We start from the raw sequence: 60,999 nt of genomic DNA, 5'->3' as shown, positions 1-60,999 counted from the left end.
TATTACTAGATGTAATAGAGGATATGTCTCTGGTCTTCTCCACAGGTATTACTAGATGTAATAGAGGATATGTCTCTGGTCTTCTCCACAGGTATTACTAGATGTAATAGAGGATATGTCTCTGGTCTTCTCCACAGGTATTACTAGATGTAATAGAGGATATGTCTCTGGTCCACAGGTATTACTAGATGTAATAGAGGATATGTCTCTGGTCTTCTCCACAGGTATTACTAGATGTAATAGAGGATATGTCTCTGGTCTTCTCCACAGGTATTACTAGATGTAATAGAGGATATGTCTCTGGTCTTCTCCACAGGTATTACTAGATGTATTACTAGATGTAATAGAGGATATGTCTCTGGTCTTCTCCACAGGTATTACTAGATGTAATAGAGGATATGTCTCTGGTCTCTGGTCTTCTCCACAGGTATTACAAGATGTCAGTGGTCCTGATGTGCTTCTCCATCCCCATGTTTGTTCCTTGGTGCCTGTGGGGAGAGAGCCTGTGGCTGGGCTACTTCGTGCCGGGTCTGCTGAGGTACACCCTGGTACTGAACGCTACCTGGCTGGTCAACAGTGCTGCCCACATGTGGGGAAACCGGCCCTACGACACCAACATCAACCCCAGAGAGAACAAGTTTGTCACCCTTAGTGCCATAGGTATGTTAGCTACCTCTTGCCATTTTAAAAGATCTTAAGATCTTTCATTAAGTCGCTCCTTTATAACATGGTAGTAGTTATATCGTAGATGACTCTATACTGGGGTCTCCTGAGTGGCGCAGTGGTCTAAGGCACTGCATCGCATTGCTAGCTGTGCCGCTAGAGATTCTGGGTTCGAGTCCAGCCTCTGTCGCGACCGGGAGACCCGTGGGGCAGCGCACAATTGGCCCAGCGTCGTCTGGGTTGGGGGAGGGTTTGGTCGGCAGGGATGTCCTTGTCCCGTCACGCACTAGCGACTCCTGTGGCGGGCCGGACCGGGCGCAGTGCACGCTGACACGGTCACCAGGTGTACGGCGTTTCCTCCGACACATTAGTGCTTCCGGGTTAAGTGGCCGTTGTGTCTAGAAGCAGTGCGGCTTGGGGCCGGGTTGTGTATCGGAGGACGCACGGCTCTCGACCATCGCCTCTCCTGAGTCCGTAGGGGAGTTGCAGCGATGAGACAAGACTGTAACGACCAATTGGAAACCATGAAATTGGGGAGAAAACAGGGGTAGATAAATGACTCTATATTACACAATTATCGCAGAACAGTAGCCTAACAGAACGAGCGTTGATTTCTGTGCTTGTAATTACCTTCCTGGGTGATATTAAACATGTGATGTATTTAACCTGCTGTCAGTTGACTCTGATTACACCAGTTTGTTCAAAGAGATCAAAAGGGGATTGGTTGTTCATTATCGATGACGAGCAAGTTTATGAATTTTAGGTTTTGGAGTTGACAGAAAATAATATTTATAGTAGCTCTATATCAAACCATGTGTGGGTGTTCACATCTTACAAGATATCTTGAATGTGTGATTCTGTGTAAATAACGGCCAACGGTTATCCTGACTGTGGTTTCCTGTCACTTTCAGGTGAGGGGTTCCATAACTATCACCACACCTTCCCATATGATTATGCATCCAGTGAGTTTGGCTGCAAACTGAACCTGACCACCTGTTTCATCGACTTGATGTGTTTCCTCGGCCTGGCAAAGGACCGCAAGAGAGTGACCCCTGAAATAGTGCTGGCCCGGGCTCAGCGCACTGGGGACGGAAGCACCCGGAACCGGAGTGGCTAAGAGGTTGTCCCCAATCTCAAAAAGCTCCAAAACAAAAACCAATGTAAAAAAAAACTAAAAAAAAATACATATATATATAAAACCGACAAAAGTTTAGTTTGCAGTGTAATTTTGAGAGATGCTTCTCTATCTTGTAGCTACAGTCACAGCTTCACTCTTCTCCTTTGTGAGCTTTTTACGGATTTCCTAAAGAGTTCTTAAAGATTCGTGTTAGCTTTTAAAATAGGGACTTTAATCACCTTACGTTTTACTGTTTAATTTCTTCTACGCTGCAGCAAATAGTGTTGTGTGAAATGGTACAAATCTGTCTGTTGCCAAAGCTGGTATGCTGCCATTGGTCGAGCCTCCCTCAGTAGGCTGGAGGAGGTGTTCATGAGCTGTGAATGCTTCTTCTGCTGCATTGTTACATTGATGTTGCCTAGGCAATCAATCCAGAGTTTCTCTTTAATACTGCTGTCAAGTATTAAAGGAGAGATTTGAAAAAATAAGAAAGCTTTTTAAAAAAAAACAAGAAGAGAAAAAAAAAACATTTTAAACTTGTTTATTGTGACACCTTTTAAATCTCCCGTCTTGAAGTGAAGCTGTCAGTTGTGTCCATAGCAACCAACACAGATACTTTTCTATTCTCGAAGTAACTGTCCAGTGAAGGTCTCACTTTTAAAAGGTCATATTCTGTTTACTCAAACCCAAAGAATGTTGCGGACTCGTCCTGTACTTGTATTTGTGGCCAAAAGCATAAATTGGGAGGAAGAAAGGAAAGAAAAACAAAACACTTCAAAACCTCCAATTCAAAGTTACATCTCTAACAGACGGTTTTCTATTTCCTCATAGAGTATGAGGTGCTGGCCAATCAGAGGTTTACTCACATGAATATTTTGAATGACCGGTAGATACGCCCACACCATTCCAACACAGACATTTTTTTTTAAATTTGAAGGAAAACTATTTCATATTTCATAAAAAATCTGGAAGTTACTTTAATACTCAATGATTTACTGGATATTAATGAGGAATAGAGTCCTGAAACGTGGAAAACCATGTTCCATTTCATAGAGTATATGAGATTTATTAGGTTTCAACTGACTTGGTTGTTATTCAACATTGTTACAGTTTACAGCACAGTGTTTAAATGATACGGAAGGAATCTTACTTTATTGAGAGGGGTCGCAGTGGAACTGGATAAATGAGAGGGGTCGCAGTGGAACTGGATAAATGAGAGGGGTCGCAGTGGAACTGGATAAATGAGAGGGGTCGCAGTGGAACTGGATAAATGAGAGGGGTCGCAGTGGAACTGGATAAATGAGAGGGGTCGCAGTGGAACTGGATAAATGAGAGGGGTCGCAGTGGAACTGGATAAATGAGAGGGGTCGCAGTGGAACAGGATAAATGAGAGGGGTCGCAGTGGAACTGGATAAATGAGAGGGGTCGCAGTGGAACTGGATAAATGAGAGGGGTCGCAGTGGAACTGGATAAATGAGAGGGGTCGCAGTGGAACTGGATAAATGAGAGGGTCGCAGTGGAACTGGATAAATGAGAGGGGTCGCAGTGGAACAGGATAAATGAGAGGGGTCGCAGTGGAACAGGATAAATGAGAGGGGTCGCAGTGGAACTGGATAAATGAGAGGGGTCGCAGTGGAACTGGATAAATGAGAGGGGTCGCAGTGGAACTGGATAAATGAGAGGGGTCGCAGTGGAACTGGATAAATGAGAGGGGTCGCAGTGGAACTGGATAAATGAGAGGGGTCGCAGTGGAACTGGATAAATGAGAGGGGTCGCAGTGGAACTGGATAAATGAGAGGGGTCGCAGTGGAACTGGATAAATGAGAGGGGTCGCAGTGGAACTGGATAAATGAGAGGGGTCGCAGTGGAACTGGATAAATGAGAGGGGTCGCAGTGGAACTGGATAAATGAGAGGGTCGCAGTGGAACTGGATAAATGAGAGGGGTCGCAGTGGAACTGGATAAATGAGAGGGTCGCAGTGGAACTGGATAAATGAGAGGGGTCGCAGTGGAACTGGATAAATGAGAGGGGTCGCAGTGGAACTGGATAAATGAGAGGGGTCGCAGTGGAACAGGATAAATGAGAGGGGTCGCAGTGGAACTGGATAAATGAGAGGGGTCGCAGTGGAACTGGATAAATGAGAGGGTCGCAGTGGAACTGGATAAATGAGAGGGGTCGCAGTGGAACTGGATAAATGAGAGGGGTCGCAGTGGAACTGGATAAATGAGAGGGTCGCAGTGGAACAGGATAAATGAGAGGGGTCGCAGTGGAACAGGATAAATGAGAGGGGTCGCAGTGGAACTGGATAAATGAGAGGGGTCGCAGTGGAACTGGATAAATGAGAGGGGTCGCAGTGGAACTGGATAAATGAGAGGGGTCGCAGTGGAACTGGATAAATGAGAGGGGTCGCAGTGGAACTGGATAAATGAGAGGGTCGCAGTGGAACTGGATAAATGAGAGGGTCGCAGTGGAACTGGATAAATGAGAGGGTCGCAGTGGAACTGGATAAATGAGAGGGGTCGCAGTGGAACTGGATAAATGAGAGGGGTCGCAGTGGAACTGGATAAATGAGAGGGGTCGCAGTGGAACAGGATAAATGAGAGGGGTCGCAGTGGAACTGGATAAATGAGAGGGTCGCAGTGGAACTGGATAAATGAGAGGGTCGCAGTGGAACTGGATAAATGAGAGGGGTCGCAGTGGAACTGGATAAATGAGAGGGGTCGCAGTGGAACAGGATAAATGAGAGGGGTCGCAGTGGAACAGGATAAATGAGAGGGGTCGCAGTGGAACTGGATAAATGAGAGGGGTCGCAGTGGAACTGGATAAATGAGAGGGGTCGCAGTGGAACTGGATAAATGAGAGGGGTCGCAGTGGAACTGGATAACATTTACATTACATTTAAGTCATTTAGCAGACGCTCTTATCCAGAGCGACTTACAAATTGGTGCATTCACCTTATGACATCCAGTGGGACAGTCACTTAACAATAGTGCATCTAAAACTTAGGGGGGTGGGGTGAGAGGGATTACTTAACCTATCCTAGGTATTCCTTAAAGAGGTGGGGTTTCAGGTGTCTCCGGAAGGTGGTGATTGACTCCGCTGTCCTGGCGTCGTGAGGGAGTTTGTTCCACCATTGGGGGCCAGGGCAGCGAACAGTTTTGACTGGGCTGAGCGGGAGCTGTACTTCCTCAGTGGTAGGGAGGCGAGCAGGCCAGAGGTGGATGAACGCAGTGCCCTTGTTTGGGTGTAGGGCCTGATCAGAGCCTGGAGGTACTGAGGTGCCGTTCCCCTCACAGCTCCGTAGGCAAGCACCATGGTCTTGTAGCGGATGCGAGCTTCAACTGGAAGCCAGTGGAGAGAACGGAGGAGCGGGGTGACGTGAGAGAACTTGGGAAGGTTGAACACCAGACGGGCTGCGGCGTTCTGGATGAGTTGAAGGGTTTAATGGCACAGGCAGGGAGCCCAGCCAACAGCGAGTTGCAGTAATCCAGACGGGAGATGACAAGTGCCTGGATTAGGACCTGCGCCGCTTCCTGTGTGAGGCAGGGTCGTACTCTGCGGATGTTGTAGAGCATGAACCTACAGGAACGGGCCACCGCCTTGATGTTAGTTGAGAACGACAGGGTGTTGTCCAGGATCACGCCAAGGTTCTTGGCGCTCTGGGAGGAGGACACAATGGAGTTGTCGACCGTGATGGCGAGATCATGGAACGGGCAGTCCTTCCCCGGGAGGAAGAGCAGCTCCGTCTTGCCGAGGTTCAGCTTGAGGTGGTGATCCGTCATCCACACTGATATGTCTGCCAGACATGCAGAGATGCGATTCGCCACCTGGTCATCAGAAGGGGGAAAGGAGAAGATTAATTGTGTGTCGTCTGCATAGCAATGATAAGAGAGACCATGTGAGGTTATGACAGAGCCAAGTGACTTGGTGTATAGCGAGAATAGGAGAGGGCCAAGAACAGAGCCCTGGGGGACACCAGTGGTGAGAGCGCGTGGTGAGGAGACAGATTCTCGCCACGCCACCTGGTAGGTGCGACCTGTCAGGTAGGACGCAATCCAAGCGTGGGCCGCGCCGGAGATGCCCAACTCGGAGAGGGTGGAGAGGAGGATCTGATGGTTCACAGTATCGAAGGCAGCCGATAGATCTAGAAGGATGAGAGCAGAGGAGAGAGAGTTAGCTTTAGCAGTGCGGAGCGCCTCCGTGATACAGAGGAGAGCAGTCTCAGTTGAATGACTAGTCTTGAAACCTGACTGATTTGGATCAAGAAGGTCATTCAGAGAGAGATAGCGGGAGAGCTGGCCAAGGACGGCACGTTCAAGAGTTTTGGAGAGAAAAGAAAGAAGGGATACTGGTCTGTAATTGTTGACATCGGAGGGATCGAGTGTAGGTTTTTTCAGAAGGGGTGCAACTCTCGCTCTCTTGAAGACGGAAGGGACGTAGCCAACGGTCAGGGATGAGTTGATGAGCGAGGTGAGGTAAGGGAGAAGGTCTCCGGAAATGGTCTGGAGAAGAGAGGAGGGGATAGGGTCAAGCGGGCAGGTTGTTGGGCGGCCGGCCGTCACAAGACGCGAGATTTCATCTGGAGAGAGAGGGGAGAAAGAGGTCAGAGCACAGGGTAGGGCAGTGTGAGCAGAACCAGCGGTGTCGTTTGACTTAGCAAACGAGGATCGGATGTCGTCGACCTTCTTTTCAAAATGGTTGACGAAGTCATCTGCAGAGAGGGAGGAGGGGGGAGGGGCGGAGGATTCAGGAGGGAGGAGAAGGTGGCAAAGAGCTTCCTAGGGTTAGAGGCAGATGCTTGGAATTTAGCGTGGTAGAAAGTGGCTTTAGCAGCAGAGACAGAGGAGGAAAATGTAGAGAGGAGGGAGTGAAAGGATGCCAGGTCCGCAGGGAGGCGAGTTTTCCTCCATTTCCGCTCGGCTGCCCGGAGCCCTGTTCTGTGAGCTCGCAATGAGTCATCGAGCCACGGAGCGGGAGGGGAGGACCGAGCCGGCCTGGAGGATAGGGGACATAGAGAGTCAAGGGATGCAGAGAGGGAGGAGAGGAGGGTTGAGGAGGCAGAATCAGGAGATAGGTGGGAGAAGGTTTGAGCGGAGGGAAGAGATGATAGGATGGAAGAGGAGAGAGTAGCGGGGGAGAGAGAGCGAAGGTTGGGACGGCGCGATACCATCCGAGTAGGGGCAGTGTGGGAGGTGTTGGATGAGAGCGAGAGGGAAAAGGATACAAGGCAGTGGTCGGAGACTTGGAGGGAGTTGCAGTGAGGTTAGTGGAAGAACAGCATCTAGTAAAGATGAGGTCGAGCGTATTGCCTGCCTTGTGAGTAGGGGGGAAGGTGAGAGGGTGAGGTCAAAAGAGGAGAGGAGTGGAAAGAAGGAGGCAGAGAGGAAAGAGTCAAAGGTAGACGTGGGGAGGTTAAAGTCGCCCAGAACTGTGAGAGGTGAGCCGTCCTCAGGAAAGGAGCTTATCAAGGCATCAAGCTCATTGATGAACTCTCCGAGGGAACCTGGAGGGCGATAAATGATAAGGATGTTAAGCTTGAAAGGGCTAGTAACTGTGACAGCATGGAATTCAAAGGAGGCGATAGACAGATGGGTAAGGGGAGAAAGAGAGAATGACCACTTGGGAGAGATGAGGATCCCGGTGCCACCACCCCGCTGACCAGATGCTCTCGGGGTGTGCGAGAACACGTGGGCGGACGAAGAGAGAGCAGTAGGAGTAGCAGTGTTGTCTGTGGTGATCCATGTTTCCGTCAGTGCCAAGAAGTCGAGGGACTGGAGGGAGGCATAGGCTGAGATGAACTCTGCCTTGTTGACCGCAGATTGGCAGTTCCAGAGGCTACCGGAGACCTGGAACTCCACGTGGGTCGTGCGCGCTGGGACCACCAGAGTAGGGTGGCCGCGGCCACGCGGTGAGGAGCGTTTGTATGGTCTGTGCAGAGAGGAGAGAACAGGGATAAACAGACACATAGTTGACAGGCTACAGAAGAGGCTACGCTAATGCAAAGGAGATTGGAATGACAAGTGGACTACACGTCTCGAATGTTCAGAAAGTTAAGCTACGTAGCAAGAATCTTATTGACTAAAATGATTAAAATGATACAGTACTGCTGAAGTAGGCTAGCTGGCAGTGGCTGCGTTGTTGACACTACACTAATCAAGTCGTTCCGTTGAGTGTACTAGTTTCTGCAGTGTTGCTATTCGGGGCTAGCAGGCTAGCTAGCAGTGTTGTTTACGTTACGTTGCGTTAAAAGAACGACAATAGATGGCTAGCGAACCTAGAAAATCGCTCTAGACTACACAATTATCTTTGATACAAAGACGGCTATGTAGCTAGCTAAGTAGCTAGCTACGATCAAACAAATCAAACCGTTGTACTGTAATGAAATGAAGTGAAAATGTGATACAACCTGTGAATGCGACCGGGTAGTTGAGTTCTATACAGAAGACGTTGGCTAGCGTTGGCTAGCTGTTGGCTAGCTAGCAGAGTCACCTACGTTAAGGACGACAAATAGCTGGCTAGCTAACCTCGGTAAATTAAGATAATCACTCTAAGACTACACACTCTAAACCTAAACAACACAATTATCTTGGATACGATGATACGAAGACAGCAAAGACAGCTATGTAGGTAGCTAACACTAAACTAATCAAGTCGTTCAGTTGAGTGTAAAAGTTTCTCAGTGCAGCTAATCAGTGGACGTTAGCTAGCTGGCTAGTGAAGACTACGTTAGGACGGCGAAATACGATAATTACGCAATTATCTTTGATACAAAGACGGCTATGTAGCTAGCTGAGAAGAAATTGCTAAGATAAGACAAATCACACCGTTGTGATATAATGAAATATAATGAAAAAGTTATACTACCCGTTGGAGCGACGTGCAGATGCGACCACTCGCTCCAACCGGAACCGGATAAATGAGAGGGGTCGCAGTGGAACTGGATAAATGAGAGGGGTCGCAGTGGAACTGGATAAATGAGAGGGGTCGCAGTGGAACTGGATAAATGAGAGGGGTCGCAGTGGAACTGGATAAATGAGAGGGGTCGTAGTGGAACTGGATAAATGAGAGGGGTCGCAGTGGAACTGGATAAATGAGAGGGGTCGCAGTTGAACTGGATAAATGAGAGGGGTCGCAGTGGACTGGATAAATGAGAGGGGTCGTAGTGGAACTGGATAAATGAGAGGGGTCGCAGTGGAACTGGATAAATGAGAGGGGTCGCAGTGGAACTGGATAAATGAGAGGGGTCGCAGTGGAACTGGATAAATGAGAGGGGTCGCAGTGGAACTGGATAAATGAGAGGGTCGCAGTGGAACAGGATAAATGAGAGGGGTCGCAGTGGAACTGGATAAAGCACAGGCATGGCGGTCCTATCACAAAAATAGATTTTATACATCTTAGAAAACAAATGAAGAATACATGCTCCCCCTCCCTAGACTGTCAACCAGGTTAGAGCTATACAAGAGGGCATAAAAAGTAAAAAATGTTTTTTTTAATGTGCTGTTTCTTATAGAAGCAGGGCTGATTAACCACATCTGGGGCCCTAGGCAATCATATTTTGAAGCCCCCCTCCCCTCATGGCAGTGGAGCAAGACATTTTTTTAAAGCTAACTTCCTGCAATTGTACACATTTTGCCATGAGGCAAAGCTAAGAAAAATGTCAGCTTTAAAGCTAATTTCCCAGTTAGTAATCCGGCCATGAATACGAAACAGTTCTCTGTCTATGCCATGGCCATTCTACTGTAGGCTGTGTGTACTTTCTACAAGTTATTTGTAGTCTACAGCACTTTTTAAATGCATTGACAAAAACACAACTCAATAAAAAATGATTTGTTGATAAAAGTAAACTAGTTAAAAGGTGAATGTAAAATGTAGTTGTTAGGATTATGGCCATAAAATGTTCTTCTGAATCCCTGAAGAGGGACCTGTAGTATTTCTGTTTCCCTTTATTGAACTAGGCAAGTCAGTTAAGAACACATTCTTATTAACAATGACGGCCTAGGAACAGTGGGTTAACTGGCCTCGGAACAGTGGGGTTAACTGGTCTAGGAACAGTGGGTTAACTGGCATAGGAACAGTGGGGTTAACTGGTCTAGGAACAGTGAGTTAACTAGCCTAGGAACAGTGGGGTTAACTGGTCTAGGAACAGTGGGTTAACTGGCCTCGGAACAGTGGGTTAACTGGTCGAGGAACAGTGGGTAAACTGGTCTAGGAACAGTGGGGTTAACTGGTCTAGGAACAGTGGGGTTAACTGGTCTAGGATCAGTGGGTTAACTGGTCTAGGAACAGTGGGTTAACTGGTCTAGGAACAGTGGGGTTAACTGGTCTAGGAACAGTGGGTTAACTGGTCTAGGAACAGTGGGTTAACTGGTCTAGGAACAGTGGGGTTAACTGGTCTAGGAACAGTGGGTTAACTGGTCTAGGAACAGTGGGTTAACTGGTCTAGGAACAGTGGGTTAACTGGTCTAGGAACAGTGGGTTAACTGGTCTAGGAACAGTGGGGTTAACTGGTCTAGGAACAGTGGGGTTAACTGGTCTAGGAACAGTGGGGTTAACTGGTCTAGGAACAGTGGGGTTAACTGGTCTAGGAACAGTGGGGTTAACTGGTCTAAGAACAGTGGGTTAACTGGTCTAGGAACAGTGGGGTTAACTGGTCTAGGATCAGTGGGTTAACTGGTCTAGGAACAGTGGGTTAACTGGTCTAGGAACAGTGGGGTTAACTGGTCTAGGAACAGTGGGTTAACTGGTCTAGGAACAGTGGGGTTAACTGGTCTAGGAACAGTGGGTTAACTGGTCTAGAAACAGTGGGTTAACTGGTCTAGAAACAGTGGGTTAACTGGTCTAGAAACAGTGGGTTAACTGGTCTAGAAACAGTGGGTTAACTGGTCTAGGAACAGTGGGGGGCAGAACGATAGATTTTTATCTTGTCAGCTCGGTGATTTGATCTAGCATCCTTTGATCTAGCATCCCCATAATGCTTAGGGTCATGCATACAAATGCTGGGAAGGCCATTATTATGGTTACCATGGCTACGTCCCCATAAGATGACAATGCCCCCGGATCCACAATGGGGCACAAGTGGTTTGATAAGCATGAAAACGATGTAAACCAAGTGCCGTCTCGGTCACCAGATCTCAACCCAATTGAACACTTTTACGGGAGATTCTGAAGCGGCCCCCTGAGACGGCGTTTTACACCGCCGCCAACAAAACACCAAACTGGTGGAATTTCTCCTGGAATAATGGTGTCGCAACCCTCCCAACAGAGTTCCAGACACGTGTAGAATCTATGCCACGGTGAAGCTGTTCTGGCAACCCTCCCAACAGAGTTCCAGACACGTGTAGAATCTATGCCACGGTGAAGCTGTTCTGGCAACCCTCCCAACAGAGTTCCAGACACGTGTAGAATCTATGCCACTGTGAAGCTGTTCTGGCAACCCTCCCAACAGAGTTCCAGACACGTGTAGAATCTATGCCACGGTGAAGCTGTTCTGGCAACCCTCCCAACAGAGTTCCAGACACGAGTAGAATCTATGCCAAGGTGAAGCTGTTCTGGCTGGTGGTGGGCCAGCGTTCTGTTGACACGATGTTGGTGTTGTTTTTATTTAGCCAGTTACCTCTATGTGCCCATAATGTGCCATTGGTTGGACATGTCTAGTGCAGCCTTACCATAGAGCTGTTATTAACCCCTTGTAGCTGGATAATGCTGTTTAGAAAGCTACTTAGGTCATACGATTGTACATGATTTTAAAACTTTTTCAGACATTTAGCAGACGGCTCTTATCCAGAGCAAATTACAGGAGTAATTAGGGTTAAGTGCCTTGCGCAAGGGCACATCGGCATATATATTTTTCCTCTCACCTAGTCAGCTCTGGGATTCGAACCAGTGACCTTTCGGTTACTGCGCCAACGCTTAAAAGTGTGGTCTTTGTCATAACCTAAACAACTGCCCTGATTTCCCTGACACTAGCTAAATAAAGTCAATTAGTTGTTACCGGAGACAGTCGTATAGCAACAGATAACATTGACACGGAAGCATTGTGTTTGTCTCAGTAAAGGTAGTAACACCTGCAGTAGGCCCAGGTGTTATTTGGACGATAGAAGATCTAGGGGCTGTTTGGATCTTCTACAGAGGCTCAGATTGTGATTTAGGAGCTTGTTCAATAGGGGAGTTACTTTTCATTCAACTTGAAAGATTATGTTTGTATGTGAACTTGACTAAATGTTCTGCATTTATTGTGTATTTCTTTTGCCATTTTGTGGTTTTCATTTACTGAAAGAAAATGGCATGAAAATGTTTTGCTTTAAGTACTTTTTTCCTTTGGCAGTAGCACAGAACGTCTAAAATGAATTATCTGAGCACCTTTTTAAACAATTTTAAAGGTTCGAAAGCAGCTATTTTTATCGCAATGTCTAGCATTTCTGGGTAACAATTAACTACCTTACTGTGATTGTTTTCAATTAAAATGGTCAAAAATAAAAATAGCTTTGTAGCAAAGAGCAATTTCTCAAGCAAATGTTTAGCTTGAACTGTCTGGAAGTGGTTCTGAGTGGGGAGGGGGAAACTGAAAACCAGCTGGTATTGACAGAGAGGTCTGGAACTCTCTTTCTTATTGGTCGATTAACTCATTTACCACATGGTGATGTCACCATGTCAGGCCAAAACTCCCTCTCACCAAAACAGGCTGAAATTTCAGGCAGTCTTTTCAAACAGCTCTTACCACTAAAAGGAAATATATATATATATATATAAAACACAGGAAATCACATTGTTGACTGTACTTTAAAAGACTGAGTCGGGATACTCTACTACTGCCCAATGCCTTATGATTACAGTAATCCATTCCTGATCCTTTCTGTGTTCACATCCCGTTTAGTTAGGTTAAAAACAGCCAAAGGCAGTGAAAGGCAGAAATGACAGGTACCACAATGCAGATCTAAGTGTTTTAGTTCCATCAGATATGAATGAATTGGTGGTTTACTGTATTTAATGTACTTTAGTGGACAGTGGCTGAGTCCGATAGACGTGCCAACCTGAAGGAGGTACAGAGACAGGACATGATATCTGCCTGGAACTTTTTGAACAAAAAGGGGCTTTAATGTCAGCCGGGTCCCAGTTCCGGATTGGTTTGTGCTGTAGATCGAAACAGCTGTAGGAGTTGGATATACAGCACACGTTGATCTGGGAACAGGATTCTTTAATGTGAAATGCTACTGAGAACTCATCGTAGAGTTTTACTGAACTGCAAATTATTACAACAAGTCATTCAAATAATTCTCTTGCAGTATTATTCAACAATCTCCAAATAAATATGGTTAATTCTGTCATGTTGAGGGAAGCAAAACTGTTATCATTCTTATGTTCTGGTATATGTAAAATGTGAAATATATTCTGAAGTAAAATTCAGAGATATTTTCAATAAATGTATAATTAAATTAATTGTTGTCGCTCTACTGTTTTGCAGTGCAGTTATTTTCTCCAGTATTCTTGAAATGCCTTAGCAACAGTTGTGACACATTTTGCCTTAGCAACAGTCTGACACATTTTGCCTTAGCAACAGTCTGACACATTTTGCCTTAGCAACAGTCTGACACATTTTGCCTTAGCAACAGTCTGACACATTTTGCGAGGAGTGTTGTAATGCACTGTAAATAGAAGATTTTCTACAGGTGGGAAATATACTGTGTTGAAGATGCTGTATGTTCCTGTATTTAAATGCCACATTGATATTAATTAATATATTGTTCAAATGCCCAGTCAAATAAAAAATGCATTGTACCTTTTGCCTAATCTGTAAGTAAAGTTGTAAATAATAAATAATCTCAATAATAACAGACCTGATAATAAGCCAAAGCACAATCAACAAAGATGAGGGGAAATTAACTTGAGTCGTGTATTCACCAGGGCACACTGTTTCAAAACGTTTTGCAACAGAAAAGGAAAACAAGCGTTTCTTATTGGTGGATCAGTGGTCCCTAAACCTTTTATAGTCCTGTACCCCTTCACACATTCAACCTCCAGCTGCGTACCCCCTCTAGCACCATGGTCAGTCTCAAATGTTTTTTTTTTGCCATTGTAAGCCTGCCACACACACACACTATACGATACATTTATTAAACATAAGAATGAGTGTGAGTTTTTGTCACAACCCGGCTCGTGGGACGTGACACAGAGCTCCAATAGGACCAGGGCACAAATAATAATATAATAATAATCTATCATGTTGCTCTTTATTTAACCATCTTAAATAAAACTTTATTTGTTCATCAAAAATTGTGAATAACTCAGCTTGAAAGGATGCACATAACTCTGCAATGTTGGGTTGTATTGGAGAGAGTTTCCATCTAAAATCTTTTCCCACACACAGTCTGTGCCTGTATTTAGTTTTCATGCTAGTGAGGGCAGAGAATCCTCTCTCACATAGGTACATGGTTGCAAAGGGCATCAGTGTCTTAACAGCGCGATTTGCCAAGGCAGGATACTCTTGAGAGCAGCCCAATCCAGAAATCTGGCAGTGGCATCTGATTAAATTCAATTTTCACCGAACCGCTTGTTGCCGTTTTGATGAGGCTCTCTGTTCAGATATCGGTAAGTGGATTGGAGGCAGGGCATGAAAGGGATAACGATTCCAGTTGTTTGTGTCGTCCATTTCAGGAAAATACCTGCGTATTTGCTCACCCAACTCACTCAAGTGCTTTGCTATATATCACATTTGACATTGTCCGTAAGCTTGAGTTCATTTGCACACACAAAATCATACAATGATGGAAAGACCTGTGTGTTTTCCTTGTTAATGCAGACAGACAGGAGCTCCAACTTCTTAAAACTTCTTTGGGATCGGTGTCCCTTCCATGGGACGGTTGAGCTAATATAGGCTAATGCGATTAGCATGAGGTTGTAAGTATCAAGAACATTTTCTAGGACATAGACATATCTGATATTGGCAGAAAGCTTAAATTCTTGTTAATCTAACTGCATTGTCCAATTTACAGTAGCTGTTACAGTGAAAGAATACCATGCTATTGTTTGAGGAGATTTTGAACATGAAAAGTTCAAAAGGGGGTGTAAAGGATGTGAAACGTTATTTAGCACGCACAAACTAGCGGTGGTGCGCGCTAAATAGCGTTTCAATCGGCGACGCCACTTGCTCTGAGACCTTGAAGTAGTGGTTCCCCTCTGTTACAGGGGCAGTGAAAGGAGGCTACTCAGGCGAGAAAAAAAATCACCCAAATGTTTAGCCCCGTTGGAAAATATTATAATTTGTATTTTGCGTACCCCCGACGGCATTGCGCGTGTACCCCAGTTTGGGAATTCCTGCCTGTTTCAGCCCAACATTAAGCCACGGTATCTAGGATTTCATAACACGCCTCTGTTAGCTATCCCAACAAGACAATTCTCATCGGACCCGGGATTCAAACCTGCAACCCGTATTATTTTATTAAGGTAATAATAAGGGATGCCGGTTGAAATCCATGGACAAATATACAGGTCAGTTTGCTTATCTCTCCCTCAACGTCAACACAAGGAAGGAGATGATCGTGGACTACAGGAGACAGCAGAGAGACCAGGTCATGAGATCAGGAAAAACTCCAGGCCCGAGAAAAGACACGTACTAATTTTCCCACACCACTTTTGAACACGTGGTGCCACCTCTGGCTCATTCTGACGTCTTAATATCTAGTTCTTTATTATTATTATTATTATTTTTAAACCTTTGGGTTATGAGCGTATTGTTATTTTGTATTGCTAGATATTACTGCACTGTTTGAACTAGATACATAAGCATTTTGCTGGAACTGCGATAAAACGGTACGTAGCCGTACTTCAATGAGATTTGATTCCACTTAAAACATCATCTGGCTCAATCATGGGGCTCCATAAGGTGTGCGTTCTCTAATTCTCTCCTTCTCTCTTTCTTTCTCTCTCTCGGAGGACCTGAGCCCTAGAACCATGCCCCAGGACTACCTGACATGATGACTCCTTGCTGTCCCCAGTCCACCTGGCCATGCTGCTGCTCCAGTTTCAACTGGCCTGGGCCCTAGGACCATGTCCCAGGACTACCTGACATGAGGACTCCTTGCTGTCCCCAGTCCACCTGGCCATGCTCCTGCTCCAGTTTCAACTGTTCTGCCTTACTATTATTCAACCATGCTGGTCATTTATGAACATTTGAACATCTTGGCCACGTTCTGTTATAATCTCCACCCGGCACAGCCAGAAGAGGACTGGCCACCCCACATATGCTCTCTCTAATTCTCTCTTTCTTTCTCTCTCTCGGAGGACCTGAGCCCTAGGACCGTGCCCCAGGACTACCTGACATGATGGCTCCTTGCTGTCCCCAGTCCACCTGACTGTGCTGCTGCTCCAGTTTCAACTGTTCTGCCTTATTATTATTTGACCATGCTGGTCATTTATGAACATTTGAACATCTTGGTCATGTTCTGTTATAATCTCTACCCGGCACAGCCAGAAGAGGACTGGCCACCCCACATAGCCCGGTTCCTCTCTAGGTTTCTTCCTAGGTTTTGGCCTTTCTAGGGAGTTTTTCCTAGCCACCGTGCTTTTACACCTGCATTGTTTGCTGTTTGGGGTTTTAGGCTGGGTTTCTGTACAGCACTTTGAGATATCAGCTGATGTACGAAGGGCTATATAAATAAATTTGATTTGATTTGATAAGGGCAATTCTATTCAAAGGGCTTTATTGTCAAAGCAAGTGAAATAGATCATAAACAAAAGTGAAATAAATCATATAAAATGAACAGTAAACATTACACTCGCAAAAGTACCAAAGGAAATAGAGACATTTCAAATGTCATATTATGTATTAAAATGAATATTTTAATTATTATTCATTAAAATGAATAAAAAATAAATATGGGTTGTATTTACAATGGTGTTTGTTCTTCACTGGTTGCCCTTTTCTTGCTGCTGTGATGGCAACACTGGTATTTCACCCAATAGATATGGGAGTTTTCAAATTCTTTATGGGTCCGTGTAATCTGAGGGAAATATGTGACTTGCCTAGTTAAATAAAGGTAAAGAAATCAAATAAAATATATGGTCATACATTTGGCAGTTGGTTTGAAAGTGCAGCTCAGTTTCCACCTCATTTTGTGGGCAGTGACCACATAGCCTGTCTTCTCTTGAGAGCCATGTCTGCCTACGGTGGCCTTTCTCAATAGCAAGGCTATGCTCACTGAGTCTGTACATAGTCAAAGCTTTCCTTAAGTTTGGGTCAGTCACAGTGCTCAGGTATTCTGTGACTGTGTACTCTCTGTTTAGGGCCAAATAGCATTCTAGTTTGCTCTGTGTTTATGTTAATTCTTTCCAATGTGTCAAGTAATTATATTTTTGTTATCTTATGATTTGGTTTGGGTCTAATTGTGTTGCTGTTCTGGGGCTCTGTTTGTGTTTGTCAACAGAGCCCCAGGACCAGCCTGCTCCTTTCTCCAGGTTCATCTCTCTGTAGGTGATGGCTTTGTTACTAATGAAAGTTTGTCTCCATCTAGTAGGCAATACCAGCGTGACCCCACCACCTCGTCCCTACTTACTGCGTGGCGTCATTAGAAAGCGCCCTACGACGGCTATTATAGCATTATAATTTTTTATTTACCTCAAGCTGCGTCCCGCAATGGAAGTAAACAGGGACGAAGCAGAGCGTTGCATTGACATTGCAAGTGCTGCATTAACAAATAATCAAGCAGAGAAGGCTGTTAGATTTCTAGAAAAGGCACAGAAACTTTTTCCGACGGATAAGGCGAGAGGTAAGAGAAGCGACATGAATGCCAGCTAGCATCCAGGCTATATCTTTTTTTTCTTGGGAAATTGAGGGCCCTCTATAGTTACGAAAATACGTTTACCCATCTCACTGCTACAGCTAGCTAATTATCGCCCGAGTTTTCATATAAAACTATCTAATCTGTCTGGGTTTTGCATTGTCACTGTTATAGTATACACAAGTGCGTTTAATTCTGCTGGTTATATTAGCGAGCTACCTAACGCTAGATTATGTAGTCAGTACATTCAGTTGCACCCAATCTCATGTTGCTAGTTATTATACAAACGGTGTAGCTGGATAGCTAGAGGTCTTTAACGCTGTTTACTTTGAATAAGTCACTTCTGACTGTACAAGAGGGAGATGTCATCAGAGATTTGCCCCCCAATGGGCCTGCTCAGTGGAGACGTTTCTGTGGGGAAACTACGATACTCGAATGTGCCTCTAAATGTTACTCTCTTATCTGTATTTCCAGCACTGCTGGACTTGATTGCAAAAAATGGTTTCACCCCTGGTCATGACAACCAGTCAGGAACCAGTGATGGCACTGGGCCAAGGCAGCGAAGACCTGGGGAGGAGGACCAAGGAGAGAAGGCCTCGCAGACAGCCAAATCCTACACCTCAGATCAACTGGATGCTGTCAAGAAGTAGGATGCATGGAATTTAGTATCAAGGAAAGTGATGGAAAAGGATACTTAGTCAGTTGCACAACTGAATACGTTCAACCAAAATGTGTCTCCCCTCATTTAACCCAACCCCTCTGAATCAGAGAGGTGCTAGGGGTTACTTTAACCCAACCCCTCTGAATCAGAGAGGTGCTAGGGGTTACTTTAACCCAACCCCTCTGAATCAGAGAGGTGCGAGGGGTTACTTAAGGTGCTAGGGGTTACTTTAACCCAACCCCTCTGAATCAGAGAGGTGCTAGGGGTTATTTTAACCCAACCCCTCTGAATCAGAGAGGTGCTAGGGGTTACTTTAACCCAACCCCTCTGAATCAGAGAGGTGCTAGGGGTTACTTTAACCCAACCCCTCTGAATCAGAGAGGTGCGAGGGGTTACTTTAACCCAACCCCTCTGAATCAGAGAGGTGCTAGGGGTTACTTTAACCCAACCCCTCTGAATCAGAGAGGTGCTAGGGGTTACTTTAACCCAACCCCTCTGAATCAGAGAGGTGCTAGGGGTTACTTTAACCCAACCCCTCTGAATCAGAGAGGTGCTAGGGGTTACTTTAACCCAACCCCTCTGAATCAGAGAGGTGCTAGGGGTTACTTTAACCCAACCCCTCTGAATCAGAGAGGTGCGAGGGGTTACTTTAACCCAAACCCTCTGAATCAGAGAGGTGCGAGGGGTTACTTTAACCCAACCCCTCTGAATCAGAGAGGTGCGAGGGGTTACTGTAACCCAACCCCTCTGAATCAGAGAGGTGCGAGGGGTTACTGTAACCCAACCCCTCTGAATCAGAGAGGTGCTAGGGGTTACTTTAACCCAACCCCTCTGAATCAGAGAGGTGCTAGGGGTTACTTTAACCCAACCCCTCTGAATCAGAGAGGTGCTAGGGGTTACTTTAACCCAACCCCTCTGAATCAGAGAGGTGCTAGGGGTTACTTTAACCCAACCCCTCTGAATCAGAGAGGTGCTAGGGGTTACTTTAACCCAACCCCTCTGAATCAGAGAGGTGCGAGGGGTTACTTTAACCCAACCCCTCTGAATCAGAGAGGTGCGAGGGGTTACTTTAACCCAACCCCTCTGAATCAGAGAGGTGCTAGGGGTTACTTTAACCCAACCCCTCTGAATCAGAGAGGTGCTAGGGGTTACTTTAACCCAACCCCTCTGAATCAGAGAGGTGCTAGGGGTTACTTTAACCCAACCCCTCTGAATCAGAGAGGTGCTAGGGGTTACTTTAACCCAACCCCTCTGAATCAGAGAGGTGCTAGGGGTTACTTTAACCCAACCCCTCTGAATCAGAGAGGGGCTAGGGGTTACTGTAACCCAACCCCTCTGAATCAGAGAGGGGCTAGGGGTTACTTTAACCCAACCCCTCTGAATCAGAGAGGTGCTAGGGGTTACTTTAACCCAACCCCTCTGAATCAGAGAGGTGCGAGGGGTTACTTTAACCCAACCCCTCTGAATCAGAGAGGTGCGAGGGGTTACTTTAACCCAACCCCTCTGAATCAGAGAGGTGCGAGGGGTTACTGTAACCCAACCCCTCTGAATCAGAGAGGTGCGAGGGGTTACTGTAACCCAACCCCTCTGAATCAGAGAGGTGCTAGGGGTTACTTTAACCCAACCCCTCTGAATCAGAGAGGTGCTAGGGGTTACTTTAACCCAACCCCTCTGAATCAGAGAGGTGCTAGGGGTTACTTTAACCCAACCCCTCTGAATCAGAGAGGTGCTAGGGGTTACTTTAACCCAACCCCTCTGAATCAGAGAGGTGCTAGGGGTTACTTTAACCCAACCCCTCTGAATCAGAGAGGTGCGAGGGGTTACTTTAACCCAACCCCTCTGAATCAGAGAGGTGCGAGGGGTTACTTTAACCAACCCCCAACCCCTCTGAATCAGAGAGGTGCGAGGGGTTACTTTAACCCAACCCCTCTGAATCAGAGAGGTGCTAGGGGTTACAGAGAGGTTTAACCCAACCCCTCTGAATCAGAGAGGTGCTAGGGGTTACTTTAACCCAACCCCTCTGAATCAGAGAGGTGCTAGGGGTTACTTTAACCCAACCCCTCTGAATCAGAGAGGTGCTAGGGGTTACTTTAACCCAACCCCTCTGAATCAGAGAGGTGCTAGGGGTTACTTTAACCCAACCCCTCTGAATCAGAGAGGTGCTAGGGGTTACTTTAACCCAACCCCTCTGAATCAGAGAGGGGCCCAACCCCTCTGAATCAGGGTTACTGTAACCCAACCCCTCTGAATCAGAGAGGTGCTAGGGGTTACTTTAACCCAACCCCTCTGAATCAGAGAGGTGCTAGGGGTTACTTTAACCCAACCCCTCTGAATCAGAGAGGTGCGAGGGGTTTCCTTAATCGAAATCAATGTCATCCCTGCCCGGAGAACAGTTGTTGGGGGTTAAATGTGAAAGGTCGCTGGCTTGGATTCAAACAGATTTTTCACCCAACGCTCTTACCCGTTAGGCTACCTGCCGCCCAACGTTCCTGCTGACCTGGGACCATATATATATATTTGTTGATAAAAGCATCTGCTAAATGGCATGTTATATTGAAACTGCGTCAAGGCTTTTAAAACATTAACATCAAACATCTGTTTAACTCCCACTTTCCACAATGAATCTTGCTTATCAGAACATGAAAATATCTTGAAACAATTGAGCGTTTTGTCTTTATATAGTTTTCTTCTTCTTTGTTTCCAGAATAAAACAGTGTAAAGACTTCTATGAGATTCTTGGAGTGAAGAAAGATGCGTCCGAAGATGATCTCAAGAAGTCATATCGAAAATTAGCGTTGAAATTCCATCCCGACAAAAACCACGCACCGGGTGCCACTGAGGCGTTTAAAGGTACGCCCCCAAACCATACTTATTTTCTTAATTGTTTGAATGTGATGACCATTCAAAGGATCCGGTTTGGCGGACACAGATTAAACCTAGTGGACTAAAAGGCGTTAAACTGAGAATGTTTTCTAGTCTAATCTGTATCCAGGAAACCGGTCCAATGAATTGTAATATCATTTAATGTCATTTGAAGGTACCCAAAATGGTGTTTGTTTTCCCTCAGCTATTGGAAATGCCTACGCCTGCTTGAGTAATGCTGACAAGAGGAAACGGTATGACCAGTGTGGTGAGGAGAAGAGACATCCGGCAAGACAGGGCCAGACCAACGGCGACTTCCAGGCCGATATTTCACCCGAGGACCTCTTCAATATGTTCTTCGGAGGGGGTTTTCCAGCAAGTGAGTGACACACACACACACACAGTCACACACACACAGTCACACACACACAGTCACACACACACAGTCACACACACAGTCACACACACAGTCACACACACAGTCACACACACACACACACACACACACACACACACACACACACACACACACACACACACACACACACACACACACACACACACAGTCACACAGTCACACAGTCACACAGTCACACACACACACACACACACACACACACACACACACACACACACACACACACACACACAGTCACACACAGTCACACACACACACAGTCACACACAGTCACACACACACACACACACACACACACACACACACAACGCATGTCAACACACACACACACACACACAACGCATGTCAACGCATGTCAACACACACAACGCATGTCAACACACACAACGCATGTCAACACGCACACACACACACACACACAACGCATGTCAACACACACACGCACACAACGCATGTCAACACACACACAACGCATGTCAACACACACACACACACAACGCATGTCAACACACACACGCAGTCACTAGAAACCATTACATCTCCATATTTTACTGCCACCTCCACTGCTAATGCGTTATCTATTGGTGGTCTGTTTTGCTTCTCAAGGCAACGTTCATGTATACAGAAATGGGCATCAGAGGCCAGCGGGACAACGGGGACAACAGAGAGAGGTATGCCAGTGGTTTATTGTTTCGTGATTGCACTTTTTCCAGTTCAGGTCATTAAGTAGATACATTTAGGCATTTTCTAATGGCTTTCTAATGTACTGCTGCTGTACAGCAGGGGAGTCCTTGTTGTTTTTGCACTGCCTGCAAACTGAGATCAACTTGGCTAGAACTGTATTGTTACACTACGTGATCAAAAGCATGTTTGTCCAACATCTCATTCCAAAATCATGGGCATTAATATGGAGTTGGTCCCCCCCTCCTTTGCTGCTATAACAGCCTCCACTCTTCTGGGAAGGCTTTCCACTAGATGTTGGAACATTGTTGTGGGGGCATGCTTCCATTCAGCCACAACAGCATTAGTGAGGTCTGACACTGATGTTGTGTGATGAGGTCTGGCTCGCAGTCGGCGTTTCAATTAATCCCAATGGTTTTTGATGGAGTTGAGGTCAGGGCTCAGTGCAGGCCAGTCAAGTTCCACTTCCACACCGATCTCGACAAACAATTTCTGTATGGACCTTGCTTTGTGTACAGGGTCATTGTCATGTTGAAACAGAAAAGGGCCTTCCCAAACTGTTGCCATAAAGTTGGAAGCACAGAATCGTCTTAAATGTCATTGTATGCTGTAGCGTTAAGATTTCCCTTCACTGGAACTAAGGGGCCTAGCCCGAACCATGAAAAACAGCCCCAAACCATTATTCCTCCTCCACCAAACTTTACAGTTGGCACTATGCATTGGGGCAGGTAGCGTTCTCCTGGCATCTGCCAACACCAGATTCGTCTGACGGTCTGCCAGAAGGTGAAGTGTGAGAACGTGTTTCCACTGCTCCAGAGCCCAATGGCGGTGAGCTTTACACCACTCCAGCCGACACTTGGCATTGCGCATGGTGATCTTAGGTTTGTGTGTAGCTGCTCGGCCATGGAAGTCCATTTCATGAAGCTCCTGACAAACAGTTCTTGTGCTGACGTTGCTTCCAGAGGCAGTTTGGAACTCGGTAGTGAGTGTTGCAACCGAGGACAGACCATTTTTATGCTCTATGGGCTACATCGCTCGGCGGTCCTGTTCTGGGAGCTTGTGTGGCCTACCACTTCACGGCTGAGCCGTTGTTGCTCCTAGACGTTTCCACTTCACCATAACAACACTTAGTTGCCCGGGCCAGCTCTAGCAGGGCAGACATTTGATGAACTGACTTGTTGGAGAGGTGGCATCTTATGACAGTGCCATATTGAAAGTCACTGAGCTCTTCAGTAAGGCTGTTCTACTACAGATGTTTGTCTATGGAGATTGCATGGCGGCGTGCTCAGTTTTGTATACCTGTCAGCAACGGGTGTGGCTGAAATAGCCGAATTCACTCATTTGAAAGTGTGTCCATATACTTTTGTACATATAGTGTGTGTGAAATTAGCCTGTGGATTGCAAGGCTTAAGGTCAGTAGTTGATTTTGCAGTGTTACCAGTTAACTCTAACTAACCTGTATAGTTTACCATGTCAGATTGTTGTTGTCTAACTAACCTGTATAGTTTACCATGTCAGATTGTTGTTGTCTAACTAACCTGTATAGTTTACCATGTCAGGTTGTTGTTGTCTAACTAACCTGTATAGTTTACCATGTCAGGTTGTTGTTGTTGTCTAACTAACCTGTATAGTTTACCATGTCAGATTGTTGTTGTCTAACTAACCTGTATAGTTTACCATGTCAGGTTGTTGTTGTCTAACTAACCTGTATAGTTTACCATGTCAGGTTGTTGTTGTTGTCTAACTAACCTGTATAGTTTACCATGTCAGGTTGTTGTTGTCTAACTAACCTGTATAGTTTACCATGTCAGGTTGTTGTTGTTGTCTAACTAACCTGTATAGTTTACCATGTCAGGTTGTTGTTGTCTAACTAACCTGTATAGTTTACCATGTCAGATTGTTGTTGTCTAACTAACCTGTATAGTTTACCATGTCAGATTGTTGTTGTCTAACTAACCTGTATAGTTTACCATGTCAGGTTGTTGTTGTCTAACTAACCTGTATAGTTTACCATGTCAGGTTGTTGTTGTCTAACTAACCTGTATAGTTTACCATGTCAGGTTGTTGTTGTCTAACTAACCTGTATAGTTTACCATGTCAGGTTGTTGTTGTCTAACTAACCTGTATAGTTTACCATGTCAGGTTGTTGTTGTCTAACTAACCTGTATAGTTTACCATGTCAGATTGTTGTTGTCTAACTAACCTGTATAGTTTACCATGTCAGGTTGTTGTTGTCTAACTAACCTGTATAGTTTACCATGTCAGGTTGTTGTTGTTGTCTAACTAACCTGTATAGTTTACCATGTCAGATTGTTGTTGTCTAACTAACCTGTATAGTTTACCATGTCAGATTGTTGTTGTCTAACTAACCTGTATAGTTTACCATGTCAGGTTGTTGTTGTCTAACTAACCTGTATAGTTTACCATGTCAGGTTGTTGTTGTCTAACTAACCTGTATAGTTTACCATGTCAGGTTGTTGTTGTTGTCTAACAAACCTGTATAGTTTACCATGTCAGATTGTTGTTGTTGTCTAACTAACCTGTATAGTTTACCATGTCAGGTTGTTGTTGTTGTCTAACTAACCTGTATAGTTTACCATGTCAGGTTGTTGTTGTTGTCTAACTAACCTGTATAGTTTACCATGTCAGGTTGTTGTTGTTGTCTAACTAACCTGTATAGTTTACCATGTCAGGTTGTTGTTGTTGTCTAACTAACCTGTATAGTTTACCATGTCAGATTGTTGTTGTCTAACTAACCTGTATAGTTTACCATGTCAGGTTGTTGTTGTTGTCTAACTAACCTGTATAGTTTACCATGTCAGATTGTTGTTGTCTAACAAACCTGTATAGTTTACCATGTCAGGTTGTTGTTGTCTAACTAACCTGTATAGTTTACCATGTCAGGTTGTTGTTGTCTAACTAACCTGTATAGTTTACCATGTCAGATTGTTGTTGTCTAACTAACCTGTATAGTTTACCATGTCAGATTGTTGTTGTCTAACTAACCTGTATAGTTTACCATGTCAGGTTGTTGTTGTTGTCTAACTAACCTGTATAGTTTACCATGTCAGATTGTTGTTGTCTAACAAACCTGTATAGTTTACCATGTCAGGTTGTTGTTGTCTAACTAACCTGTATAGTTTACCATGTCAGGTTGTTGTTGTCTAACTAACCTGTATAGTTTACCATGTCAGGTTGTTGTTGTCTAACTAACCTGTATAGTTTACCATGTCAGGTTGTTGTTGTCTAACTAACCTGTATAGTTTACCATGTCAGATTGTTGTTGTCTAACTAACCTGTATAGTTTACCATGTCAGGTTGTTGTTGTTGTCTAACAAACCTGTATAGTTTACCATGTCAGATTGTTGTTGTCTAACTAACCTGTATAGTTTACCATGTCAGATTGTTGTTGTCTAACTAACCTGTATAGTTTACCATGTCAGGTTGTTGTTGTCTAACTAACCTGTATAGTTTACCATGTCAGGTTGTTGTTGTCTAACTAACCTGTATAGTTTACCATGTCAGGTTGTTGTTGTTGTCTAACTAACCTGTATAGTTTACCATGTCAGGTTGTTGTTGTCTAACTAACCTGTATAGTTTACCATGTCAGGTTGTCATTGTTGTTGTCTAACTAACCTGTATAGTTTACCATGTCAGTTTGTCATTGTTGTTGTCTAACTAACCTGTATAGTTTACCATGTCAGTTTGTCATTGTTGTTGTCTAACTAACCTGTATAGTTTACCATGTCAGGTTATTGTTGTTGTTGTCTAACTAACCTGTATAGTTTACCATGTCAGGTTATTGTTGTTGTTGTCTAACTAACCTGTATAGTTTACCATGTCAGATTGTTGTTGTCTAACTAACCTGTATAGTTTATCATGTCAGATTGTTGTTGTCTAACTAACCTGTATAGTTTACCATGTCAGATTGTTGTTGTCTAACTAACCTGTATAGTTTACCATGTCAGGTTGTTGTTGTCTAACTAACCTGTATAGTTTACCATGTCAGATTGTTGTTGTCTAACTAACCTGTATAGTTTACCATGTCAGGTTGTTGTTGTTGTCTAACTAACCTGTATAGTTTACCATGTCAGATTGTTGTTGTTGTCTAACTAACCTGTATAGTTTACCATGTCAGATTGTTGTTGTCTAACTAACCTGTATAGTTTACCATGTCAGATTGTTGTTGTCTAACTAACCTGTATAGTTTACCATGTCAGATTGTTGTTGTCTAACTAACCTGTATAGTTTACCATGTCAGGTTGTTGTTGTTGTTGTCTAACTAACCTGTATAGTTTACCATGTCAGATTGTTGTTGTTGTCTAACTAACCTGTATAGTTTACCATGTCAGGTTGTTGTTGTTGTCTAACTAACCTGTATAGTTTACCATGTCAGGTTGTTGTTATCTAACTAACCTGTGTGTTGTGATTTTCAGGGAGGCTTTGCGCTCTTTGTCCAGCTGCTGCCCATCGTCATCCTAGTTGTTGTGTCAGCTCTCAGTCAGATGATGGTCTCCGCCGCCCCCTACAGCCTCAGCTTCAGGCCGTGAGTCTAACCCCTGACCCCCCACACACACCTGGATAATCACCTCATGGAGTAGCCTGGTCTTTATTTATTTAACCTTTTATATAACCAGGTAGGTCAGTTGATAACTAGTTCTCATTTACAACTGTGACCTGCCCAAGATAAAGCAAAGCAGTGCGACAAAAACAAAAACAGAGTTACACATGGGATAAACAAACGTACAGTCAATAACACAATAGATAAAATCTATATACAGTGTGTGCAAATGTAGAAGATTAGAGAGGTCAGGCAATAAGTAGGCCATAGAGGCAAAATAATTACAATTTAACATTAACACTGGAGTGATCGATTTGCAGATGACGTTCAAGTAGAGATACTGGGGTGCAAAAGAGCAAGAAGATAAATAACAATATGGGGATGAGGTAGTTGGGTGTGTTATTTACAGATTGGCTGTGTACAGGTACAGTGATCGGTGAGCTGCTCTGACAGCTGATGCTTAAATTTAGAGAGGGAGCTATAAGTCTCCAGCTTCAGTAATTTCTGCAATTCGTTCCAGTCATTGGCAGCAGAGAACTGGAAGGAAAGGCAGCCAAAGGAGGTGTTGGCTTTGGGGGTGACCAGTGAGATATACAGTGGGGCAAAAAAGTATTTAGTTGGCCACCAATTGTGCAAGTTCTCCCACTTAAAAAGATGAGGCCTGTAATTTTCATCATAGGTTACCTGCTGGTCAGGATGATATCTAAGAGGGTGCCCATGATTACGGATTTAGGGTTGTACCTGGTAGGTTCCTTGATAATTTGTGTGAGATTGAGGGCATCTAGTTTAGATCATAGGGTGGCCGGGGTGTTAAGCATATCCCAGTTTAGGTCACCTAACAGTACGAACTCAGAAGATAGACTGGGGAAATCAATTCACATATGGTGTCCAGGGCACAGCTGGGGGCTGTGGGGGGGTCTATAACAAGTGGCAACGGTGAGAGACTTGTTTCTGGAAAGGTGGATTTTTAGAAGCTCGATTAGTTTTGGGCACAGACCTGGATAGTGAGACAGAACTCTGCAGGCTACCTCTGCAGTAGATTGCAACACCGCCCACTTTGGCAGTTCTATCTTGTCGGAAAGTGTTATAGTTAGGGATGGAAATTTCAGGGGTTTTGGTGGCCTTCCTAAGCCAGGATTGAGACATGGCTAGAACATCCAGGTTGGCAGAGTGTGCTAAAGCAGTGAATAAAACAAACTTAGTGAGGAGGCTTCTGATGTTAACATGCATGAAACCAAGGCTATTACGGTTACAGAAGTCAACAAATGAGAGCGCCTGGGGAATGGGAGTGGTGCTGGGGGCTGCAGGGCCTGGATTAACCTCTACATCACCAGAGGAACAGAGGAGGAGTAGGATAAGGGTACGGCTAAAAGCTGTAAGAACTGGTCGTCTAGTGCGTTCAGAACAGAGTAAAAGGAGCAGATTTCTGAGCGTGGAAAAATAGATTCAAGGCATAATGTACTGACAAGGGTATGGCAGGATATGAGTACAGTGGAGGTAAACCTAAGCATTGAGTGACAATGAGAGAGATTTTTGGGAATGTTCCAACCAGGATTAATGGAAATCTGGAATTTTGGAAAATTTACCAGAGTTTTGCAACTCGAGCTGTGCGGTCTTAAACTCCTATAGTCATACATGTGACTATGCTGAATTATTACACAACTTCCCCCAGAATAATGCAATCATTTGATGAGTCTTCTTTCCTTGTATTACAAAATGCTGAACTGTCTTTGATGGGACGGATTATCCTCCAGTTGCTATGTTATCCTGCTATTCCCTATATAGTGCATTATCCCTATAGGCTCTGTTCAATGGTAGGACACTAAATAGGGACTAGGGTGACATTTGGGACACCGCCTGGTAGTCTTTAGGGAGGTCACAGGCCATAGATTGACTTTAGGGGAAAGTAGTCGTCAACAGGGGCTCTTTGGCCCGTGGTTAAGGCCCGGTGATGGCTGGCCCGTGGTTAAGGCCCGGTGATGGCTGGCCCGTGGTTAAGGCCCGGTGATGGCTGGCCCGTGGTTAAGGCCCGGTGATGGCTGGCCCGTGGTTAAGGCCCGGTGATGGCTGGCCCGTGGTTAAGGCCCGGTGATGGCTGGCCCGTGGTTAAGGCCCGGTGATGGCTGGCCCGTGGTTAAGGCCCGGTGATGGCTGGCCCGTGGTTAAGGCCCGGTGATGGCTGGCCCGTGGTTAAGGCCCGGTGATGGCTGGCCCGTGGTTAAGGCCCGGTGATGGCTGGCCCGTGGTTAAGGCCCGGTGATGGCTGGCCCGTGGTTAAGGCCCGGTGATGGCTGGCCCGTGGTTAAGACCCGGTGATGGCTGGCCCGTGGTTAAGGCCCGGTGATGGCTGGCCCGGTGATGGCTGGCCCGGTGATGGCTGGCCCGTGGTTAAGGCCCGGTGATGGCTGGCCCGGTGATGGCTGGCCCGGTGATGGCTGGCCCGGTGGTTAAGGCCCGGTGATGGCTGGCCCGTGGTTAAGGCCCGGTGATGGCTGGCCCGTGGTTAAGGCCCGGTGATGGCTGGCCCGTGGTTAAGGCCCGGTGATGGCTGGCCCATGGTTAAGGCCCGGTGATGGCTGGCCCGGTGATGGCTGGCCCATGGTTAAGGCCTGGTGATGGCTGGCCCATGGTTAAGGCCCGGTGATGGCTGGCAGGCTTGGGCAGTATACCAGGGTATTTGGAAAAAGCCACGGTATGGTTTTTCAATACCGTCAAAACTATTTATTTGTCTTTTCTCAATAAATGTGAATATTTGTAGCTACTTTTAAATTAATACCTGCAGTCAACTTGTGCAATAAGGGAAAGTGTGATACCTAGTCAGTTGTACAACTGAATGTATTCAACTGAAATGTGTCATCCTTATTTAACCCAACCCCTCTGAATCAGAGAGGTGCGGGAAGCTACCTTAATCAACATCCACGTCATCGACGCCCAGGGAACAGTGGGTTAACTGTCTTGCTCAGGGGCAGAATGACATATTTTTACCATGTCAACTCCGGGATTCGATCCAGCAACCTTTTGGTTACTGGCCCTACGCACCTAACCACCAGGCTATCACCACCAATACCCTACTCCTCTGTCTGTTTATCACCACTGCTCCTGTCGTGTGGGAGACTATAGTGATCGTGTCAGAGAGTAGTTGAAGGGATTGGTGTTGGTGGGTTGGATCATGTGAAGCTGCTTCACTGGGATGGCAGGTAGTCTAATGGTTAGAGCGTTGGGCCAGTAACTAGCAGGTAGCCTAGTGGTTAGAGCGTTGGGCCAGTAACCAGCAGGGGGCCTAGTGGTTACAGCATTGGGCCAGTAACCAGCAGGTAGCCTAGTGGTTAGAGCATTGGGCCAGTAACCAGCAGGTAGCCTAGTGGTTAGAGCGTTGGTCCAGTAACCAGCAGGTAGCCTACTGGTTAGAGCGTTGGGCCAGTAACCAGCAGGTAGCCTAGTGGTTAGAGCGTTGGGCCAGTAACCAGCAGGTAGCCTAGTGGTTAGAGCGTTGGACCAGTAACCAGCAGGTAGCCTAGTGGTTAGAGCGTTGGACCAGTAACCAGCAGGTAGCCTAGTGGTTAGAGCGTTGGACTAGTAACCAGCAGGTAGCCTATTGGTTAGTGTTGGACCAGTAACCAGCAGGTAGCCTAGTGGTTAGAGCGTTGGACCAGTAACCAGCAGGTAGCCTAGTGGTTAGAGCGTTGGACCAGTAACCAGCAGGTAGCCTAGTGGTTAGAGCATTGGTCCAGTAACTGAAAGGTTACAAGATCGATTTCCCGAGCTGACAAGGTAAAAAAAAATCTGTTGTTCGGCCCCTGAACAAGGCAGTTAACCCACTGTTCCCTGGTAGGCTGTCGATGTAAATAAGAATTTGTTCTTATCTGACTTTCCAAGTTAAATAAAACGATAATAAAAATTCACTCACTGCTCTCTCTCTCTCTCTCTCTGTATCTCTCTGTATCTCTCTCTATCTCTCTCTATCTCTCTCTCTGTATCTCTGTCTTTCTCTGTCTCTCTCTCTCTGTATCTCTCTGTCTTGGTGTCTCTCTCTCTCTGTCTTGCTGTCTCTATCTGTATGTCTTGCTGTCTCTGTCTGTATCTCTTGCTGTCTCTGTCTGTATCTCTCTGTCTGGTTTCTCTCTCTCTGTCTCGCTGTCTCTGTATCTCTCTGTCTCTCTCTCTCTGTATCTCTCTGTCTTGGTGTCTCTCTCTCTCTGTCTTGCTGTCTCTGTCTGTATGTCTTGCTGTCTCTGTCTGTATCTCTTGCTGTCTCTGTCTGTATCTCTCTGTCTGGTTTCTCTCTCTCTGTCTGGTTTCTCTCTCTCTGTCTCGCTGTCTCTGTATCTCTTGCTGTCTCTGTCTGTATCTCTTGCTGTCTGTCTGTATCTCTTGCTGTCTGTCTGTATCTCTTGCTGTCTGTCTGTATCTCTTGCTGTCTGTCTATCTCTTGCTGTCTGTCTGTATCTCTCTCTGTCTCGGTGTCTCTCTCTCTGTCTTGCTGTCTCTGTCTGTATCTCTTGCTGTCTCTGTCTGTATCTCTTGCTGTCTCTGTCTGTATCTCTTGCTGTCTGTCTGTATCTCTTGCTGTCTGTCTATCTCTTGCTGTCTCTGTGTCTCTCTGTCTCTCTCTCTCTCTGTGTCGCTGTCTCTGTATCTCTGTCTCGGTGTCTCTCTCTCTGTCTTGCTGTCTCTGTCTGTATCTCTTGCTGTCTCTGTCTGTATCTCTCTGTCTGGTGTCTCTTTCTCTGTCTCGCTGTCTCTGTTTCTATCTCCATCAAATTCAGGTCTATTGGACACACCCACAAGAGGTACACGGAGACCTTGAGGGTGCCGTACTATGTGGGAGACCACTTCTCCAGGGAGTACAACGGACTGAATCTGAAGACTGTGGAGAGGAGTGTGGAGGATGACTACATCTCCAACCTCAGAAACAACTGCTGGAAGGAGAAACAACAGAGTATGTTCACTTTGTAGTGTGAGAATAACATGGTCATTTAGCAGACACTTCCAAAACGGTCAGCGTGGACAGTGACACCTAATTCAGTATGTTGATCCGTGTGGGAATCGAACCCACAACCCCATACTCTTAGAACTACAGCTGCTGGAAGGAGAAACAACAGAGTATGTTCACTTTGTAGTGTGAGAATAACATGCTCATTTAGCAGACACGTCCAGAACGGTCAGCGTGGACAGTGACACCTAATTCAGTATGTTGATCCGTGTGGGAATCGAACCCACACCCCCAGCATCATACTCTTAGAACTACAGCTGCTGGAAGGAGAAACAACAGAGTATGTTCACTTTGTAGTGTGAAAATAACACGGTCATTTAGCAGACACTTCCAGAACGGTCAGCGTGGACAGTGACACCTAATTCAGTATGTTGATCCGTGTGGGAATCGAACCCACAACCCCATACTCTTAGAACTACAGCTGCTGGAAGGAGAAACAACAGAGTACATTCACTTTGTAGTGTGAGAATAACATGGTCATTTAGCAGACACTTCCAGAACGGTCAGCGTGGACAGTGACACCTAATTCAGTATGTTGATCCGTGTGGGAATTGAACCCACAACCCCATACTGTTAGAACTACAGCTGCTGGAAGGAGAAACAACAGAGTATGTTCACTTTGTAGTGTGAGAATAACACGGTCATTTAGCAGACACTTCCAGAACGGTCAGCGTGGACAGTGACACCTAATTCAGTATGTTGATCCGTGTGGGAATCGAACCCACAACCCCAGCATCATACTCTTAGAACTACAGCTGCTGGAAGGAGAAACAACAGAGTATGTTCACTTTGTAGTGTGAGAATAACACGGTCATTTAGCAGACACTTGCAGAACGGTCAGCGTGGACAGTGACACCTAATTCAGTATGTTGATCCGTGTGGGAATCGAACCCACAACCCCAGCATCATACTCTTAGAACTACAGCTGCTGGAAGGAGAAACAACAGAGTACGTTCACTTTGTAGTGTGAGAATAACACGGTCATTTAGCAGACAGTTGCAGAACGGTCAGCGTGGACAGTGACACCTAATTCAGTATGTTGATCCGTGTGGGAATCGAACCCACAACCCCAGCATCATACTCTTAGAACTACAGCTGCTAGAAGGAGAAACAACAGAGTATGTTCACTTTGTAGTGTGAGAATAACATGGTCATTTAGCAGACACTTCCAGAACGGTCAGCGTGGACAGTGACACCTAATTCAGTATGTTGATCCGTGTGGGAATCGAACCCACAACCCCAGCATCATACTCTTAGAACTACAGCTGCTGGAAGGAGAAACAACAGAGTATGTTCACTTTGTAGTGTGAGAATAACATGGTCATTTAGCAGACACTTCCAGAACGGTCAGCGTGGACAGTGACACCTAATTCAGTATGTTGATCCGTGTGGGAATCGAACCCACAACCCCAGCATCATACTCTTAGAACTACAGCTGCTGGAAGGAGAAACAACAGAGTATGTTCACTTTGTAGTGTGAGAATAACATGGTCATTTAGCAGACACTTCCAGAACGGTCAGCGTGGACAGTGACACCTAATTCAGTATGTTGATCCGTGTGGGAATCGAACCCACAACCCCAGCATCATACTCTTAGAACTACAGCTGCTGGAAGGAGAAACAACAGAGTATGTTCACTTTGTAGTGTGAGAATAACATGGTCATTTAGCAGACACTTCCAGAACGGTCAGCGTGGACAGTGACACCTAATTCAGTATGTTGATCCGTGTGGGAATCGAACCCACAACCCCAGCATCATACTCTTAGAACTACAGCTGCTGGAAGGAGAAACAACAGAGTATGTTCACTTTGTAGTGTGAGAATAACATGGTCATTTAGCAGACACTTCCAGAACGGTCAGCGTGGACAGTGACACCTAATTCAGTATGTTGATCCGTGTGGGAATCGAACCCACAACCCCAGCACCATACTCTTAGAGCCACAGCTGCTGGAAGGAGAAACAGGTTGATTTTTCTAACAAGCTTCTTCTCCATTGACCCTTTTTTGTCTGTCTTTGGATGATGAAGTTGTACTATTGATTAATCAATATTCTCCAAATCAAATGTTATTGGTCACATACACGTGTTTAACAGATGTTATTGGTCACGTACACGTGTTTAACAGATGTTATTGGTCACGTACACGTGTTTAACAGATGTTATTGGTCACGTACACGTGTTTAACAGATGTTATTGGTCACGTACACGTGTTTAACAGATGTTATTGGTCACATACACGTGTTTAACAGATGTTATTGGTCACATACACGTGTTTAACAGATGTTATTGGTCACATACACGTGTTTAACAGATGTTATTGGTCACGTACACGTGTTTAACAGATGTTATTGGTCACGTACACGTGTTTAGCAGATGTTATTGGTCACATACACGTGTTTAACAGATGTTATTGGTCACATACACGTGTTTAGCAGATGTTATTGCGAATTTAGTGAAATGCTTGTGTTTCTAGCTCCAACAGTGCAGCAACCTCTCTGTGTTAGTGACGGCTGGTTAACAGTCTGATGGCCTTGAGATAGAAGCTGTTATTCAGTCTCTCTGTGTTAGTGATGGCTGGTTAACAGTCTGATGGCCTTGAGATAGAAGCTGTTATTCAGTCTCTCTGTGTTAGTGATGGCTGGTTAACAGTCTGATGGCCTTGAGATAGAAGCTGTTATTCAGTCTCTCTGTGTTAGTGATGGCTGGTTAACAGTCTGATGGCCTTGAGATAGAAGCTGTTATTCAGTCTCTCTGTGTTAGTGACGGCTGGTTAACAGTCTGATGGCCTTGAGATAGAAGCTGTTTTTCAGTCTCTCGGTCCCAGCTTTGATGCACCTGTACTGACTTCTCCTTCTGGAAGGTAGCGGGGTGAACAGGAAGTGGCTCGGGTGGTGATGATGCACCTGTACTGACCTCACCTTCTGGAAGGTAGCGGGGTGAACAGGAAGTGGCTCGGGTGGTGATGATGCACCTGTACTGACCTCTCCTTCTGGAAGGTAGCGGGGTGAACAGGAAGTGGCTCGGGTGGTGATGATGCACCTGTACTGACCTCACCTTCTGGAAGGTAGCGGGGTGAACAGGAAGTGGCTCGGGTGGTGATGATGCACCTGTACTGACCTCACCTTCTGGATGGTAGCGGGGTGAACAGGCAGTGGCTCGGGTGGTGATGATGCACCTGTACTGACCTCACCTTCTGGAAGGTAGCGGGGTGAACAGGAAGTGGCTCGGGTGGTGATGATGCACCTGTACTGACCTCACCTTCTGGATGGTAGTGGGGTGAACAGGCAGTGGCTCGGGTGGTTATTGTCCTGGATGATCTTTATGGCCTTCCTGTGACATCGGGTGGTTATTGTCCTTGATGATCTTTATGGCCTTCCTGTGACATCGGGTGGTTATTGTCCTTGATGATCTTTATGGCCTTCCTGTGACATCGGGTGGTTATTGTCCTGGATGATCTTTATGGCCTTCCTGTGACATAGGGTGTTGGTGTCCTGGAGGGCAGGTAGTTTGCCCCCCGTGATGTGTTGTGCCCTGCGGTCAATTCCACGTGGCTGGCTACTTTTAAATGAATGTGTCCTGGAGGAGTGTTTTAATGGTTTAGTTTGGAGGTTTCAGGTGTTCTGATCCGACCTTTACCGGTTGTGTCCTGTTTGCTGTAACGTAAGATGGATAACACAGTACCAGAAAGCAATACCCTTTGTGAAGAAATGGCACTTCTTCACATGTAGAGGAGGCTGGTGATGGGAGGACGGCTCATAATAATGGCTGAAATAGAGTGAATGGAATGTAGGGACCTAAAAATATATATATATTTGTTTTGCCTGATTCAGTTTTTTCCATTTTGTTTTCTCAGGTTTCAATTTCCTACAGTTTCATGTTTTTGCTCTCAATCACTTTTTAAAATTTTGTATTCAGTTATTTTCTAAGTCCACAACAATGCTTAAACCACATCAGGAGAACCCTTAAGGTCTGGGATAATGTTGATCAATGTTTGGGTGTAGTTACCATTTGAATTCCAGTGTATTGAGGCTGTTTGTTTTAGAGGTGTTTTTGTAAAACAAAATGGCCACAATAATCTTCCTCATGTGGTTCTGCCAGGTCAGCATGGCCTGCTTCCTAGATGACATTTAATGTGAGGAGGATTTTGGATAAGGAAAGGCTTTCCCATGTCCAGAAAGACCATTCATTAGCAGCATCGCTAACGGCGACACACCACACATACAGACGGGGAATTCTCATTGGCTCTTCAGAAAGTTGCAGGAAATACCAATCACTGATTCACTCTGTTCTTGTCTTATGATAAAATTAAGTTTTTTATTAATTTACTTGATTCCCTACGAAGTTCAATACATTGTTGGATTCCATTTTAATGTCTGGATTCCGTGATTCCGTGATTCCGTCCTCATTCTCAACATTGCGGATTTTCTCGGACCCTAGGAATGGTACAATTCCATTTATTCTGTTCCAGGCATTACTATCAGCCTGCCCTCCTATTTTAAAGTGCCAGCCACCGCTGTTTCCATGGCAGGGGAAAGACGCACAGCAGTTTTGCATTACAACACATCATTCAGATGATTGGTTGTCTGGGCAAAATGCAAAGGAATTAGGATCCTCTTTTCAGCAGCCTCTCTATTGTACTTCCTGTTATCTTATTGAACTTGTATTGTACTTCCTGTTATCTTATTGAACTTGTATTGTACTTCCTGTTATCTTATTGAACTTGTATTGTACTTCCTGTTATCTTATTGAACTTGTATTGTACTTCCTGTTATCTTATTGAACTTGTATTGTACTTCCTGTTATCTTATTGAACTTGTATTGTACTTCCTGTTATCTTATTGAACTTGTATTGTACTTCCTGTTATCTTATTGAACTTGTATTGTACTTCCTGTTATCTTATTGAACTTGTATTGTACTTCCTGTTATCTTATTGAACTTGTATTGTACTTCCTGTTATCTTATTGAACTTGTATTGTACTTCCTGTTATCTTATTGAACTTGTATTGTACTTCCTGTTATCTTATTGAACTTGTATTGTACTTCCTGTTATCTTATTGAACTTGTATTGTACTGGATGCCCAAGTAGGCGTTTGTCTTAGACTACATCACAGTTCTTCTGCCAAGGTGTCCACTTGCTCACTTTCTTGCATGTATTTAACGATAGTGGAAACTCACTCCAGACAATGCTTACAACAATCATATGCTTTTAAATCCACGACATGGAGCGCAGACTTCTGGGAAATATTGGGGACTGAGCCGTTGTACTTTGTTGTTGTGTTCCAGAGGAGGGCCTGCTGTATCGAGCTCGCTATTTTGGAGACAATGAGTTGTACCAGAGGGCTCAGAAGATGGGCACACCGAGCTGCTCCAGGCTGTCTGACATCTCCGTTTCCTTGGGTGGTTAAATATAAAGGAAGGCTGTTGATCGCCACACTGATAGGTAAGAGCTCACCACTAAAACAACCCAAATGGTGCCCTATTCCCTTCATAGTGCACTACTTTTGACCAGGGCCCATGGGACACTATAGGGAATAGGATGCCATTATGGACTCAGTCAGGCACAGTCTGTCTCTATATAAGGCTCTGTTGTTGTAGTGTCCCCATTGGGTTAGTTATGAAGTCCTACTGAACTATGTACAATGGCAAGTAAAAGTATGTGAACCCTTTGGAAATACCTGGATTTCTGCATAAATTGGTCATAAAATTTGATCTGATCTTCATCTAGGTCACAACAACAGACAAACACAGTCTGCTTAAACTAATAAAACACAAACAATTATATGTTTTCATGTCTTTATTGAACACACTGTGTAAACATTCACAGTGCAGGGTGGGAAAAGTATGTGAACCCTTGGATTTAATAACTAGTTGACCCTCCTTTGGCAGCAATAACCTCAACCAAACGTTTTCTGTAGTTGTGGATCAGACCTGCACAACGGTCAGGAGGAATTTTGGACCATTCCTCTTTACAAAATTGTTTTAGTTCAGCAATATTCTTGGGATGTCTGGTGTGAACTGCTCTCAAGGTCATGCCACAGCATCTCAATGGGGTTTAGGTCAGGACTCTGACTGGGCCACTCCAGAAGGTCAGGACTCTGACTGGGCCACTCCAGAAGGTCAGGACTCTGACTGGGCCACTCCAGAAGGTCAGGACTCTGACTGGGCCACTCAGGTTGAGGTCAGGACTCTGACTGGGCCACTCCAGAAGGTCAGGACTCTGACTGGGCCACTCCAGAAGGTCAGGACTCTGACTGGGCCACTCCAGAAGGTCAGGACTCTGACTGGGCCACTCCAGAAGGTCAGGACTCTGACTGGGCCACTCCAGAAGGTCAGGACTCTGACTGGGTCACTCCAGAAGGTCAGGACTCTGACTGGGCCACTCCAGAAGGTCAGGACTCTGACTGGGCCACTCCAGAAGGTCAGGACTCTGACTGGGCCACTCCAGAAGGTCAGGACTCTGACTGGGCCACTCCAGAAGGTCAGGACTCTGACTGGGCCACTCCAGAAGGTCAGGACTCTGACTGGGCCACTCCAGAAGGTCAGGACTCTGACTGGGCCACTCCAGAAGGTCAGGACTCTGACTGGGCCACTCCAGAAGGTCAGGACTCTGACTGGGCCACTCCAGAAGGTCAGGACTCTGACTGGGCCACTCCAGAAGGTCAGGACTCTGACTGGGCCACTCCAGAAGGTCAGGACTCTGACTGGGCCACTCCAGAAGGTCAGGACTCTGACTGGGCCACTCCAGAAGGTCAGGACTCTGACTGGGCCACTCCAGAAGGTCAGGACTCTGACTGGGCCACTCCAGAAGGTCAGGACTCTGACTGGGCCACTCCAGAAGGTCAGGACTCTGACTGGGCCACTCCAGAAGGTCAGGACTCTGACTGGGCCACTCCAGAAGGTCAGGACTCTGACTGGGCCACTCCAGAAGGTCAGGACTCTGACTGGGCCACTCCAGAAGGTCAGGACTCTGACTGGGCCACTCCAGAAGGTCAGGACTCTGACTGGGCCACTCCAGAAGGTCAGGACTCTGACTGGGCCACTCCAGAAGGTCAGGACTGACTGGGCCACTCCAGAAGGTCAGGACTCTGACTGGGCCACTCCAGAAGGTCAGGACTGACTGGGCCACTCCAGAAGGTCAGGACTCTGACTGGGCCACTCCAGAAGGTCAGGACTGACTGGGCCACTCCAGAAGGTCAGGACTGACTGGGCCACTCCAGAAGGTCAGGACTCTGACTGGGCCACTCCAGAAGGTCAGGACTCTGACTGGGCCACTCCAGAAGGTCAGGACTCTGACTGGGCCACTCCAGAAGGTCAGGACTCTGACTGGGCCACTCCAGAAGGTCAGGACTGACTGGGCCACTCCAGAAGGTCAGGACTCTGACTGGGCCACTCCAGAAGGTCAGGACTCTGACTGGGCCACTCCAGAAGGTCAGGACTCTGACTGGGCCACTCCAGAAGGTCAGGACTCTGACTGGGCCACTCCAGAAGGTCAGGACTCTGACTGGGCCACTCCAGAAGGTCAGGACTGACTGGGCCACTCCAGAAGGCGTATTTCTTCTGTTCAAGCCATTCTGTTGTTGATTTATTTCTGTGTTTTGGGTCGTTGTCCTGTTGCATCACACAACTTCTGTTGAGCTTCAATTTTACATTTACATTTAAGTCATTTAGCAGACGCTCTTATCCAGAGCGACTTACAAATTGGTGCATTCACCTTATGACATCCAGTGGAACAGTCACTTTACAATAGTGCATCTAAAGCTTAAAGGGGGGGTGAGAGGGATTACTTATCCTATCCTAGGTATTCCTTGGCTAGGATAAGTAATCCCTCTCACCCCCACCCCCCCTTTAAGATTTAGATGCACTATTGTAAAGTGACTGTTCCACTGGATGGCGGACAGATAACATAACATTCTCCTGCAAAATGTCTTGATAAACTTGGGAATTCATTTTTCCGTCGATGATGGCAAGCTGTCGAGGCCCTGAGGCAGCAAAGCAGCTCCAAACCATGATGCTCCCTCCACCAGACTTTACAGTTGGGATGAGGTTTTGATGTTGGTGTGCTGTGCCTTTTTGTTCTCCACACATAGTGGTGTGTGTTCCTTCCAAACAACTCAACTGTAGTTTCATCTGTCCACAGAATATATTTCCAGTACCGATGTGGAACATCCAGGTGCAATTATGCAAATTTGTTTTTATTGGACAGCAGTGGCTTCTTCCGTGGTGTCCTCCCATGAACACCATTCTTGTTTAGTGTTTTATGTATCGTAGACTCGTCAACAGAGATGTTAGCATGTTCCAGAGATTTCTGTAAGTATTTAGCTGACACTATAGGATTCTTTTAACCTCATTGATCATTCTGCACTCTGCTCTTACAGTCACCTTTGCAGGACAGCCACTCCTAGGGAGAGTAGCAACAGTGCTGAACTTTCTCCATTTATAGACATTTTGTTTTACTGTGGACTGATGATCATCAAGGGTTTTAGAGATACTTGTGTAACCCTTTCCAGCTTTATGCAAGTCAACAATTCTTCATCTTGGGTCTTCTGAGATCTCTTTTGTTCGAGACATGGGTCACATCAGGCAATGCTTCTTGTGAATAGAAAACTCACATTTTGCGAGTGTTTTTTTTATAGGGCAAGGCAGCTCTAACCAACATCTCCAATCTCGTCTCATTGATTGGACTCCAGGTTAGCTGACTCCTGACTCCAGGTTAGCTGACTCCTGACTCCAGGTTAGCTGACTCCTGACTCCAGGTTAGCTGACTCCTGACTCCAGGTTAGCTGACTCCTGACTCCAGGTTAGCTGACTCCTGACTCCAGGTTAGCTGACTCCTGACTCCAGGTTAGCTGACTCCTGACTCCAGGTTAGCTGACTCCTGACTCCAGGTTAGCTGACTCCTGACTCCAGGTTAGCTGACTCCTGACTCCAGGTTAGCTGACTCCTGACTCCAGGTTAGCTGACTCCTGACTCCAGGTTAGCTGACTCCTGACTCCAGGTTAGCTGACTCCTGACTCCAGGTTAGCTGACTCCTGACTCCAGGTTAGCTGACTCCTGACTCCAGGTTAGCTGACTCCTGACTCCAGGTTAGCTGACTCCTGACTCCAGGTTGCTGACTCCTGACTCCAGGTTAGCTGACTCCTGACTCCAGGTTAGCTGACTCCTGACTCCAGGTTAGCTGACTCCTGACTCCAGGTTAGCTGACTCCTGACTCCAGGTTAGCTGACTCCAGTTTTATCTTTTGGAGAAGTCATTAGCCTCGGGGGGTTCAAATACTTTATCCAACCTACACTGTGATTATTTAAATGATGTATTCAATATAGACAAGAAAAATACCATTTGTGTTATTAGTTTAAGCAGACTGTTTGTCTTGTTGTGACTTAGATGATCAGATCAAATTTGATGACCAATTTTTGAGAAATTACAGGTAATTTCAAAGGGTTCACACACTTCTTCTTGCCACTATGTTATGAAGGCCTAACTATGTTATAACTAAGTTATGAGTCCCATGTATGTTATGAAGGCCTAACTATGTTATAACTAAGTTATGAGTCCCATGTATGTTATGAAGGCCTAACTATGTTATAACTAAGTTATGAGTCCCATGTATGTTATGAAGGCCTAACTATGTTATAACTAAGTTATGAGTCCCATGTATGTTATGAAGGCCTAACTATGTTATAACTAAGTTATGAGTCCCATGTATGTTATGAAGGCCTAACTATGTTATAACTAAGTTATGAGTCCCATGTATGTTATGAAGGCCTAACTATGTTATAACTAAGTTATGAGTCCCATGTATGTTATGAAGGCCTAACTATGTTATAACTAAGTTATGAGTCCCATGAACAGAGTGCACATGTTGAAACTAAATCGTTTTTTGCTCTCTCTTTTAGGTAGTTATATCGAAACCGCAAAAAAAACAATTTTATTGCCTGTAAATACGTACGCTTTTCAACATTCGGGACTGTGACTTCACTGCACACCAAAACTCGGACAGACTCTCTCTCCTTGAGTTGGAGATCTCATATGGCGAAGAAGAAGAAGAGAATGACCTAAAGTCTTGTTGAGGAAGAATGAATGCCCTCTTTGTTGCTGATCATGCTGATGTGTCATGAAGTGACTGTGCTCTGTTACAAGCTGACTGTTTTACAAATGCACTGTTAGGGACTCCTGCTTTTACCCTCTTACGTCCTAAATGGTACACTATTTGCTATATAGTGCACTACTTTTTTTTCTTATTTTTTTAGAATCCGGGCCCATAGGGCTCTGGTCACAAGTAGTGCAGCATATAGAGAATAGGGTGCTATTTAGGATGCACCCTCAAGTCAGATGATGTAAGGGCGGTGTTATAATCAGGAAATACTCCGATCAGAAGTGGTTCGTTATAGATGTCCTCCTTTAGCAAATTGATACTTCCGAGATATTCATATTTGATTTCAATCTGGTGAAAACATTGAAGAATGGTTTAGACCAATTGAAGCTGATGACAGTTGGTTTGCTGATTTATACTTTATACGTAAATTATGATTTTTACTATGCAGGGATTATATTTATATATTCTCCTATCAGAGTCAGTAAGGTAAACATACACCTCTCGAGACATGTACTGAGCAATTTTAATTTTGCAGACCTATGTATTTACAATGAGTGAACCCAGTGACTGAGAAAGTAATTTATTTATTGTTGGAATTCTAAAATATTAAAATGTTTTTAATCAAGATTTTCTTCATTAGAACACAACGGCTATCTAATAAAGTAGGTCTTGCTCACGATGACACGTCCATATTATGTTTTTACTCAAACAGGGAAAATAAATATTCTACGTGCCCCATCTGTCATTCTTCCTCTCTCTCTGTGTGTGTGTGTGTGTGTGTGTGTGTGTGTGTGTGTGGGGGAGCTGGGAGTTGGACAAGTGCCCAGACCAGTGAGTGCATTACTCATCGAAAAATTGGCTTGTACAACATTGACTAGTTGTAACAAAGACGTGAAGATGTGCACGTTTTCTACCAAATCAATGGGCTGTTGTGCACGTTTCCCAGGGATGGCTTCATTCCACAACGCTTCAGTATCTACAATATGTATTTAAAACCACAAGCAAGTCAGTGGTGAGGAACTAGAATAACAATGAACGTCTACCCTGGGGCTGGTTGGCACTAGTTTTTATATACTTCTCTGCCCCTTTTAGAACAGAAGTCTTCCAAGGAAATGTGTCTCATACACAGGCCATTTCTTGGGATACTGCAATATAGTGGTCCTGTGTAGCTCAGTTGGTAGAGCATGGCGCTTGTAACGCCAGGGTAGTGGGTTCGATCCCCGGGACCACCCATACGTAAAATGTATGCACACATGACTGTAAGTCGCTTTGGATAAAAGCGTCTGCTAAATGGCATATTATATTATATTTCTCAGTTTATGGTAAACACCTGTAGTTGACTTGCTGTATCGCTAGAGGGCGCTGACGCAAGAAAACACATCTGAGAAAAACAAGTGGAGCTCAGACAAAGGCCCTGCAATGAATGGAGAAAAACAAAAATGTGCCTGTTGCAAAGAATCCTAGTCTAATGCTGTGTTGCAAAGAACTAGTCTAATGCTGTGTTGCAAAGAACTAGTCTAATGCTGTGTTGCAAAGAACTAGTCTAATGCTGTGTTGCTTCATGATCCTATTCATCTCATGAGCCTTTGCGACTCTGGCTGCTTTTACACAATACACAGGCAGATAAATGTGGATCATTTGTCCCAATTATTGGCAAAGATCAGATCTAACGTCAAGCCCAATCAGTGGGGGGGGGGGGGCGGAATTGTTGCCTGTGTAAAATGCAGCCACGGTGTGCAACCTACATATGGTGTTCTTGATTCAATGAGGTCAAGTGGAGTTTCATTCAGTAATAGGTATCACAACACACCCTCTCATAAGACAATCTGAGAGGTTTGGTCAAAGCAAGTTTTGTATAAAAAAAATATTTATTGTCCAAGATTCATAAAATGGAAAGTAATCAAGACAGTACAGATATTTGAATATCAAATAAAATGATGCACAGATGAGTATGCAGGAGGACAAGCCAGTCGAAACCAGAAATAAAGAATCGAGTAAACTGACCTGTGGTTCACAGAATAGATGCTACAGACGGAGAAGCAAGTACCGCTAAGTAATGTTGGTCTCTAACCAAACATGTCAATCTGGTCCCCTCACCATAGTGTACAATGAAATGCCACGAAGAAAAAAAAAATAATTACCACTTTCTAAAATGGCCACATACAAACATTACCATACAGCTAGCTGCCATTGTCTGGTTTCAATAGAAACAGGTAAACATTTTTAACAATAAATGAAAAACCAAACCACCCATCTTGTATAAAAATAGATAGTGGTTTGCAAAAGTGCCAGAAACTTCATTTTTCAGTGTTACGGTTAACACCATTCTCTTAAGCACATTAAACTACTCACATACCATTTACTGTGGCTCCCTGCTCCATTCTCTTAAGCACACTAAACTACTCACATACCATTTACTGTGGCTCCCCTACACAGGAACGCCAATCTGCAAATCATGAACATAGCAAAGTAATCGGCGATTCATCTTAATTAAGAAAAGGTCCTAGAAAATCATACATTTGACTAGAATCCCAAATGTTGATCACTAGGGCTCTGATGAGCGTTGTAGGTAGGACACTTGGTACAACGAGGTTTATTAGAAAAATATCTAAAGAACGTCTCTTTGGTTTCTCTCAGCATTCTTCAATGAGCAACTCTTCAGAGCTGTACAGTTTCTTCTTGATCACTCTGAAGCCCGTGCTCAGTCTAATTGCCTGTCTCTTTACGGGACTGGATGGAGACTTTGTGGAGAAAAGCCCTTGGATTTTGGGCCACAGTCCTCCAGAATCGAGCCTCAGCACCAGTGTGAGCTGGAAGGTTGGGACGAGATATGGGTCCACGGTGATCTGTTCCATACTCTGACACACCTCCCCCTGTTCCACGCAGAGGTCTATGAGAGCCCCCCTCAGGCCACAGGGCTCGCTGGCTGCCAGGTGAAGGAGCTCTTGGCCTATGTGTTCCAGAAGCTTCTCAGGGATGAGTAGTTTCGAACATCTAAGGGCGCCGTCTTTGGCTTCCCTTAAGCTACTGGCAATTAGGTGCACAAGTTCTTTCAGAAGGGTCTCCTCCATTGAGAGGAGATCATCGTATAGCACGTTGCCGAAGTCATCAGATGAGGAGATAGAGGGAAAGTCAAACCCTGAAAAGACAAGAGGGCAGTTTTAGTCATACAGAACGTCAGATAGAGCTATTGTTTGTGTCAAACTAGCAATAACCTGGCCTCAGATCTGTTTGTTTCTGTATTAATAGCCAACTCCTATCCTCAATAAGACAGCACAAACAGGTCCGGGAACCAGGCTAGGTCGACTTATTAAAATATTTACCGGAGTCTGAGAGATCAGTCCTGCTGCCATTGTCTGAGTCGGAGTCTAAACTGTGACGGCTGCTCTGTCCGTCTCCACTGAAGTCTGTTAACTTCTGCACCAGTTTCCCCCATGAAGACCTTTTGGCGGTGGCGTCCATTGGAGAAGGAGATGAGCTGAAGATGTCTAAATCATGGACCATCATGGTTGTAGGAAGTGCATGCATCATTTCCAAGTGGTCAACTTGTTCAACTTATTATAACTTTCCAAGTCTCAGGGATCATAGATCAGGTTCTGTGGAGAGAAATAAGGGCAAAAGATGAGACCACTGAATTTGAAAGTAACGTTGACTAAGCTAGAATTTACACATCAGACAAATCTAACAATACTGCTACTATTCAGTGACTGATATAGCTAGTTATCTATTGTAATAAACGTTTACCGAGTGGAGGAAAAAGACAGGTAACGTTAGTCCTTTCATTCCCTTGTACAAAGTTGACGGTCGAGACAATAGGTTGAAATAATAGCCAGCGACAGTAATGATTACTTACAAAGATATGTTGCTAACGTGGAAATGTTCTTTCTGTTGCTAATCCAGTTTATTTATTTTTGTTGCTGCGTTTGAGGACAAAGGCTTCCCAGTCAAGCCGACTATACATGTAGCTCTCCCGTCGCACAGCTGCTCAGCTCTGCAGATATTCTGCAACGACGAAGCTGTTTAAATATGCAGACGGGAGAACAGCACGCCCAGTTCTCACTTTTCAGCCAATCAGAGGCAGGACAGCGCGCCCAGCTCTCACTCTTCAGCCAATCAGAAGCAGGGGCACGTCATCGGTGTTCTATCTTGCCTGGTAACATGCGGTTAATCACAGAGGGGGCAGAAGGACGGACAGAGACATGGTGAAGGGGGGGTGGGACCCTCAAAATGTATTTTCTGATCGGGGAAAAACACCAGCTACAGTCTTTGGTGCACGTAGTACTAGCCCGGACATAGCCAGGACGTAGTACTAGCCCGGACATAGCCAGGACGTAGTACTAGCCCGGACATAGCCCGGACATCTTAAAACTCCGTGCACTTGTTCATTTCCAAAATAATAGGACGCAATACATTGACTGAGCAGAAGGTGTAACATTACGTCATGGGTTTGGAACCATGTATCTGATTTAAACTGAGCGTATTACATTGTACCAGCTGAGTAGGCATAGTGCACTGCTTACTACACTACACATAGTTCTAGATACAACATGCATTTTACCTGATACCCTAAAAATAACTTACAACAGCAGGGTCATCAATTTGGTGGTGCGTAGTTATGATTTGACTTGCAAGAATAACTGTCGAAAATGTTTTGTCATCATTTGGTGGTGAATAGCTATGATTTGACTTGCAAGAATAACTTGTCGAAAATATTTTGTCATCATTTGGTGGTGAATAGCTATGATTTGACTTGCAAGAATAACTGTCGAAAATGTTTTGTCATCATTTGGTGGTGCATAGCTATGATTTTACTTGCGAGAATAACTGTCGAAAATGTTGTTTTGTCATCCCATGTACCCCCCAGCCCCCCAAACCACAGGCAATAGGCATAGAAACTGTCCATTGCAGGTAAACAAGAGAACCGCAGACAATGGACACACTTCTGGTTATAATACGGCTCGACTTTATACATGTTCATGTTGCCTTTACATTATGTCAATTCATCAGTTGGTTCCAGTAACACTTCTTTATGTTATTCAGTCCAGGTATGTTACTTATGTTATGCTCCGCTGCTGTTATAGTACATACTGTATATTGTAACTGTGCATCTCCCACTCCCCACAGGATAGAACATTCTCTGTTAGCGTTTGTATAGCAAGGCAGAGAGCATTTACAGGTATATTGATCCTTTATCAACAAACGACATTATATTAGTCTCAGACGTATTGCTGAACTGTCTGTAATACCTGATCTGTTGATCGTGTTGCTGATGTCACTATAAAAGGATAACAGGGTGACTATTGGGTGTGAGGAACTGTTTTCAGGAAGTGGGTTGGAACATTATCTTCGTGTCGTGAACATCATGTTCTTAATGCAGATAAACAAACGAGTTGGTTTTGTGTTTGGAGGATGCAGGGACACATTTTGCATTGTTCTGTGTTTAAAAAAATTTAAATTCATTGTCACAAACACCGGATTAGGTGCAGTGAAATGTGTTGGTTTTGCGGGGTCAGTCATAGTAGTATGATAGGTGCAGTGAAATGTGTTGTTTTACAGGGTCAGTCATAGTAGTATGATAGGTGTTGTTTTACAGGGTCAGTCATAGTAGTGTGATAGGTGTTGTTTTACAGGGTCAGTCATAGTGTTGTTTTACAGGGTCAGTCATAGTAGTATGTTAGGTGTTGTTTTACAGGGTCAGTCATAGTAGTATGATAGGTGTTGTTTTACAGGGTCAGTCATAGTAGTATGTTAGGTGTTGTTTTACAGGGTCAGTCATAGTAGTATGATAGGTGTTGTTTTACAGGGTCAGTCATAGTAGTGTGATAGGTGTTGTTTTACAGGGTCAGTCATAGTAGTATGATAGGTGTTGTTTTACAGGGTCAGTCATAGTAGTATGATAGGTGTTGTTTTACAGGGTCAGTCATAGTAGTATGTTAGGTGTTGTTTTACAGGGTCAGTCATAGTAGTATGATAGGTGTTGTTTTACAGGGTCAGTCATAGTAGTGTGATAGGTGTTGTTTTACAGTGTCAGTCATAGTAGTATGATAGGTGTTGTTTTACAGGGTCAGTCATAGTAGTATGATAGGTGTTGTTTTACAGGGTCAGTCATAGTAGTATGATAGGTGCAGTGTAATGTGTTGTTTTACAGGGTCAGTAACAGTAGTATGATAGGTGTTGTTTTACAGGGTCAGTCATAGTAGTATGATAGGTGTTGTTTTACAGGGTCAGTCATAGTAGTATGATAGGTGTTGTTCTACAGGGTCAGTCATAGTAGTATGATAGGTGTTGTTTTACAGTGTCAGTCATAGTAGTATGATAGGTGTTGTTTTACAGGGTCAGTCATAGTAGTATGATAGGTGTTGTTTTACAGGGTCAGTCATAGTAGTATGATAGGTGCAGTGTAATGTGTTGTTTTACAGGGTCAGTAACAGTAGTATGATAGGTGTTGTTTTACAGGGTCAGTCATAGTAGTATGATAGGTGTTGTTTTACAGGGTCAGTCATAGTAGTATGATAGGTGTTGTTCTACAGGGTCAGTCATAGTAGTATGATAGGTGTTGTTTTACAGGGTCAGTCATAGTAGTATGATAGGTGTTGTTTTACAGGGTCAGTCATAGTAGTATGATAGGTGTTGTTCTACAGGGTCAGTCATAGTAGTATGATAGGTGTTGTTTTACAGGGTCAGTCATAGTAGTATGATAGGTGTTGTTCTACAGGGTCAGTCATAGTAGTATGATAGGTGTTGTTTTACAGGGTCAGTCATAGTAGTATGATAGGTGTTGTTTTACAGGGTCAGTCATAGTAGTATGATAGGTGCACTGCTCAAAAAAATAAAGGGAACACTAAAATAACACATCCTAGATCTGAATGAATGAAACATTCTTATTAAATACTTTTTTCTTTACATAGTTGAATGTGCCGACAACAAAATCACACAAAAATTATCAATGGAAATCAAATTTATCAACCCATGGAGGTCTGGATTTGGAGTCACACTCAAAATTAAAGTAGAAAACCACACTACAGGCTGATCCAACTTTGATGTAATGTCCTTAAAACACGTCAAAATAAGGCTCAGTAGTGTGTGTGGCCTCCACGTGCCTGTGTGACCTCCCTACAACGCCTGGGCATGCTCCTGATGAGGTGGCGGATGGTCTCCCGAGGGATCTCCTCCCAGACCTGGACTAAAGCATCCGCCAACTCCTGGACAGTCTGTGGTGCAACGTGGCGTTGGTGGATGGAGCGAGACATGGTGTCCCAGATGTGCTCAATTGGATTCAGGTCTGGGGAACGGGCGGGCCAGTCCATAGCATCAATGCCTTCCTCTTGCAGGAACTGCTGACACACTCCAGCCACATGAGGTCTAGCATTGTCTTGCATTAGGAGGAACCCAGGGCCAACCGCACCAGCATATGGTCTCACAAGGGGTCTGAGGATCTCATCTCGGTACCTAATGGCAGTCAGGCTACCTCTGGCGAGCACATGGAGGGCTGTGCAGCCCCCCCAAAGAAATGCCACCCCACACCATGACTGACCCACCGCCAAACCGGTCATGCTGGAGGATGTTGCAGGCAGCAGAACGTTCTCCATGGCGTCTCCAGACTCTGTCACGTCTGTCACATGTGCTCAGTGTGAACCTGCTTTCATCTGTGAAGTGCACAGGGCGCCAGTGGCGAATTTGCCAATCTTGGTGTTCTCTGGCAAATGAAAAACCTCCTGCACAGTGTTGGGCTGTAAGCACAACCCCCACCTGTGGACGTTGGGCCCTCACACCACCCTCATGGAGTCTGTTTCTGACCGTTTGAGCAGACACATGCACATTTGTGGCCTGCTGGAGGTCCTTTTGCAGGGCTCTGGCAGTGCTCCTCCTGCTCATCCTTGCACAAAGGCGGAGGTAGCGGTCCTGCTGCTGGGTTGTTGCCCTCCTACGGCCTCCTCCAAGTGTCCTGATGTACTGGCCTGTCTCCTGGTAGCGCCTCCATGCTCTGGACACTACGCTGACAGACACAGCAAACCTTCTTGCCACAGCTCACATTGATGTGCATCCTGGATGAGCTGCACTACCTGAGCCACTTGTGTGGGTTGTAGACTCCGTCTCATGCTACCACTAGAGTGAAAGCACCGCCAGCATTCAAAAGTGACCAAAACATCAGCCAGGAAGCATAGGAACTGAGAAGTGGTCTGTGGTCACCACCTGCAGAACCACTCCTTTATTGGGGGTGTCTTGCTAATTGCCTATAATTTCCACATGTTGTCTATTCCATTTGCACAACAGCATGTGAAATGTATTGTCAATCAGTGTTGCTTCCTAAGTGGACAGTTTGATTTCTATATTACCCTATCAGGACAGCTTATTCAACAGAATAACATGGTCTATATTACCCTATCAGGACAGCTTATTCAACAGAATAACATGGCCATTTTAATAATGGGAATTGATGGGAAATGATGTAAATATATCACTAGCCACTTTAAACAATGCTACCTTATATAATGTTACTTACCCTACATTATTCATCTCATATGCATATGTATATACTGTACTCTACATCATCGACTGCATCCTTATGTAACACATGTATCACTAGCCACTTTAACTATGCCACTTTGTTTACTTTGTCTACACACTCATCTCATATGTATATACTGTACTCGATACCATCTACTGTATGCTGCTCTGTACCATCACTCATTCATATATCCTTATGTACATGTTCCTTATCCCCTTACACTGTGTATAAGACAGTAGTTTTGGAATTGTTAGTTAGATTACTTGTTGGTTATCACTGCATTGTCGGAACTAGAAGCACAAGCATTTCGCTACACTCGCATTAACATCTGCTAACCATGTGTATGTGACAAATAAAATTTGATTTGATTTGATTTGATTTATATTACCCTATCAGGACAGCTTATTCAACACAATAACATGGTCTATATTACCCTATCAGGACAGCTTATTCAACAGAATAACATGGTCTATATTACCATATCAGGACAGCTTATTCAACAGAATAACATGGTCTACTGTATAAAAAGCTTTTGACAAGTCTACAGACATGGCAGTACTATTCTTTCTATCATCTAAGACAACTGCAACCAGCATGGTAGCCATAGTGGTGCTATCTAAACCCCAGTATGCCTCATATGTTTAAAGTACTTCTGACATCCTCCGCATGTACACTAAACATGCTACTATATGAGTAATCATACAATATCGGACTCACAAAAAGACCTACTGATTTAGAAACTAACTTAAGTTGTGTTGCGTCGGCTCAGTAAAGTCACTTTTTACTGTCCCAAAATTGTCAGAATAAAATGATGGGCTGGTAAACTAAGTGTGTTCTGTATCAGGCCTTGCTGCTAGTAGGAGAACACATTCTCAACCAGGCTTTTGTGGTCTGCCAGAGGAAGAAAAGAACAGTTTTTGGATGACAGCCAGGTATCACATATGCAGTGAAACAACACAACACAAGAGATGGACAGACTGTACTAGTCAAGGAGATTGAACTGCGAGACAATGCATAATGCACACAATGTGAACTGCAGCAAGACAAACAATGTGCTGTCATAAAATGACTTAAGACCTTCAACAACCTTTGTCTCTCTATCTGATCAAGGAAAATAGGTAGGTTACCGAAATCAGTAGAGGCAAGTTGATTGTTTGAAAAAAACTTTATTATGTGTACTTTGTAAAAATACTAAATCTACCAACTGACACAACAAGAGATACAAAGTGTAGAGAAACATGAGCTTGGTTAAAAAAAACAAGTTTTAACACAACAAGAGATACAAAGTGTAGAGAAACATGAGCTTGGTTAAAAAAAACAAGTTTTAACACAGCAAGAGACACAAAGTGTAGAGAAACATGAGCTTGGTTAAAAAACAAGTTTTAACACAGCAAGAGACACAAAGTGTAGAGAAACATGAGCTTGGTTAAAAAAACAAGTTTTAACACAACAAGAGACACAAAGTGTAGAGAAACATGAGCTTGGTTAAAAAACAAGTTTTAACACAGCAAGAGACACAAAGTGTAGAGAAACATGAGCTTGGTTAAAAAACAAGTTTTAACACAGCAAGAGACACAAAGTGTAGAGAAACATGAGCTTGGTTAAAAACAAGTTTTAACACAGCAAGAGACACAAAGTGTAGAGAAACATGAGCTTGGTTAAAAAACAAGTTTTAACAGGACTAACTTTAGGACCCAGAAGTGTTCCTCTCGGTTAGTCACACCCTTTTATTGAAAAAAAAAACGTTTGTAAACTATTACAGTACATTCTGTACAGTCAACCAACCACTGAGCTTCCCCCCTGCTCATTCAGCTGAAAAACATTCATTCACTGGTGTGATCACCAAGTACAGCACATTTCCTGACTTCAGATTCAATAAGACCCACCAAACACCAGGGTGAAAGAGACTGGATCTCTGCCAGGGCCACGCTCAGCAGACAAACACTGTGGAGGAACAGCGCAGATAGAAATGCCATAGAGCTGACATTTTAAAATGCTCTATTCTACTGGACATTACAGACAACATATAAGTTCCACAATACATTTCTATCCCAATATCCTGTAATATTGCACCCTGCTGATCAGACTCCTGGTAAACAGTCTGTTCCGGGACTGTACTGATCAGACTCCTGATAAACAGTCTGTCATTGGTAGTGTAGACAGAACACCTACAGCCCTGGTAGTGTAGACAGAACACCTACAGCCCTGGTAGTGTAGACAGAACACCTACAGCCCTGGTAGTGTAGACAGAACAGCTACAGCCTGGTAGTGTAGACAGAACACCTACAGCCCTGGTAGTGTAGACAGAACAGCTACAGCCTGGTAGTGTAGACAGAACACCTACAGCCTGGTAGTGTAGACAGAACACCTACAGCCCTGGTAGTGTAGACAGAACATCTACAGCCTGGTAGTGTAGACAGAACATCTACAGCCTGGTAGTATAGACAGAACACCTACAGCCTGGTAGTGTAGACAGAATACCTACAGCCTGGTAGTGTAGACAGAACACCTACAGCCTGGTAGTGTAGACAGAACACCTACAGCCTGGTAGTGTAGACAGAACACCTACAGCCTGGTAGTGTAGACAGAACACCTACAGCCCTGGTAGTGTAGACAGAATACCTACAGTCCTGGTAGTGTAGACAGAACACCTACAGCCTGGTAGTGTAGACAGAACACATACAGCCTGGTAGTGTAGACAGAATACCTACAGCCCTGGTAGTGTAGACAGAACATCTACAGCCTGGTAGTGTAGACAGAACACATACAGCCTGGTAGTGTAGACAGAACACATACAGCCCTGGTAGTGTAGACAGAACGAACACCTACAGCCCTGGTAGTGTAGACAGAACACCTACAGCCTGGTAGTGTAGACAGAACACCTACAGCCTTGGTAGTGTAGACAGAACACCTACAGCCCTGGTAGTGTAGACAGAACACCTACAGCCCTGGTAGTGTAGACAGAACACCTACAGCCCTGGTAGTGTAGACAGAACACCTACAGCCCTGGTAGTGTAGACAGAACAGCTACAGCCTGGTAGTGTAGACAGAATACCTACAGCCCTGGTAGGGTAGACAGAACACCTACAGCCCTGGTAGTGTAGACAGAACACCTGAACACCTACAGCCCTGGTAGTGTAGACAGAACACCTACAGCCCTGGTAGTGTAGACAGAACAGCTACAGCCTGGTAGTGTAGACAGAATACCTACAGCCTGGTAGTGTAGACAGAATGGTGGTGATTTATTAACAAAACCTACTTCTCCCCCCCTGTCCTTTAATGATTGACTGCCTGGTGTTATTGTGTATCTGCATATTGAGAGCAGCTCTGAGGGCATGGACCCATGGACGTACTAGTACTGTCATCCAGAACATCAGCCTGTTCAGTCCCCTCCCTTTAATGACTGACTGCCTGATGTTATTGTGTTGCTCTACAGTCTCCTCCCTGTAGAATGTGTGAGGAATAACAAGCCTGGCTGTTACTGTAGATGTTGTGTTGCCCTACAGTCTCCTCCCTGTAGAATGTGTGAGGAATAACAAGCCTGGCTGTTACTGCAGATGTTGTGTTGCCCTACAGTCTCCTCCCTGTAGAATGTGTGAGGAATAACAAGCCTGGCTGTTACTGTAGATGTTATTGTGTTGCCCTACAGTCTCCTCCCTGTAGAATGTGTGAGGAATAACAAGCCTGGCTGTTACTGCCTGATGTTATTGTGTTGCCCTACAGTCTCCTCCCTGTAGAATGTGTGAGGAATAACAAGCCTGGCTGTTACTGCAGATGTTGTGTTGCCCTACAGTCTCCTCCCTGTAGAATGTGTGAGGAATAACAAGCCTGGCTGTTACTGCCTGATGTTATTGTGTTGCCCTACAGTCTCCTCCCTGTAGAATGTGTGAGGAATAACAAGCCTGGCTGTTACTGCCTGATGTTATTGTGTTGCCCTACAGTCTCCTCCCTGTAGAATGTGTGAGGAATAACAAGCCTGGCTGTTACTGCCTGATGTTATTGTGTTGCCCTACAGTCTCCTCCCTGTAGAATGTGTGAGGAATAACAAGCCTGGCTGTTACTGCAGATGTTGTGTTGCCCTACAGTCTCCTCCCTGTAGAATGTGTGAGGAATAACAAGCCTGGCTGTTACTGCCTGATGTTATTGTGTTGCCCTACAGTCTCCTCCCTGTAGAATGTGTGAGGAATAACAAGCCTGGCTGTTACTGCAGATGTTGTGTTGCCCTACAGTCTCCTCCCTGTAGAATGTGTGAGGAATAACAAGCCTGGCTGTTACTGCCTGATGTTATTGTGTTGCCCTACAGTCTCCTCCCTGTAGAATGTGTGAGGAATAACAAGCCTGGCTGTTACTGCCTGATGTTATTGTGTTGCTCTACAGTCTCCTCCCTGTAGAATGTGTGAGGAATAACAAGCCTGGCTGTTACTGCCTGATGTTATTGTGTTGCCCTACAGTCTCCTCCCTGTAGAATGTGTGAGGAATAACAAGCCTGGCTGTTACTGTAGATGTTATTGTGTTGCCCTACAGTCTCCTCCCTGTAGAATGTGTGAGGAATAACAAGCCTGGCTGTTACTGTAGATGTTATTGTGTTGCCCTACAGTCTCCTCCCTGTAGAATGTGTGAGGAATAACAAGCCTGGCTGTTACTGCCTGATGTTATTGTGTTGCCCTACAGTCTCCTCCCTGTAGAATGTGTGAGGAATAACAAGCCTGGCTGTTACTGCCTGATGTTATTGTGTTGCCCTACAGTCTCCTCCCTGTAGAATGTGTGAGGAATAACAAGCCTGGCTGTTACTGCCTGATGTTATTGTGTTGCCCTACAGTCTCCTCCCTGTAGAATGTGTGAGGAATAACAAGCCTGGCTGTTACTGCCTGATGTTATTGTGTTGCCCTACAGTCTCCTCCCTGTAGAATGTGTGAGGAATAACAAGCCTGGCTGTTACTGCCTGATGTTATTGTGTTGCCCTACAGTCTCCTCCCTGTAGAATGTGTGAGGAATAACAAGCCTGGCTGTTACTGCCTGATGTTATTGTGTTGCCCTACAGTCTCCTCCCTGTAGAATGTGTGAGGAATAACAAGCCTGGCTGTTACTGCCTGATGTTATTGTGTTGCCCTACAGTCTCCTCCCTGTAGAATGTGTGAGGAATAACAAGCCTGGCTGTTACTGCAGATGTTGTGTTGCCCTACAGTCTCCTCCCTGTAGAATGTGTGAGGAATAACAAGCCTGGCTGTTACTGCCTGATGTTATTGTGTTGCTCTACAGTCTCCTCCCTGTAGAATGTGTGAGGAATAACAAGCCTGGCTGTTACTGCAGATGTTGTGTTGCCCTACAGTCTCCTCCCTGTAGAATGTGTGAGGAATAACAAGCCTGGCTGTTACTGCCTGATGTTATTGTGTTGCCCTACAGTCTCCTCCCTGTAGAATGTGTGAGGAATAACAAGCCTGGCTGTTACTGCCTGATGTTATTGTGTTGCCCTACAGTCTCCTCCCTTTAGAATGTGTGAGGAATAACAAGCCTGGCTGTTACTGCCTGATGTTATTGTGTTGCCCTACAGTCTCCTCCCTGTAGAATGTGTGAGGAATAACAAGCCTGGCTGTTACTGTAGATGTTGTGTTGCCCTACAGTCTCCTCCCTTTAGAATGTGTGAGGAATAACAAGCCTGGCTGTTACTGCCTGATGTTATTGTGTTGCCCTACAGTCTCCTCCCTGTAGAATGTGTGAGGAATAACAAGCCTGGCTGTTACTGCAGATGTTGTGTTGCCCTACAGTCTCCTCCTTGTAGAATGTGTGAGGAATAACAAGCCTGGCTGTTACTGCAGATGTTGTGTTGCCCTACAGTCTCCTCCCTGTAGAATGTGTGAGGAATAACAAGCCTGGCTGTTACTGCCTGATGTTATTGTGTTGCCCTACAGTCTCATTGACATATATTATATATTATTGACCTTGGTATTGACAGTAATACAATGAGCCTGGTTCTAATTGTTTTCAACTGTGTGGTAACAAATAATCCATCGAATAATGTTATAAAACTGTAAATAACTCAAATACAATTGATTCTGTATATTTTTATTTAAATATTTAATAAATGATAATCCAAGTACATCATGTTTTCATTTTAATACATAGGAAGAGGATTCCATCTTATTTCATTTATAAAAATAAAAAACACTAAGTAAAACACGAATGCATCAATTTCCCCACTATAACATGATTAATTACTCAATTCATAATTCATTGCTGTGATCATTTTTTTTTTTTTAGGTCACAACAATATCTCTCTCGGATCAGGGTGTTCCTTCCTCCAGTTAGTGACCTCAGCTAAACATTGGCCAATAACAGGGTAGCCGGGGCGGCAGGGTAGCCTAGTGGTTAGAGCATTGGACTAGTAACCAAAAGGTTGCAAGTTCATATCCCCAAGCTGACAAGGTACAAATCTGTCGTTCTGCCCCCGAACAGGCAGTTAACCCACTGTTCCCAGGCCGTCATTGAAAATAAGAATATGTTCTTAACTGACTTGCCTGGTTAAATAAAGGTTAAAAAAAACAGGCAGGAACATCCTTCCCTGTGGGAATGACACAACAAATGACAATAACCCAAATGTGTTGGAAATAAAGTAGTGTTCTGGGGTCAACATGTTTCTCCAGTGGTGACCAGCCAGCGGCTACTGAGCAGGTCTTTATTTGGACTTTAAGACGGAGTAAATCCCAAAAGCTGTTCTATTGGTTTATAACGCCACTCGTCTGCTTCCAGCTCTTCAACCAAACTGGCCAGTTTCTCCATTCTAGATACCTGTTGGTCTAAAAAACAGATCAGTGAAATATGCTGTTAGATCAAAGCATTGCATTCGTTTGTATCGCTTACCAGAGTTATTTTCCCCTAAACAACAAATGCGTTCTAAAAAGCACCCTATTCCCTATATAGTGGGCTACTTTTGACCAGGCCCATAGGGCTCTGGTTGAAAGTAGTCCACTATATATAGGGAATAGGGTGCTATTTGAGAATAATTGAATGAAGAGACTGATGGACTCACCGTGCTTCACCTGTTTCAGTGTTGACGCCACCTGGTAGCTGAACACAGACTCACACAGAAACCTGTCTGAGCCGTCTGAAGACACAAGAGTTCATGTTCAATATCACATCAACTACTGTTACGCTTTCCTCAACTAGCACATGTTACAAGATACTGTAGTGGTAGTAGACAAGTTAGTTTAAACAACAAGAATGGAAACATGCCTTCTGGATCACAACCCAAACCAGCACGCACGCACGCACGCACGCACACACGCACACACGCACACACGCACACACACACACACACACACACACACACACACACACACACACACACACACACACACACACTAAGCTAAACTATTAGGCTATAGATCTATTATATAACATAACGTATTATAGTATATGGTTTTGTGGTACAAACTATTTAATACCCAATCCTCCGGGCGAGCACAATCCTCAGTAATCACTGAGTAAGTAAGTAGAGGAGTTGGCTAAAACATGATATAACTCCTCACATTATGCCAACATGTGCCACCGTTCAGTTTGCTGGAGAATAAAAAGACGAGCCAAAATAATCAACTAGCACACAATGTGTCACAAATGGCACTCTGTTCCCTAGATAGTGCACTACTGTTGACCATGGCCCTAGACATGTTAACCATGGGCCTAGACAGTGCACTACTGTTGACCATGGCCCTAGACATGTTAACCATGGGCCTAGACAGTGGACTACTGTTGACCATGGCCCTAGACATGTTAACCATGGCCCTAGACAGTGCACTACTGTTGACCATGGCCCTAGACAGTGCACTACTGTTGACCATGGCCCTAGACAGTGCACTACTGTTGACCATGGCCCTAGACAGTGCACTACTGTTGACCATGGCCCTAGACAGTGCACTACTGTTGACCATGGCCCTAGACAGTGCACTACTGTTGACCATGGCCCTAAACAGTGGACTACTGTTGACCATGGCCCTAGACAGTGGACTACTGTTGACCATGGCCCTAGACAGTGCACTACTGTTGACCATGGCCCTAGACAGTGGACTACTGTTGACCATGGCCCTAGACAGTGGACTACTGTTGACCATGGCCCTAGACAGTGGACTACTGTTGACCATGGCCCTAGACAGTGGACTACTGTTGACCATGGCCCTAGACAGTGGACTACTGTTGACCATGGCCTAGACAGTGGACTACTGTTGACCATGGCCCTAGACAGTGGACTACTGTTGACCATGGCCCTAGACAGTGGACTACTGTTGACCATGGCCCTAGACAGTGCACTACTGTTGACCATGGCCCTAGACAGTGCACTACTGTTGACCATGGCCCTAGACAGTGCACTACTGTTGACCATGGCCCTAGACAGTGCACTACTGTTGACCATGGCCCTAGACAGTGCACTACTGTTGACCATGGCCCTAGACAGTGCACTACTGTTGACCATGGCCCTAGACAGTGCACTACTGTTGACCATGGCCCTAGACAGTGGACTACTGTTGACCATGGCCCTAGACAGTGCACTACTGTTAACCATGGCCCTAGACAGTGCACTACTGTTGACCATGGCCCTAGACAGTGCACTACTGTTGACCATGGCCCTAGACAGTGCACTACTGTTGACCATGGCCCTAGACAGTGGACTACTGTTGACCATGGCCCTAGACATGTTGACCATGGCCCTAGACAGTGCACTACTGTTGACCATAGGCCGAGACAGTGGACTACTGTTGACCATAGGCCGAGACAGTGGACTACTGTTGACCATGGCCCTAGATAGTGCACTACTGTTGAACATGGCCCTAGACAGTGCACTACTGTTGACCATGGCCCTAGACATGTTGACCATGGCCCTAGACATGTTGACCATGGCCCTAGACAGTGCACTACTGTTGACCATGGCCCTAGACAGTGCACTACTGTTGACCATGGCCCTAGACAGTGCACTACTGTTGACCATGGCCCTAGACAGTGCACTACTGTTGATCATGGCCCTAGACAGTGCACTACTGTTGATCATAGGCCAAGACAGTGGACTACTGTTGACCATGGCCCTAGACATGTTGACCATGGCCCTAGACAGTGCACTACTGTTGACCATGGCCCTAGACAGTGCACTACTGTTGACCATGGCCCTAGACAGTGCACTACTGTTGAACATGGCCTTAGACATGTTGACCATGGCCCTAGACAGTGCACTACTGTTGACCATGGCCCTAGACAGTGCACTACTGTTGACCATGGCCCTAGACAGTGCACTACTGTTGACCATGGCCCTAGACAGTGCACTACTGTTGACCATGGCCCTAGACAGTGGACTACTGTTGACCATGGCCCTAGACAGTGGACTACTGTTGACCATGGCCCTAGACAGTGGACTACTGTTGACCATGGCCCTAGACAGTGCACTACTGTTGACCATGGCCCTAGACAATGGACTACTGTTGACCATGGCCCTAGACAGTGCACTACTGTTGACCATGGGCCTAGACAGTGCACTACTGTTGACCATGGCCCTAGACAGTGCACTACTGTTGACCATGGCCCTAGACAGTGCACTACTGTTGACCATGGCCCTAGACAGTGGACTACTGTTGACCATGGCCCTAGACAGTGCACTACTGTTGACCATGGCCCTAGACAGTGCACTACTGTTGACCATGGCCCTAGACATGTTGACCATGGACCAGTGGACCATGGCCCTAGACAGTGGACTACTGTTAACCATGGCCCTAGACAGTGGACTACTGTTGACCATGGGCCTAGACAGTGGACTACTGTTGACCATGGGCCTAGACATGTTGACCATGGCCCTAGACAGTGCACTACTGTTGACCATGGCCCTAGACATGTTGACCATAGCCCTAGACATGTTGACCATGGCCCTAGACAGTGCACTACTGTTGACCATGGCCCTAGACAGTGCAATACTGTTGACCATGGCCCTAGACAGTGCACTACTGTTGACCATGGCCCTAGACAGTGCACTACTGTTGACCATGGCCCTAGACAGTGCACTACTGTTGACCATGGCCCTAGACATGTTGACCATGGCCCTAGACATGTTGACCATGGCCCTAGACATGTTGACCATGGCCCTAGACATGTTGACCATGGCCCTAGACAGTGCACTACTGTTGACCATGGCCCTAGACAGTGGACTACTGTTGACCATGGCCCTAGACAGTGCACTACTGTTGACCATGGCCCTAGACAGTGCACTACTGTTGACCATGGCCCTAGACAGTGCACTACTGTTGACCATGGCCCTAGACAGTGCACTACTGTTGACCATGGCCCCTAGACAGTGCACTACTGTTGACCATGGCCCCTAGACAGTGCACTACTGTTGACCATGGCCCTAGACATGTTGACCATGGCCCTAGACAGTGCACTAGTGTTGACCATGGCCCATATGATATTAGTGCACAATGTAGGATTAGGTTCTTCAACTGGCGGCCCACGGACCGAAGTCGGTCCCCCCATTTTCAATGTTGGCCAAAAGAATCAAAACATCAGCTCCAAGTGATTACATTTTTTGCGAAATCTATTCCCAAGTATTCCTGGGCAGAATAGAGAGACACATCTGATCAAATACAAGCGAGGTTTGATATAATATTTGACTAAAACAATCTGTTTGGGTTTCTTGCG

General features: G+C 45.1%; 3 protein-coding genes and 1 pseudogene across 3 annotated transcripts; 2 read left to right on the top strand and 2 right to left on the bottom strand.

Moving 5' to 3' along the window:
- Nucleotides 1-417: 417 nt before the first annotated feature.
- Nucleotides 418-1,785, top strand: LOC124040714 (acyl-CoA desaturase-like). Its single transcript, XM_046357795.1, has 2 exons — nucleotides 418-660; nucleotides 1,575-1,785. Exons 1-2 carry the CDS (start codon nucleotides 438-440, stop codon nucleotides 1,778-1,780), a joined length of 429 nt encoding a protein of 142 aa, XP_046213751.1. The 5' UTR covers nucleotides 418-437; the 3' UTR covers nucleotides 1,781-1,785.
- A 15,599-nt stretch (nucleotides 1,786-17,384) lies between these two features.
- LOC124041079 (dnaJ homolog subfamily B member 12-like) lies at nucleotides 17,385-42,562 on the top strand. The gene is made up of 9 exons (XM_046358239.1): nucleotides 17,385-17,541; nucleotides 18,028-18,199; nucleotides 20,919-21,064; nucleotides 21,282-21,455; nucleotides 22,101-22,165; nucleotides 26,612-26,721; nucleotides 31,503-31,675; nucleotides 37,013-37,169; nucleotides 41,623-42,562. Exons 1-8 carry the CDS (start codon nucleotides 17,409-17,411, stop codon nucleotides 37,132-37,134), a joined length of 1,095 nt encoding a protein of 364 aa, XP_046214195.1. The 5' UTR covers nucleotides 17,385-17,408; the 3' UTR covers nucleotides 37,135-37,169; nucleotides 41,623-42,562.
- A 1,109-nt stretch (nucleotides 42,563-43,671) lies between these two features.
- Nucleotides 43,672-45,815, bottom strand: LOC124041085 (DNA damage-inducible transcript 4 protein-like). Its single transcript, XM_046358246.1, has 3 exons — nucleotides 45,676-45,815; nucleotides 45,146-45,418; nucleotides 43,672-44,961 (listed from the first exon to the last, which is right to left on the bottom strand). The coding sequence occupies exons 2-3, from the start codon at nucleotides 45,351-45,353 to the stop codon at nucleotides 44,456-44,458; spliced, it is 714 nt and encodes a 237-aa protein (XP_046214202.1). The 5' UTR covers nucleotides 45,354-45,418; nucleotides 45,676-45,815; the 3' UTR covers nucleotides 43,672-44,455.
- An 11,132-nt stretch (nucleotides 45,816-56,947) lies between these two features.
- LOC124041090 overlaps nucleotides 56,948-60,999 on the bottom strand; it is a 6,195-nt pseudogene continuing 2,143 nt past the window's right edge.

This window comes from Oncorhynchus gorbuscha, linkage group LG08 (genome assembly GCF_021184085.1).
Source record: "Oncorhynchus gorbuscha isolate QuinsamMale2020 ecotype Even-year linkage group LG08, OgorEven_v1.0, whole genome shotgun sequence".
Lineage (NCBI taxonomy): Eukaryota > Metazoa > Chordata > Actinopteri > Salmoniformes > Salmonidae > Oncorhynchus > Oncorhynchus gorbuscha.
This window is presented reverse-complemented; position numbering and strand designations above follow the sequence as displayed.

What these genes read in the sequence shown, in the direction of transcription:
- LOC124041079 (XM_046358239.1), top strand. Translation starts at nt 17,409, where the DNA reads ATGGAAGTAAACAGGGACGAAGCAGAGCGTTGCATTGACATTGCAAGT. An exon ending in TCCGACGGATAAGGCGAGAG is followed by an intron (nt 17,542 to 18,027) that starts GTAAGAGAAGCG and finishes CTGTATTTCCAG; the next exon opens with CACTGCTGGACTTGATTGCA. An exon ending in CGGAGGGGGTTTTCCAGCAA is followed by an intron (nt 21,456 to 22,100) that starts GTGAGTGACACA and finishes TTGCTTCTCAAG; the next exon opens with GCAACGTTCATGTATACAGA.
- LOC124041085 (XM_046358246.1), bottom strand. Translation starts at nt 45,353, where the DNA reads ATGATGCATGCACTTCCTACAACCATGATGGTCCATGATTTAGACATC. An exon ending in GACTGATCTCTCAGACTCCG is followed by an intron (nt 44,962 to 45,145) that starts GTAAATATTTTA and finishes TTGTCTTTTCAG; the next exon opens with GGTTTGACTTTCCCTCTATC.
- LOC124040714 (XM_046357795.1), top strand. Translation starts at nt 438, where the DNA reads ATGTCAGTGGTCCTGATGTGCTTCTCCATCCCCATGTTTGTTCCTTGG. An exon ending in TGTCACCCTTAGTGCCATAG is followed by an intron (nt 661 to 1,574) that starts GTATGTTAGCTA and finishes TGTCACTTTCAG; the next exon opens with GTGAGGGGTTCCATAACTAT.